General features: G+C 45.8%; 1 protein-coding gene across 1 annotated transcript; it reads left to right on the forward strand.

Moving 5' to 3' along the window:
• The first annotated feature begins 37,010 nt into the window (after positions 1-37,010).
• On the forward strand, positions 37,011-53,422 carry TEKT4 (tektin 4). The gene is made up of 6 exons (XM_090023746.1): positions 37,011-37,581; positions 46,654-46,724; positions 48,330-48,473; positions 49,783-50,005; positions 50,713-50,867; positions 52,686-53,422. Exons 1-6 carry the CDS (start codon positions 37,048-37,050, stop codon positions 52,900-52,902), a joined length of 1,344 nt encoding a protein of 447 aa, XP_089879872.1. The 5' UTR covers positions 37,011-37,047; the 3' UTR covers positions 52,903-53,422.
• The last annotated feature ends 18,667 nt before the right edge of the window (positions 53,423-72,089 follow it).

A 72,089-nucleotide genomic window follows, 5' to 3' on the forward strand; every position in this document is an offset into this window, starting at 1 on the left:
GCTTCAGCTTATGCTTTGTTATCCAGCCCTGGTCCAGCTGCCTACCTCTGTGAATTTAGGGCCCAAGTTTCAGAAGTGCTTGCAATATGCATCTCCATTTGTTTTAACTGCAGTTGCAGCTGCTCCGTCTCTGAAAAAGCAGCTGTCTGGGTGAAAGCAAGGGAGGGATACAGCAGAGGTCCTTATATGCATGGAACTGGGACCCGGTGATCCCGTGAGGTCCCTTCCAGACCTAATGTCTATGAAACCTATGAATTCAGTGGCTGTTCCCAGTTAATGGCCAGGGCAATACTATTTACCTGTCTACCAGTTGGTCTTTCCATGGCCCTCCAATCCAGCAGTACCGGGATATCCCCAAAGCTTTGGTTAAGCGCTCCTCATATCACATCTCTGAGGTAGGGGAAGTTATCAGACACAATTTGCAGAAAGGGAACTGAGGCACCAAGAAATGAAGGGCCCAAATTTGTGCAGAGCCCAGCACCCAGCCTCTCCCACTGAAAATAATGGGAGTAATTAAAAGAGTAAAGACTCTGACCATATACAGTCTATTCACAGGAAATCCCCTGAGCCCCGTCCTGTGCCTTCACCTGGAGAACATTATTCCCACTAGACAAATGGAAAAGGGAATGGCAGGCAGGGGCCAGCTCCTCTGAAGGGGTCTGCAGGATATATCCCTGGTAGGAGTTATTTATTATGAAAGCAAAGGGGTCCTGGAGCTTCTAGGGCTGTGATGCCTGATTCTCACTCACACAACTTGGGAGTCAGTTGACACAAATGGGTGTCCCATTATGTCTGCTTGAATCTGCTTCGTGGAGCCCCAAGAGTAGAAGGCACAGTGCAGTTTGAACTGGTTGGGAGAATGAAGAGTGCCACCAACGTCATTAGGAGTAGGGCTACGGGACTGAGCTGTAAAGCCACTGAGATTTAGGTTGTCCAGCCCGTCTGAGTGGGGAAAAGGTGTTGAAGCCTTGCAGGCTACTTCCCTCTGCAAAGGAGCAAAAAGTCAGCAACACCAAATCTGCTTATTTTCCTAGTCTTGTCTTGTTGCATTGCACACACCACCAAAACACCCACAAGTCCTGGAACAGAGGTGGTCTCAAGTGGTGCGCAAGGAAAAAACCCAGTACTCTTTCAGAAGATGCAGACCAAATATCAGTGCCCGTTTCCTAGGAAGGCGAGGTTTTTTGGGTAAATCCGATATCTTTTATTAGATCAGCTAAAATAGCTGGAAAAATTCTTCATTTTCTGGGAAGAAATGCAGCCACAAGAATTGATTCTCAATAGAGAGATTCACGCAAAACACAAGCTCTTGTCCTGTGTGCAGCAACGCTGACATCTGATACTTTCTCTGAGTCTCTGAACTTCCCAGAAAGAAAGGCTGGCAGTGATCCGGACAAGATGCCATCAGAGTTGCCATTCCCACGTCTTCTGGAAGGGGCTTCCTGAATGAATGGCGGTATCAAACAAAAGGCTAGTTTTGGGCTCCAGCAAATTGTGTTTTTCTTTTCCGTTGAAACTCTGCTTTGCAACAGGAACTGCCAGATCACATCGATGCAGATCAGGAGACTGTGCAACAAATAAAGCTAAAGGGCTGTGCTTGGATGAATGGGACTTATAGTAAGAAGCTATTCACTAACAGCTATTCAGGAATGGTACTTGCAAGGTCATACATAACAATGTCACCTGTAGATCCTTGGATTTTCAGAAGGAACTTATAATCATTGAAAATGAGGGGTGGAAGGGAGCTTAGGAGGTCACATCTGGTCCAACCCCCTGCTCCAAGCAGGACCAGCCCCAACTACATCATTCCAGCCAAGGCTTTGTCTACCTGGTCTTAAAAACCTCCAAGGATGGTGATGCTACGATCTCTTTGGGTCGCCCGTTGCAGAAACTTGCTGGAGTCCACGTTGGAAGATAACCACGTCCCATTGGATGGAGCATTGCCTGAAAGCTGTCAATATTGAAAAGTTTATTAATAGAGCAACATAGCCAGGTGACCTAGCACGGGAGGTCAGCGTTGGACTTCACGCAGCATAGACAGCCAACAAGATGCTGCCGGTTTGCTTAGAGCTCATTTCTCAGAGCAAGTCGGACCGCCGTGGAGGATCCCGCAGACTGGAACAGCACAGAGAGAGGAGACAAAGCCTTGTCCCCCCCCCCCCCCCCAAACTATCTTTGCAGGTAAAATCATCATGTGCCAGAGCAATAGAAGTGCAAACCCTCCTCTGGGGAACTTCTAATGAAAACCGGCTTCCAGTCGTCCACATGACAACAGCTTCAGTACAATGAGAAATCATTAGTGGCAGCAAAGCTGCAGGGCTGTGAAATCTCATAACGCAACTGGAGAAGAGCTCTGGTGGAGGGGCGGGAAAGCAGATCCCCCCTCTGCTTTTTGGAGATAAGTCCTTACCACTTCTAATGGGCACTAATTACACTGTGACGGCCACGCGCCAGCAAATAAGACAGCACCCTGGAAGCCAGGCCTGCCTAAGAAGCAGCAGCCTTGCATGTATTTCCTTGGCTTAATCAGATGGTGATGGGATTGCTGCTGGCTATTGTAGAACTGCAGCCAGAACTGCTGTGCAGCTGGGATTTAGGCTTTAGACAGGCTTTCATTTGTAAGGAAGATGGATTTCATTGCACCAGGGTCCAGAGTGATGTAAGCCTACACTGAACACCTTCAAGAGTAAATTGGATGCTTATCTTGCTGGGATCCTATGACCCCAGCTGACTTCCTGCCCTTTGGGCGGGGGGCTGGACTCGATGATCTCCCGAGGTCCCTTCCAGCCCTAATGTCTATGAAATCTATGAAAGCTCATACATGCAACGTAGGAGCCTGTATAAGGAAGTCGGGTAACATCTGACATCCCCAAGGTGAGTCCCGGAGTGCAAAGGTCGGGAAAGCTTTCGTATGCACATCACACAGCTGCGGCATCGTGATGCATGAGCAAGTGAACCCCGAGGGAAGTTTGAAACACGGCGAGTTTTTAGAGTTTCTTGTATGTGAACGTATTTCTTCCCAGAATACATATTCAGAAATAATAAATCTGGGAACCCCAAACGAAGTTTTACAAACCTCAGAAAATACTGTAATGAAGCTTTGAACTCTCTTTAATCATCTCTATTGACCACCTCTGTTTGAATGAACTGCAGAAGGTGTCATTTTGCAATAGCTGCAGATAGTCCTGAATCAACACTGGAACTAAAGCTTCCTTGGAAAAAAAACAACCCTTAGCTGTAGATCTGAGCTTGGAAAAAAAAGTCCCTTTTTCCTGAGCTTGGAAAAAAACCGTTTTTCCTGAGCTTGGAAAAAAAAAAACCCCTTAGCTTTAGATCTGACCCCATCCTCCAGCCATGACGTGGGATGACTTGGCTTGGAGTACAGTCGTGCAGTAAAATGATGGTCAAGGAATATAGGCAAAACAGAGACATTTCATGGGGATATTTGCCCCCCTTCTGTTGTCAGCTGGAAGTGGACATGAACAGTCCTGTCTGAAAACCAAGATACATCAGAAGCTTTCAGATGTGGTTGAGTTTTAAACAGAGAGGGGAATTTCAGGCAATGGGGAGGCCCTTTAGAAATGCGCCCATCAGAAATCCTTAAGCAAAAACCACTTGCCAAGAAGTTGATCTTTAATGGTGAAGTTAGGATGCTAAGTGAGTTGCCACGTGTTGTTGAATGATGAAGTATATCCAATGCTAGTATTTTTCTATTATCAAATCGAGTGGACCAGCAGTCTTTGGGGTTAGGCTTTGCTCAAGCACAGGATGCCACCAACAAAAAAAAGACTTCACAGCCTGCATTATTTTAAGGGTTAAAAAAGCCCTTTCTTGCCTGCACCAGATAAATAAATGAAAATTCAGCAAAGATGATCTAAGTCCATTTTCCAATAAGAAATAAAACCAGGGCTTAGAAAATGCACACACAAAAGCAGGTGAAACTTAAAAGCATTTTCCCAGCACTGTAGTAAAAAAAAAAAGACCTTTAAAGAAAATCATTGAGAGTTCATTTGCAGGTTCAGGGGGAAAAATCAGCAGGTTAAAATGAAATTACTTTCCAGTCATTCTTCTGGCATATTTCGCTCTCTGTTTTAATGGCCATTTTAGCATGAAGCAGGGTTTTTTTAAAAAGTATTTTGTCTTAGTGTTGCAATAAATGGTAAGCTAAGGCTAAAATATACTCCCCCTTCCCAAATCCACCAATTCCCCTTATTTCTTAGCAGAACTTCGGTTCAAGCATTAGTTTGCTTCCAGTTGGTAAAGGGAATGAGATGGGTCTCCAGATGAGGCCCCGTTCCCAACTCTCTCCTGTTTCCGTAGGCCAGCTAGGGGGAAAAAGAACTGTTTGTACAACTTTTACAAGCTGCACTGTGATATACATTTACAAATATATTGCAGTGAACCTCTGTTTTTATTCCCCTTGCCTGGAAATCATTGCTATGCATTACCCGTAGCACAATCCAAGACTACAAAGTGCAATCTAGCAGTAATAATGTAGACCAGTGGTGCTCAACCTCAAGGCGTCCCGTGTTAGACTTGTGGCACCCCTCAGAAAATGCCAGGTCTTAGCATCTGCTTGTTTTTTGCAGGCAGAAAAATAATACAAAGCTTTGGAGTCCTATTGCAAAGGACTCGGAAGGACCGCAACAGGTTGGCATGTTTTGGACGCTATGAATTGCTATTTGAAATCTCTGGGTCTGTCTTGTGAATTGTGTGAAGGTGTTTGGCATGCCTAGCAGTGGTAATATTGTACGGCACCCTGTGGCACCCTTTAAAGGGGTCCTAAAGCACCCCAGGGTGTCCCAGCACCCTGGTTGAGCATCACTGATGTAGACTGACAATCAATTATTTGAATGCCCTGAGTTTCTTACTCACTCAAGACTCTTATTGTGGTTGTGCAAACATACTGGCTCTGCGTAATTAAGTCTTCTGAATACCCCAGAACAGAAAAACATGCATATCAAAATAGAAATGTTTGGTGCAGGGATTAGCAATACCTGTCACTGTTTGCACATCTCTGTTGCTGGGATGGAGCATTTTCTCTCCAAGAGGATGCCATTTTAATAAGGCAGCAATATACCACCGTCAGGCATCCTGGAGCAATGCAGCTCTCAGCTGAAAATATTAGCAGAGTGACTGGGGAGAGGGTTTGTGTAGCTGCCGGTTTGGCTACTATAAAACTGATTTATTTTTCCCCGAACGCCAACTTAATTAAAGATCGCACTCTGGTCTGGATTAGGAACTTGCTCTTTCTCTATAAGCAATATTTAAGATTGACTGAAAGCAGCTGAGAAGGAAAGTTGGCTCTGGATGCTTTTTCCGGGGTTGGTAGCTTGCACAGCTTTATTTCAAGTCTCATGACACGCGATGCTCTCCTTCAGTCCCCGGCTTCTGCAGGCAAGCGAGTAGCTGAAGGAGGGTTGAAATCAGAGGCAGGAAAAGCCTCTGAAAATACTCTGAATGAACCTGGAGGAGCTGTGAACTGGAGGGGGCTGTTTAAGAAGGGGTGCTGCCAAGAAAGAGGCTGAAAAGGAAGCCTTAGTTGACCAACCACTAAAGCCTGGGTGAGTGACAGAGCTGGGAGCAGGGTCTCCAAATTACTGCGTGCTGGCCAAAAGCAGCTTCTCTCTCTAAAGCCTGCTTCTGATGGCCAGTGTACTTGCAAAGCAAAGCTGGTCCAGCCAGTGGAGATCCAGCAGCGGGAGGCTGGTGCGAGACTCGACACAGGAACTAGACTATAGCGGGTGGGTCCAAGCTCCCGATGCCTGTGTTTTATCTTTATCAGGGGGCCAGTCTCACTTAGAGAGCTGATGTGCACCACTGATGAATTTCACAGCCCGGCTCTTCTATTTCGGATGCCAGCTGCCATTTTTATGCATTGCAAAAAAGTTTTCTGATCTCATCCAGTTAGACTTTAATTACATGGCTTCATTTCCAGCCCACTGAAAGATCAAACACAGTTTCGAGGAAAATGCCTTTTATTCCTACTCAGCTCCACCCCCTATCTTCACTGGGGATTATATTCCCTCGCTTTCCACATGCACCAGATCATTAAGTATAAAGGAACGATCAGCTTGCAACATCTATAAAACCCGGGCTCCAAATGCGCAGGGCAGGATGCCAAGAACAGTAAATAGGACTTCAGGGTTGTGCAAGTTGTTCCTTTTATCTTTTTAAATTTCTGACCGGCAGGAGGGCATGGGCTGATGCAATTACTCTCCCTTTTAATTATTGATTATGCAGTGGGTTGGGTAGATGGATTCAACTCACACCCCCTCCCAGCTGAACCTGGCCATATAGCAGATGAGACTGTGGGAACAGTAGAAAGCAATCATAGGACCTCAGAGAGATGGGGGGCACATCCACTATTGCCCCCCGCCCCATGCTCTCATCTGAGAATCCCCAGGTACTTTTTAGATGATCAGATTTGAGCGGTGGTGGTCTCTGATTTTGCCTGGTCGGGAACCTTTTCCATTTTACTTTGGATATGGACCATGCTGCTGCCACCCATGCCTTTCAGGTCCCCGTGGTGCAGCTTTTGTCACGTGTTCTGCCATATGTGAATATAAAGGTGTCAGCTGCCCATCTATCCATGTGCACAAGACTTGCTGTTATGCTACAAGAAACTGCAGGTCCCATCTGCAACCTGAGCTGAAGTTAAGCCCCTGTAAAGTGTAGCAGGTTTTGTCCCGCAGAGTTGTGAAGCTTGAATCCGAATCTCAAACTTTCACAACTGTCTGGTTTCCTGAGCAGAAGTAATGTCACCTGAGCAGCTTGGAGAACTGGGATTTTATTATTCGTGCATTTTGAACAGTACAGCACCTGTTGACCTTGGAGGTCCTGGGAGATTCATTGGTGCTAGACAGTTACTTGGATACTATTGCTGCCCATGGATATGCATAACCCGCATCTAACAATTCCTGCTAATGGCACACACGTGAATTCAAGGCCATGCTTGGTAGCTGTGCATGAGGGCTGTTTCTTGAGTTTTTAAGAATAGGTTAGATAAATACTGGTTCAGAGGGCTTGATCTTACCTTGAGCAGGAAGATGGATTGGATGACCCCCTGATTTCCCCTTCTGCCCTGGTCCTCAATGATTCTTTGAGCAGATTTACAAAGCCATTGACATGTTGCACTTGTGCCAACTTCCATGGAAAATAGGGAAGATACATTGGCTTTGACCTCAGAACTGACCTTTAAGAATCTGGCCCTGACTGCCCATTTTTGGGAATAAGTTGGGATTGTCTACCAGGAGTTAACAGCAGGAACTCGAGGGATCTTTGTTAGCATGCTCGAAACCCTAAGGATTCATGCATTTCTCATCAACCGCTGCCTCCTACTGCATGAGCAAGTAGGCCATAATCTTTCTCGGCTTTGATTTTAATTCGTGCAACCCCTCCTTGGATTTAGAAGTCTTTGGGCTCTGCTCTCTGCGCTGCCAACAAACTCCTGATAACACATTGCAAGCCTCTTCCCTGGGTTTCATCTCAATCCAATAACGATTGCAATAAAAGAAAAACAAACAAATAAATAAAATAAAAAGTGCCCTGAGCAGCCAATGAACAAATGTAGTGAAAATGTTTTTACAGCAAATCTAAGCAGTTTTACCGGGCGCCATTCAAACACATTTACTGAAATTTCCCCAGAGACTCCATAATATAACTACTGCCGCGAAGACCCCAACTAAGAGGAACGCAGCCTTTGTTCCATGCTGGCCCATGGTTTTATTGCCATAGATCAAGGGGAGAAGAAAAATCACTGGTTGTTTTCAAGGAGCTACATTTTGCAGGGGTAGCACTGGAGCCAGGGATGATGAAAAATGGGTGTCTGTACGCTCCAGTTTTGCCTAGGTGATGGCTTCTTTAATGGTAGAAAAAGACAACTCTCCATCCTGAAGACCTCTGGCCATCAGGTACTTTCTGCTGGTTTAAACTAGTTGTAACTCTACTGACTTCCAAGAAATAACTTCAGATTTACCTCATTGGACCTGAGAGCAGAGATTGACCTCTTGATGGCTATGTGATTATTGGGGCCTGAAGGAAAAGCTCTCTCTGACGGGGGATGCAGTCTGTGCAATGGGAATGCTTTAAAAGTGATGGGTGGGGTAGCTTTCAGGATCTGCTAAGGACCTACAGAGAAGCCTCCAGTTGTGACTCTGGATCTGACCGTCTGGGGTTACATGTGATGTGACAGAAGTGAGCCAGGTACCCATCCTGCACTCAGCCCTGTGCAGTGTGCTGGTATTCCCAGTGGGCAGCTGTTGTTAACACTAGCACTGACACTAGCACTAGCACTAGCACTAACACTAACACTAAGCAGTCCCCATTTTGGTCATCTCAGCCGAAGGTGCCATTAACCCAACCTACCTTGTGGACTTTGAGTCAGCATCCAGCTCTAGTCCAATCTCTTAAGCTTGTCCACACAAGGACTGATCAGAATAATGACATGCATTAAGAGTCAAAACAACCATATTAGACAATCGGGTGGATGCTCTTATTCCGAACTCAAGTAGCCTTAACTCCACATATCCCGATTCACTTTGGAGGTGAACGAATCCAAGCCGAATGAAGACCACGCTCTTTCTGAATACGCGCTTGTCCACGCAGAGTTTTGCATGAGGTTTACGTGCTCCAAATGAAAATGTGCACTTTTAGTTTATTCGGGTGACTTGTTCTGAGAGCTCCCTTCCAGACGAGACCTGCACACCAGCAAGAACCAGGTCAGTGGTGCCAGTTGGGCTCCCAGCTTCAGAAATCAGGAGGGCATGTTAGAGGCTTTGGAAAGCTGGCATCTGGGCCGATTCAGGAGAGACTCGTGTGCCTTTTATGATGGATTTTGTATGCACAGAGAAGAGGGGGGAGTCATTTAAATAAATGCATAAGCTGCTGTCACTTGGTGGCAGAGATAAAAATCTCCCTGCTCTTGCTCCCACCTCAGAGCAGTTCATATGCATGGGTTTCACAAGAGCAGCGAAGGGGTTGGCAGGTTCACCATATGGAAATGTGCCATAGATTTCAGATGCTGGAAGACTTGAAATGTGTTCGAGAGAGAGGAAAAGACAGCCCAGCCTGGAGAGACAGAGGAGATCATAAATAACTCAACTGGATTCAAAGGAGAGACTTTTCATAACTCTCCCCTACGGTCCGCACAAGGAAACCCTGTTTCATATGAAACAGGGGTTCCCTCACCCTAGTGGAGTAATTCCTCAACTCCAACTTGCCCGGCTAGGAAACAAAAGGATTTTGCAAATGCCTGATGCTTCCTTAAGACAGACGGGGCTCTCATGTTTAGAAATCAGAGGAGCAAAGCTATTGCCCTACTTTCCGCCCAGGAGAAACAAGCCTTTCCAAACCCGGCGGGCACACATGCACGCATAAATAATGATCAGATGATTGCTTCCTTGAGGGTGCAGTTTTCAATTTAGTTCAGTATGGCTATAAGGACAAAAACAGGGATAAAGATAAGGGAAATCTGACCAGCACGGCAACAGCAAACTAACTATGGAAGTTTTCAGGGGGGAAAATGACGTTTTATAAGAGCTTAGGTTGCAAAAGGTTGTTATGAAAGACCATATCCACGGGGAAAAGTTGCAGTCGGCACAAGTCTGCTCACGTGGAGAAATGTCCGTAACGCATTACTGGCTATCAGCCTACCCATCACTTACGAAGGGTCATCGCTTGCAGAAAAAGGAATAAGTCCAGACAGCTGCCACAAGCCAGAAAGATTGAGAAGAAGGAGCTGTATCATTTAGCCAAGGCAAGGCAGAGGAGTTGTTACCTAACTGTACAATACAAGGAGGTTCTGGAGAAACTGAACAGAGATCTGGAAAGTCAGAGCTTTCTGGGCCTGGATCGCAAATCTGGAATCTCAGAAAAACTTTACCACCGATGTTTGCTTACTGCAGTCCTACCCCGCTCTGCATTGCAAAGGACTGAGGGGTACTGTCTCCTCTCTCGGTCTACTATCTGGTACCATGCAAACCAGGACAGCCTCTTCCACAGCTGGGTTGTTGGTGACTAAACCAGCGTGCCCACATGGGCTAGCCTGGGTGAGAAGGGTGTGTGGACACCCAGGAGGACCAAAAACAAGACCTGTCAAAGGGCAGATGAGCTCCCTGTGAGCTCAAAGCCATCCATACCTGGAGAGGAGATGGGTGCCAGCAGGTCACTTTCCCCGAAGAATCACCAGTGATCCTAGCATCTAAGAGGCCCCAGTGGTCTTGGGACTTGACTTGACTTGATGGGTACTGTTATAAATGATGACGAGCCAAATGCACATTATGAGAACTGTTCTGGTAAAAGCAATCTTTGCTTTGATCAAGCAAGAGTTTTTGTAAAAATTGTTAGTTTCTCTCAGATGTTGTTTATTCACTGGAAAATGAAAAAAGAAAAAGCCAATTTCTGTTGTCTTTTAGCCAATATTTGTAGGAGTTTGTCAGTTAAGGGAAACCAAAAAATATCTTATGTAAGGATTATGACTTCTTCGGGGAAACATTTTTATTAAAATGGAGTTTATTCCAAGTTTGATTAGTGCTTCAATTAATCTCTTTTAAAAATTGCAATTAGAGTAATTGTTTGTGTTATATTTTTTGCGGGAACAGAAATGATATCTTGCTCTGCCCTAGTTAGGATACTCGTTGCAAAGCTGAGTGAACTGAATAGTAGACATTGAAGGTCATGCCGAAGGACATGCTGAGAAAGGGGTATGTCCTTGAGGGCTGGGAATCCCAGTTTGGGGCCAATTCCCAGCTGTGCTACTGACTTACAAAGACCATCATGGCAAGAGGCAACATGAACATGATTACAAGCCATCCTCCAGGGCACCATCAACGATTACACAGGATCCTGTTTATGTTGAGGGATTTCTAAAAACCAAACCATTGATAATGGGGGGATTTTAATGCTGTGTTACTGAGTGGGGTAACTACAGGAGAATCACTGGAGACTGCTCTTGGAAGGAGTACAGCACTCTGTATTTCCACTGATACTTGAGTCGTTAGGATCAGAAGCATTTTTGGACTCGGTCCTAGGAAAGGAGCCAGGTGTGATAAATAAGATACAGCCTGGGGAATATCTAATGCCAATGAATTACACACTCATGCTTGAAATGAGAGCAGCCTTGTCTCTCATCAATAATGATGAAGTTACCTCCAAGTGCCATGGTACCTATTCAGCTACCTCTAAGGTCAGAACAGGATGACATTCTCGGTTACTTGGCCCAGAAAGCAGTGCAACACACCTCAGACTGGCCCTTTCGCTCTCAGATGTGGTGTTCCTGCCAGCCCCCATTTGTTTCATGGTCTTCATAGACTGAACGCTAACCAATGGCTTTGCTTTGGGACCCTGTCAGCTGAAATTTTCAAGGTCACCTAAAAGATTTAGATTCCCCTTTCTCTTCACCATTGGTGACATGGCCTCCAAATTTCCTAGACAGCTTTGCAGGTCTCCCCCTTAATGCCAACTCTACCGCTTCCCATCACCCATTTCCACCACAAGGTACCATTCCAGGACCCTGAATGTGCTAAGATTCAAAGGGCATAGAGATGTAACCCCATCTTGACCCTCTTTATGCAAGCATTTTCACTGAGCAGTCCTCAGCCGGACAGGAAAGCTAGGCCCTGCATGTCCAAAGATGGGTGGGCAATACATTTTGTTGGTGTCAGTCCAAGGGAGAGTTTATTTAATAAACTTCTACATCTATTTTAAACGTGTACACTCTGACCCTTCAGGGTGCATCGACTTGTCGAATGGCACCAATCCACTGACTAAAATGATGCCCTTCCCAATTCTGTTCCATCTCTCAGGCCTCCATCTTAAACCAGGGCAGTAGCTTCCTCCCCTTAAATAGGGGCAGCACCTTACACCCATTAAACTCACTGACTTTGGCATGAGTCCAGGAGCGAGCCTATCACAAAAGGGAAATTTGGAGCTCCACTTCACTGCTGGATACACAGACCCAGTAACTCAGTGCTCATCACCTGCTCAGACCACAGCCCTGGGCTTGATCCCTGGGCTGCTCCATCAGGTTCAGCTCCATTTGACTTTGGCATCCACCTTTCCTCCATGCACCCCGAGTAAATAGGATCTATGGTTCAGGGTGCGGGGGGAGTGGGGGGCAGTTAAATTAGGAATGGCTTCAATATAGCAAGATCATCCATCCATTCTGTCTGAGTGGGAATCCTTGATGATAGATGCATGTAAGTGCATTTCTTCCTTGCACAATCCCTCTTCATTAGTCTCTTCAGGGCTGGTGCATGGACAGTTTCCACTTCATAATGAAATGCAGAGGCTATTCCTCCATGTCCCATATGAATGGTTAGGGAAAGTTGAGCCTGCAGGTCCTTTGGCTTTGGCTGCAGTTCCTCTACAGGTAACACTGGTTCTGAACTATTACATGGAAACAAGTTCAGACTCCAGTTAGATCTGGGCACAGGAATCAACACAGAAAAGGCAAAAAACGTGGTGTGTACAAATGCCCGTAGTTTATCTTTGCAGCAAAAGGGTGGAGGGAACCCTCAGGTGACTTGACATTTCTGCTTAGGGAAAAAGTGACAGAGAAATCCTGGATTGGAGGTGTGAGCCATTCACCCTTGGAACAGATTCTGGTGTGACAAAGACTCTCCAAATAAAAATTGGCTCCCAGAGTTTCACACACACCTAATTCATTGTGCTGAAAGCATATCAGTAAGCTATTTTTGCCACTGGAAAGAGCATAAGGCCAAGTAAATGTTTTGCAGGGAACACCTAGGCAGTTTGATCTCATGGAGCTCTTGGCTTGGACATTAGGAACGAAGGATGGCTTGTGGATAAGTCTGTGGACTGGTATTCAAGGATTGTGTCCCATTCTTGCCCCACCACAGACCTTCTGTGTGACCTTGATTCCTCTGTGCCACAGCTCCAGTGGGAAAACAGCACTTTTCTAGCTCCATCTTTTGGTGTGGGGGAGGGAAACTTCATAAATGACTGAGTTGCTCTGATCCTGCTGTAACAAGGACCACTTAGGTACCCATGTAAGGTGGATATCTGTTGCATTATCTGGGCTGGATACAGCCACCTCATCTATATCACATCTTCTGCCTTCTACAGCCCTCATTTTTTTATTAATAAGGCCATTTATATGTAAAGAGGATCTTTGTTTCCAAACAGTTCATCTGCTCCCTCCCCACCTGATGTTCTGCATGGGACATTGCCATCACTTCTCCAGCAGCAGTAACATCACAAGGCGCCAAGCCCCTGAGGCACCCAGACTGCCGGAGGAAGCCTGAGTGGGTCTCAAAAGCTGCTGTTCAGCTGCACGATGCAGAAAAGCACATGTTCCTGGATATCATGGAGGTGGGCTGTCTGCGGTGCACATTCCTACCATCCCCATTGCGGTAGGGTTATAGCTGCAGATTAGAGACAACTATTCAGTTAATCTGGAGCCTTTCAGACAACTAACTGCTGGCCCATCTCCATTATTCCTCCCTCCAGCTTGGATTGGGTGTCTCCGTTTTGTTGCCCCGAGTCAATAGCCCAGTGAATACCATGATTGCTTGAAATCTCGTTAAGCTGCATGGTCACATGGAATAACACAGAAGCAAGAAGTACACAGCCCTGCTCAAGCATTTCCACTGAAGCTTACTTTGTTTTTTTCTTGGTGGGGGGGTGTCAGAAAATGGAAAAATGGTGTTGGGGGGGGAATATTTTCAATGAATTTTTCAATGTAAAAAAATAAAATTCTAAGGAAAAAAACCCCACTTTCAGGATCATCTAAAGATTTCCCTCTTGACATTTTCCAAGGGGAACCCTTGGCTGAAGTGCCTTTTGGTTTCAAAGGATAAGCTATTGTAAACATATTTTTACATGCTCATATTTTATAGAAAATATTTGATTTGAATAAAAGCCATCCACCTCAAGATAAGCCTTTCTGAACTTTTTAAACAGAAATGTTTTGACTCAGACAAAAGGTGATGGAGACTTCCTAGCTAGCTGGCTTAAAAAAACACAACATACAAATAAACTTGTGAGATTCTGGCTTTCTGTCTCGTTTCCAGGAGAGGAAATATAATATTTCAAAATAGGCATGGATGACAGGGGAAAGAAATATTTGGTACCTGTTTTCGCTGCGGCTGCCTGAGCGAGCTACACAGCATTAATAGCAATACTTTTATCACAGCAAGAAAAAGAAGGCCTGTGCTAGCTTTGATAAGGAAACCTAGACAGACGCAATGTCGTAACAGTGGATGTCTCTAGGATGATGTGGATTTAGATGAGGCCCCGTTAGCAGACTCATCCCAGAGCCCGGTGCTCTCAGCCAAAATGGAGTCCTTCTCTGCTGCTTTTTCAAATGCAGGCATCACTTCTCATACCCGTATCATCAAATATGAAAGCCATTAAAAGCATTAGCAGGTTGTTAAACTTTCCAGAGCAATCTCCTTCAGCCGATGTCCTCTTATGCCTCACCAGCATTAGTCATTTTACTCCAGCGCACAATCTGTCTGCAATCCTCTCCAAAACAGACCCTGGAGATCTCCAGGCTGAATCCCCTACCACGGCTGATACCTGTAGGGGATGGCGCAGAAGCAAACCCTGCGGGAGAAGCTGGGATCACCTTCCGCCGGGGCTTTTCTCCAAACGTTTCAGTCTACCTGGTTAGAGGATTTCTCTGCACAGTATGTGCCCCAGCTAAAGCACCGCAGTCGACAGGAAGCTGGTCAGAAAGACTGGGGAAGACCACATAGAGGATGTCAGCCCAGGATAGGCACCATAATGTGGGCCATCGTCCATGCTGAGAGCGCTGTAATGTAGATCCAGGTTGCACTGCGATTTCAGATGACCCGGCTCTCGGTACTTTGTGGGGGTCATGGCTGGAAGTCTTGCAAAGCATTTCCACCCTACTGTCTTAAAACAGGTGCATTAGTGATAGCGACGCATGCGGTTGCCATGTTGGCCTGAGACAAAAAGCAATACAAACCACTAGAACTGGTGGTTCAGAGATGATACCTTTTGTTAGACCAACTAAGACACCACAAAAAAAAAAAAATCATTTTCTGCAAGCTTATGGGCACACAGATGCTCACCATCAGCTTCCTCTGTGCAAAAATGAAGTTTATTTTCTACCTATGGCAGGGGTGGGTAATTTTTTCGGGCGGAGGGCCACTTACTCAGTTTTGGCAAGCCATCGAGGGCCACATGACAGGCAGCCAGGGGCAGATAAGTATTACTTTTCTAAATTTCTTTAGGGGCCTCATGGGCCGGATACAATGGCTTGGCAGGCCGTATCTGGCCCGCAGGCTGCATTTTGCCCACCCCGACCTGTGGGGACTTTTTACCATCTTTTATTTTCCCTGAGCCTGAGGAAGGGTGTGTGCACCTGAAAGCTTGCAGAAAAAAGGTAATATTTTTGCGAATTTTTAGTTGGTCTAATAAAAGGTAGCATCTCTGAACCAAGAGTTTTAGAGCTTTGCATTTCTTTTAGAGATTGGTAGCTCCTCCAGAGGCTCCCAAATGTTTGGGTACGTAATCCAGACCTCTTCTAAATCGCCTGAGCCTCTTCAGTCCTCAAAAGCAGGCTGGAAATCTACAGTCTTGGCATTCCTAGAAATGCCACCTCCAAGGCAACTCTCAAACTGCAGACACAATCTCAGACAGTTAGCTGTCGTACCCATCTGTTCCAGGGGATGCTGCTTCCTGGAACAACACAAACAAAGAGCATCTATCCTGGAGGAGCCTGCACACGGAGGACTTCTGCCGCGCTGAGAGAGAGAGATCTTGAAGCGTGCTGCTGGCAGTCGACTACGCTCTGTCTTAACGAGACGTGCCAAACTCGCTCTGCAAATTTCTGAGTGGGCTGAAACAAAACGACTTTGGCAAGTAATTTAGCTCCCCTGGGACTCTATCCTAGGACTGTTTCAATTGTAAACTGATTGGCAAAAGCCCTGCTTTTTGGCTACTATGTCGCAAGGCCACGTTCATTTTTATTCACTAGCATCTGGTGGGTATTAAACATATTCATAAATCCTATAAGTTCCAGGGCCTTTCGATCCCATGTTTTGTCATCCAAAAAAACACATGCCAGTGAGTTCTCTGTTTCAAAAGTTTCAGTCATGAAATCGGTGAACAGAAACAATGCTAGACAGCTTCGCTGACCAATCCTGCAATGTGAGTAAGGAATAATAAATGTCAAGAGCCAGCAGCCATTGCAAGAAAATACAAAACACTGCAGATGATCTGATACTAGTCCAGGAAATAGGCATGAACAATAGAGTTACAGAAGACAGGGGTGTATTCATGCAAGATTTACTCACTAGACAAGAGGATGTAAGGGCTGTTACATTGAGAAAGGAATTTTTCTCAGTTCCCTTTGAAAATGCAGGTAGTTTTATTTTATTGGTTGGTAGATGATCTATCCTTCAAAAGGGTATAATAATAATATTGTCATTAAGTATAAAGAATACTTATTGTCAAGTTACTCTTCTCTGTAGAATATATAGGGTACCAATAGGGGGCACTTAATAGATTGTGGAAATATGATGGACCTCCTCAGGAAAAAGGAGTCTCCATTTAACCCCTACAAAAGAGGGGTTACACTGGAGGGTAGGGCTAGGATTCAGAGAAACCTCAACATATTGGAGGATTGGACCAAAAGAAATCTCATGACGTTCAACAAGGACAAGTGCAAAGTTGGGCTGCAATTAGGGTTGAACAATCCCGGTGCAGGCTGGGGGCCGACTGGCTGGGCAGCAGCTCTGCAGAAAAGGACCTGGGGGTGGCAGTGGACAAGAAGCTGAATATGAGCCAGCGGTGTGCCCTTGTTGCCGAGAAGACTACCGGCATCCTGGGCTGCATTGGTAGGAGCGTTGCTAGTAGATCAAGGGAAGTGATTTTCCCCTCTATTCAGCATTGGGGAGGCCACATGTGGAGCCCTGTGTCCAGCTGTGGGCTCCCCACAACAGACAGGATGTGGACACATTGGAGAGTCCAGTGGAGGGCAACAAAAATGATTCGGGGCTGGGGGATATGAATTATGAGGAGAGGCTGAGGGAACTGGGCTGATTTAGTCTAGAGAAGAGGAGACTGAGAGGGGACTTAATAGCAGCCTTCAGCTCCCTGCTGGGGGGCTGTAAAGAGGATGGAGCTGGGCTGGTCTCCGTGGGGGCAGATGACAGGACAAGGAGCAATGGGCTCAAGCTGCAGCAAAGTTGGATATTAGGAAAAACTTTTTCACTAGGAGAGTGGTGAAGCACTGGAAGAGGGTAGCCAGAGAGGTGGTGAAGTCTCCATCCTTGGAGGTGTTTAAGGCCTGGCTCAACAAAGCCTTGGCTGGGATGATGTAGCTGGGGCTGTTCCTGCTTGGAGCAGGGGGTTGGACAGGATGTGACCTCCCGAGCTCCCTTCAACCTGAATTTTCTATGATTCTATGAAATGCCTACACAAACCCTAGCAGGCATCCTCAGAAATGTGGAGATGGAAAAACATTATATTCTGTTGGGCACTTGAGACCATTATTTGAATACGCAAGTGCTAGCACCGCAATAGGATGTTTGAATGCATACATTTCCATAGGCATGGATGAAGAACTGATGGGGTGACTATATAAAGCGTCATCTCGATATTGCAACACCAATTTAAAAGGCCAAAACTTCTGACTGATAAGGAAATTACAAGCATGGTTGTAACCAATCAGCCACACAGTACATTAATATTTAGGTCAGGATTTTGACTGACAAGTACAAAACTTGTTATTCCTTCCACTGTTCTTTTACTTTGTTGGTCTGAAAGGGAAAAATTGCCACCATTTCCCCTGGAAATTTGACGCCGAGCACGGTCTGGGAAGTGATATTCCCATTGAGATAATAAAGGGCAAAGGCCTTCACCTTTTCAGAAGGAAGACCTGGCTCATGGATTTCCATTTTTTTCAGAAATTCTCTTTTTTCTCATGCCTGCTCCTCTGGATCTTAATTATTCCATCCCCATCACTCATCTCTCTGCATGTTATCTGTTTCTCCCGCCAAGGTACCACGGTTTCATTCTCCGTGCCTAGGCTCTTTGGGGGCTCTGGCCCTGTCTCTGAAAGGTAGGATAAAAGTTAACTGCTAGTGACGGGTAGACTTCAAAAGGCTCAGTGGTTTAGTTCAGAAAGACAGCATGTATTTGAGAAGCAGCGCTGATTATAGTCATGCATCGCTGCAAAACTGGGTTGGGGGGTTTTGTAAGAAGAGGGAATCCCCTATGCTGCTTCTTTTACTGACACCCATGTCCCAAAAGAGCAAAAGTTGTCCAGGGCCTTGCTTTTCAACTACACAATCAGTGAAATGCAAGCTGGATGCAGGGAAGTGTTACTCGGTGTATTTGCACACATCTCTACCTGTGCTGGAACAGAGAGAGTCACACCCAGGATGCAAGCAATTCTTTTATTCAGGAAACTCAGCCCAGGAAGTGCTGTACCAAGACTTGTCTCGAAGTCGAGGGAATAAGGAAGAAATCAAACTAAGAGTTTTATAAAGGCTACAGCATCTCTCCAAAGACTGAAAACCTGCTCACACTGTAAAGGGGGAAAAAAATAAAACCCCAACTTGCAAATTGATGCCCAACAGTGCCAACCGGAGGTGTCCGTCACCTGCTTGCAGCCTGGTCCTGCTTCCAATCAGATCACCAAGACTGGACAGCTTCTCTTTTAATTAGCGTTCAGTGTAATCCATATTACATAAAACACTATAGGTACAGGGCTTTGGAAATGTAAACTTAATTTCACTTATGAGAAGCGCTGATTATTAATTAAAGTGGACTGTGCCTTCAGAGTCCATTATCCCTCCATCTAATAAAGGTCGTGGGCATGCATTATTACAAATGGGATCAAATTGAAGAGCTCTGCATCCAAACTTCAAGCGCCCTACGCTGTTTGCCTGTCCAGTTCTGGTTCAACCCATGGGGACAACTCCTCAACGAGTTCTTCGCCTCAGTGCTCCTAAGCGAGAGGCACGACAAGTCTCTCCCTGGGAGTGTAGGGAGGCAGCAGCAAGGCACCAGACTGCCATGCGTGGACCCTGAGGTGGGGCAGGGTCACTTGGAAGAACTGGATGCCTTTAAGTCGGCAGGCCCGGATGAGCTCCATCCGAGGGTACTGAAGGCACTGGCCGACATCATTGCAGAGCCACTGGCGGGAATATTTGAACGCTTGTGGCGCATGGGTCAAGTCCCGGAGGACTGGAAAAGGGCCAATGTGGTTCCCATTTTCAAGAAGGGGAGGAAGGAGGACCCGGGCAACTATAGGCCAGTCAGTCTCACCTCCATCCTTGGCAAAATCTTTGAAAAAATCATCAAGGCTCACATTTGTGAGAGCCCGGCAGGACAAATTATGCTGAGGGGAAACCAGCACGGGTTCGTGGCAGGTAGATCGTGCCTGACCAATCTAGTCTCTTTTTATGACCAGGTCACAAAACGCCTCGACGCAGGAGGAGGGGTGGATGTCGTATACTTGGACTTCAGGAAGGCCTTTGATACGGTATCCCACCCCATACTGGTGAACAAGTTAAGGGGCTGTGACTTGGATGACTGCACAGTCCGGTGGGTGGAGAATTGGCTGGAGGGCCGCACCCAGAGAGTCGTGGTGGAGGGGTCGGTTTCGACCTGGAGGGGTGTGGGCAGTGGGGTCCCGCAGGGCTCGGTGCTTGGACCGATACTCTTTAATGTCTTCATCAGCGACTTGGACGAGGGGGTGAAATGTACTCTGTCCAAGTTTGCAGATGACACTAAGCTATGGGGCGAAGTGGACACGCCGGAGGGCAGGGAGCAGCTGCAAGCAGACCTGGACAGGTTAGACAAGTGGGCAGAAAACAACAGAATGCAGTTCAACAAGGAGAAATGCAAAGTGCTGCATCTAGGGAGGAAAAATGTCCAGCACCCCTACAGCCTAGGAAATGACCTGCTGGGTGGCACGGAAGTGGAAAGGGATCTTGGAGTCCTAGTGGACTCCAAGATGAACATGAGTCGGCAGTGTGACGAAACCATCAGAAAAGCCAATGGCACTTTATCGTGCATCAGCAGATGCATGACAAATAGGTCCAAGGAGGTGATACTTCCCCTCTATCGGGCGCTGGTCAGACCGCAGCTGGAGTACTGCGTGCAATTCTGGGCGCCGCACTTCACGAAGGATGCGGATAATCTGGAGAGGGTCCAGAGAAGGGCCACTCGTATGGTTAAGGGCCTGCAGGCCAAGCCCTACGAGGAGAGACTAGAGAAACTGGACCTTTTCAGCCTCCGCAAGAGAAGGTTGAGAGGCGACCTGGTGGCTGCCTATAAGTTCGTCAGGGGGGCACAGAAGGGAATTGGTGAGTATTTATTCACCAAGGCGCCCCCGGGGGTTACAAGAAATAATGGCCACAAGCTGGAGGAGAGCAGATTTAGATTAGATATTAGGAGGAACTTCTTCACAGTTCGAGTGGCCAAGCTCTGGAACGGGCTCCCAAGGGAGGTGGTGCTCTCCCCTACCCTGGGGGTCTTCAAGCGAAGGCTAGATGTGTATCTAGCTGGGGTAATGTAGGCCCAGCACTCTTTCCTGCTTATGCAGGGGGTCGGACTCGATGATCTATTGAGGTCCCTTCCGACCCTAGTATCTATGAATCTATGAATCTATGAATGACAACACGTGGCAATGGTTTCATGGCGTTTTGCAAAAACCACGTGTCCCCATCTTTGGAGATGAGGCCTGCCTACTTTTAATACCTGCTTCTACGTGACAGATGATGGAACGGAAAACCTGGGCTCCTTGCCTACCATGCGAGGAAGCAGGAAGGCCACCTTGCCTGCTACTTCCTAGCAGCTTATTGTCATCCGTCATGCTGCCAAAACAGCTGCATGTGTCATCCCAGCACATGGCCTAAATGCTATACACCCAAATCCTCCCACCCTACCCACCACCTATGTGTGTGTGTTGCCAGTTCACCCCAGGCTTGTGCTCTGTGCATTTCCAATAGTAATAACACCTCTGCAAAGTGCGGCAGCTGAGCCGAAGGCATTTCCAAGTGACTCATTGCCTGATGCTTGAGCAGGTGAAAGCTGGCGTGATTTGGATGATCAGCTTTCTCCCATCCTGGCATGAAGCTGAATTTGTCAGCCCATCATTGTGCTGTTGATTAGTGCTGCCTGAGTTACCTGCAGCTGATTTTCGTCTGAACCCTGACCCGCAATGGGAAAGACCTGTTGAGTCACCTGCAATGCAATCCTGGTTAGATGTGCCCCACTCAGCCACTCTCCGTGGCATTCATACAAGGCAAACGAGGTATGCTTTACAGACCTCAGTGAGAAAGCAGCATTGATTTTCATCAGGACTCTCTCCCAGACTCCAGTTTTAAATGACTCAATTAATGGGGATTCCTTAATTTTGCTTGGGACATCCATCTAATAGATTTTAGAAGATCATTTTCCCTTCTTTTCCACATGAAAATAGTGCATGTTACCACCTCCCTAGTCCTAATGAGAGCCCTTTAGATCACACTAAGTAATTCCTCCATTGTGTTGGGGTCTACACTTTTTGGATACTTGTAATTTATAAACTTTTTTTGTCATGGAATTAAGATGTGGGTCGTGGACAATTCAGGGATTTGCAAATGATGTTAATCCACAATAAACCAGAACTCTTACTCCAAGTTTAAGTGCATGATATGAGGAACTGCCTCTTTCTATCACATAACTCTACTAGAGTTACTGTCGGAAATAGATCTTGAGTGGAGACCCCTATAATTGATTATAGGCCAGGGGTCAATCCTGAAGAGTATTCTCCAGGCATGCCTCTTGGCTCTAGAACGGATGCAGTTTTTAGGAGTACAGAGCCTCTTTCCACTGAAGTCCGTGGTAAAATTCCCTTCTGCTTCAAGAAGTGCAGGATTAGTTCAATGCCGAGTGCTTTCAAACACCACACCCGTAGGTGTTTCTTGACAGTCTCCATTTATTTTGAGCCCACGGTGCCCAGGAGTTTGACAGCTGTGTCAAGGTAGCCCGCAGGTGTGAGTTGTTCAAAGTGCAAACTCAGCTCCGTGTTTTCATGCGCTCTCTCAGATCATTTGTCTTTCACAGTTGTGACTATCCCAGGGCTTGGGCTTCTTATGAGCTGGCGATATTTTAGTCATTTGAAGGACTTTGCTTTCTGAAATAGGTATAGAGCAGGGTGCAATTCATAGCACGGTTGATGGGGGGAGTTCAACAAAGGGTGCAGCAGAGAAGCCGAATGCACTCGGTTATGGGCAGTTCTCAGTATCGTAGACAATGAGGGTTGGAAGGGACCTCAGGGGGTCACATCTGGTCCACCCCCTGCTCCAAGCAGGACCAAACTCATCTACATCCTCCCAGCCAAGGCTTTGTCTATCCAGGTCTTTAAAACCGCCAAGGATGGAGACTCCACCACCTCTCTGGGTAACCTCTTCCAGTGCGTCACCACCCTCCTAGTGAGAAAGTTTTTCCTAATATCCAACCTCAACTTCCCTTGCTGCAACTTGAGCCCATTGCTCCTCATCCTGGCATCTGCCCCCCACTGAGACCAGCCCAGCTCCATCCTCTTTGCAGCCCCCCTACGGGAGTTGAAGGCTGCTATTAAGTCCCTGCTCAGTCTCCTCTTCTCTAGACTAAATCAGCGCAGTTCCCTCAGCCTCTCCTCACAGTTCATATCCCCCAGCCCCGAACCATTTTTGTTGCCCTCCACTGGACTCTCTCCAATTTGCCCCCATCCTTTCTGCAGTGGGGGCCCACAGCTGGACACAGGACTCCAGATGTGGCCTCCCCAGTGCTGAATAGAGGGGAAGAAGCACTGCCCTCCATCTGCCGGTGATGCTCCTACCAATGCAGCCCAGGATGCCATTAGCCTTCTTTGCAACAAGAGCACACTGCTGGCTCCTGTTCAGCTTATTGTCTATTGTAATCCCCAAATCCTTTTCTGAAGAGCTGCTGCTTAGGCAGTTGGTCCCCAGGCTGTACCAGCACGTGGGATTGTTCGATCCTAAGTGCAGGACTTTGCACTTGTCCTTATTGAACCCCATGCAATTTCTTTTGGCCCAATCCTCCAATTTGGGGAGTTTCTCTGAACCCTAGCTCTACCCTCCAGCATATCTACAACTTCCCCCATGGTGTCCCTGCAGACTTGATGAGGGTGCATACATCCCGTCTTCCAGTTCATTTATGAAGATATTGAACAAAACTGGCTCCAGACCTACGCCTGGGGCACTGCACTTGATACCGACTTCTTATTCACTGACAAATGATTAAAATTGGGTGAAAGATAAAACATGGGAAGCTCTGGAGATTAGTTCGGTTGGTGGTTTACCTGCCCTGGCTTGACTGTTAGGAAGCCTGCTACCATTCAGCTCCCTGAGCGATCAGCGAGGTTGTGTGTTTCTAACCAACTGCACTGATACCCCGGAGATCTTACGTGGCTACGAAGGAAAAGGAAGACATAAAAATGGATTAAAGGTGAATCTTTTTCTTTTTTTAAAAAAGTCCACAATCCCAAACGATGTGATACGTGCAGCTGCTGAAACCATGGACTCTGGGTGTAGAAGTGAACAGGGCACAGTTGTTCATTAAATGTCCAAATTTTAGAGATTTAGGCAATGATTCAGTTTTCATGACATTTCTACACAACTCCATGGACTTCAGTGAGACTCAGTGTCTGTGCGGATGCCTTTCCAGGATGTTTAAATGTCTGCTTGTAATGCAAAAATCCTAAACCAGGTTTCAGGCTTAACTCCACACCTTGCCTGTCCCCTGCCGACGGAAGCCTGGCTTCTGCAAGAGGTTTTATTCTCAGCGATAAGATTGGGAAAGGCTAGTAAAGTAACACTGACAAAAATGGATGTCTATAGTTCCAGCTCCTAGGAAGCCTCTCAGTTCCCTGCAAGGAAAGCAGCTGACCTGGGGGCTAAACTGATTGCTTTCCAGTTAGCCTTGGAATTTGTCAACTTGTAAACAGCTCACCTTGCTGAAGGCCCCGGTCCAGAGGAGGAGCAGGGAGAATAAGAAAAAGGCAGGATGGAGGATTCAAATTGCTCCTCCATTTTAAGGAGTTAGTTGCTAAACTCCATCAGGTCGGCAGCAAATTGTCTGATTACGTGGCAAAGGCAGCAAAAATGAAAAAAAAGAAAAGAAAAAGACTACCCTGGGACTGCTTTGTACACTAAAACTTGATACAACTGCAGATAGATCTCAGGTATAAAACCAAATGCCAGGATTTGCAAACATCACAGGACATATTCCCTTCTTCCCTGATGGATGGCAGTTGCTGGAAAGCAAAAATAATTCTCTGTGACTCATCCTTCCCTTTAGGTCGAGGTGACAGATCACCATCTCCTTAGTGTCGGAAGACGATTCATTCAGGGAGACTCAGCATAAATTCAAAGCCTTCATAATGAATCCGTTCTGTCCCTCACACCCACACACTTTCCAATGGGATCTACTCTCAGGTGTGAGCTGTTTGACTTGGAAGGAAGGCAGCGATTAAAAATAAACCACAGGCTAATTCATGGAGATGATGATAAAGCAACCCAAAAAGACGTCAAAAGGAAAATAACCAAATGGAATTTGAAAGCTGGAAGCTGAGGGATCTTGCAAGAGGCGATGTCTGCTCATGCAGGATCTTGCTGTAAAGATAGGGCCAAATCACCAGGGGGAGATAGGCAACATGTGGGGTTAACCTTGAAACCTGGCTTAGGATTTTTGCAGTTACAAAACAGAGCTCCCAGCCAACATTGGGACATCCTGGAAAGGCGCCTGTGCTGACACCAAGTCTCACTGAAGTCCATGGAGTTGTGTAGAGATGTAATGAAAACCAAATCATTGCCTACATCTCTACAATGATAGCCAGTTCCACACCCACTGTCCATGGTTTCAGCAGGTGCAGGAATTTCATCACCTGGGACTGTGGACTTTTATTTTTTCAGGTATAAAACCAAATGCCAGGATTTGCAAACCTGAATACATCATTTCACTTTAATGAAGTGACACCAGGTTACTCTGCTCAAAGATTTGGCCTTTCCTCACTAGCCTGCCTGTCTTTCCATTTTAATTAGAACCAGTGAACCTGCGCTTCTCTGAAGAAGATCAGTTGGATTTTTTTTTTATAACCTTTTGTCATAATCATCATCATCTTCACCTTACAGTTATGCATCATTGCAACGTTGAATCTTGGGCAAAGCATTTACCGAACAGCCCTTCATCATTATATCACTATGAATTGCACGTAGGCTGACAGACCTGGCCTCTGGAATAAGAAATGTAATTTATATAGATTATACCCATCCTGGTGTGTTGCTTTAGCCCAGCAGATGCCAAACGGCACAAAAATGGCATCATAATATGCTTGTTCCTTGATGGAGCGTATTGATTAAGGTTCAGTAGCCCTTCACCAAGTTTACCATGCTGGAATACCAAAGGAGTAGTCGCCAGCTATATATTTAAAATTATTCTGCATGGTGTGAATTTGGCATCTCCTGTCTTGGCCAAGAAAAGCACCCAAAGTGAAGGCTTTGGCCGGCAGTTGCCATTCAGTTGCCTGAGGGATCTCAATTACTGCAGATCTGCTGCCTTGGGAGGGAAATACAGTGATTTTTGCTAATTATCATCAACCTCTAAGCCTCCCTACCACATGCATTGTCAGTTTGACATTCCTGGCATTCTGTCAGCAGAGATGTCCTTGCTTATCATTGTCACATGGTCTGGACTCTTGGCTCACTGCTTTAGGGGAAACGACGACTCCAGTGCATCACATAGGTAAGGCAATCTTCACTTTCTCTTCCTCTCTTCTCTTTTTCCGACCATTTTTGCACGTGTTGCATCTAACCTGACAGGTTCCGCATCTGGTTTCCATCGAACCTGTCGAAACAGAGACCCTGAACTTCTTCCAAGCCACCAATCCAAACCCTGCCATTAAAACGATGGGTCTAATGCATTCCCCATCACAATGCGATTCAAAAAAGAGAAAGGGAGAATTCCCAGAGCCGATGGCAGATGCAAGCAAACCCCGTGTCATTCTGGCATAGATGGCTGTCACTCCAGCAGATATCACCCCCTGAATGAGCTAATCAAAGGCATTCTCTCTCAGAGATACGGGTCTGAAACGAAGCTTTGAATGGTGCTTTCATCCATTTCAGAACTGGTTTACAGAGTAATTGCGCTATCACAATAATGCCAGGGACAAAACCAGTAATTAATGTTATTTAAGTGAAATCTAAACTGTAATGTCAGTGAGGGGCTATTTGATGCAAAACAGTAGGATCTTTTAGTGTTTTTTATGGTTTGAAATAATATACAAAATAAAGGCTATGTTCTTGTAAAACTTCTGGTGTCAGTTTTTTTCTGAAAAGCAATGCTCCTGCGGCTGGTGAATGCTTGGATTTTTTTTTTTCAAGCTGAAATGCAACATTTTGCCAACATGTTGATATTGAAACTGCTTGAATACAAAGATTGAAGATTTCAGAAGAGAAATTTCCTTCTGCTGCTCTCAGGCAGGGGCTGCATGTGCTCCGCGCTGCCGTATGTGAAACAATTGACTGCATTTTCTCTCTTTCTAAACCAATTCCCTGCATTCTCCCTTTATCTATCATCTAAATGAATAGCTTCAGCTATCACATTTCTAAGGCACTCATCATCATTGTATGCAGGAGGTAGGTAAAAAACATTGCAATGAAAGGAGATTAAATAAATAAAGAAGTCAATGCTCCCCACACAGGAAAAGTGGGCCAAATTGTATCACAAGGGTTGGCAAAAGCAGCATTTGGCTTTTCATGTTTTAGGCTCAGGATATTTGACCGCCTTTTTTTCCAGTGGCACCACTGATCACCTTTCAAGATCCAAACAGCTTCGATGGCTGTAAAATGGCAATATCGCTGACCCCGAAGACGCACAAAAATTCAAGAGATGGGCTTAAAACTCCTGACATCTGAAATAACATTTGTGACCTTCCTTTTTCTTCTGCAAGCTTTTGAGCTTTTGCCAGTCTGCTTGCCAAGCATTTCTTCTCTGTTGTGACATGATCTAGAACTTTATTTTTCCAGAAAAAGGAAAAACGGAACAGTAGAAAAGAAGGTGAGATTCTTGTTCCATAACATAACTCCAGGACGTGGAACATTAATAAAAGCAGAAAATACAGTAACACATGCAATGAAATCAGGGTGGCCAACCTGTGACATGTCTCTGGCAGACTGGGAAAGGGGCAGCCTGCATCGTGGCAAACAGGACAAGGAGCAGAAAGCAGAGCAACAGCAGAAGCAGGGAGCACAAGGCAGGAAGCAGAAAGCAGAGCAGAAGATCAGGCAGAGGAAGGGGATCAGAGTGGGAACCAAGGAGAGTTTGGGCTAATTTGTGACACATCTACTCAAAAAGTTGGTCTCCACTGGACTAAATCATGGGGACTGGCACCTGGAAAGTGCGTTCCCTATTGTTGTGGATGGACCTTATTGTAACTCGTTGTTGGTTTGCCACTGGTTATACTGGTAAGAAAAGACAATCATTTTCCTTTTCCTGGGATCCCACCTATCTAGCGTACTTGGCTAAGGGGGATTGATGGCACGTCATACCGGCTGAACACCCAGCCCTTCATGTGTATTGCCATACAAGGTCCCTATGCAGGAAAGCATTGTAGGCACATGTATCACTCCCAGTGTCTTGAATGGGAATTACGCATGTGCTTAAAATGAAGGACATGCTTAAATATTTTATCCAACAGGGTTGCTTTCCTAAACTGGCCCAAAGGGCAGAAGTGCTGGTTGACTTGTTGTCCATCCAAATGATCAGGTATGTGGCATTATATTATTCCGGTGGTTCTGCCTTTTGGAGGCTTGGTGGTGTTTTGAGTAGGGCGGGAGTACGGAGAAATGGCTTCAGCTCTTTCCAGGGTGATCTCACACTTAGGGTTGTATAGGCCAAAGGCTACTGAGATCAACAGGAGCTTTCTCTGGGCTGAGAGTCAGGGCCACACTGAGCATAAGACATTTTGGAGGGGGAGACTAAGGAGAGCGCCGAAGTTGGAGAAAGCAATCAGGATGTGAGGTAGAGGTAATATCATTTATTAGACCAATTTGATATTTTGCAAACAAAAAGTCTTTAATTACAATTTCGAGAGACTGCTGTGTGACTTCTGCCATTGCCTAGGCCTCTTCACCAGGGTGGTTGCTGTCTCCCAGCTGGGGAATCACTGCTCCTCCGTCAGTGTTTATCTCCCTTGAGTTATTTCATTTGGACAGGCAACACACACGCCAACACAGCTTCGCTGCTCCATTGCTGAGTGATGGCTCGCCATCCCCTAGCAGACTCTATTTATGTCAGGTAATCAATCTGCAGCATTGTTTGAAGATGATCTGTTCAAGTTGGCCCAGCCAAAGATACGTTATGACATGCGATCCATTCCTAGTAAGGCTTCCCTACTTTACATGTGAGACTAAGGCTCGTTCTTCTGAGAGAAGGCCTGGCTGGAAATTATCATCTCTTCCTTGCTCAAGCTACTGCTCCGCTTGTGCATGGCAAGTCCGATGCATCTCAGCACCAGGACCGTGTTTGGTTGAAGCATTTCTTTAAAGGCAAAAGAAACGGAAAATAATGCTAAGGCAAAAGGGAGGAGGAGAACACCAAATAGCCCATTCTGCCTCCAAAAAATAAAAATAAATAAAATCACTCAATGCAACACAGAGAAGAAAAAAGGGGAGAAAAGCTGCAAATGCAATAAGAAAATTCTCTCCCCAAAAGGCCCGGTGCCTCTCACTTCCAGTTCCTGTTTCATCCCATCGCACGAGCCGACGGATGTTTAACACACTGTAATAGCCTTTCCTAGACCTTGACAAAAAGACGTAACCCCCCCATGAAAGTTATTAACGTTCGGAGAGACTGAGCTATTTGCCTATCTGTGCAGCAGCAGATTGGAGGATGAAACTGCAACTTATAAAGCCATTTAGCATCTTGGCTGGGTTCATTATAAAACAGTTTAGCTTGGCACTGATTTATCCCCCTCTTTAAGAGTATTATCCTTTACATTTACATTCTATTCATCCCCATAAGAGATGGTCTTAAAGATGCAGAAATAAAATGGCTGTGTGTGGACCTCATCATACCTCCCCCCTACAAAAACATCTGAAACTGAGAACAGCTCTAATAAAGCAGACTTCCTTTCAGTCAACAGGATGGAGGAGGATGGGTTGACACTGGGAGGGTAGAAGACACTGTAGGCAGGGGGAAGAGCAATGCACCCCAGTGGAAGGAAGGGATGAATAAATGGGCGCCTTTCCATACCAATGCTTGTGCTCTAAAATTCATAGGGATGTTTCTGATCTCCAGTGCAACCCTTTCACCTGAACAGGCTGGACTCTTTCAGGCCTTATTGCAAGAACTAGGATTCAGAATTGCACCTGTTATGACAACCCTTTGGATAAAGTCCTGACCCTCTTGTGCAAGCTCATGGGGAAGGTCTCCCAGCAATTAGCAATGCTCACATCCTAGCCTGCGGCTGAACAGTTCAGCTTCCAGCCCACACAGTGCAATGGCAACCATCCATGCTACACACTTCATTGCTCACACCCTTAATTAGACAAAGCTCTTCCTCTTCCAGCGCCACTTCCATGAGGATACAACCTGCACCTTCCATCTCACAAAAAACACAGGTCCCTAATGCAAGAGCAACCCGTTGGCTTGCAGTTGCAGTGGGGTCACGCAAACACATGGGAGTCTCTGCCCTAAAGGCTTCAAGTATTTATGTGCAATATGGAAAGCAGAGCTCAGACAACCCTTAGACAATGGTATTCCCCACTCAACTAATCTCTCATTAGTTGCACAGTCACCTTCACACTCAGCTTAAAACACCCCCAAATAAGACATCGCAAAGAAACTGTAGCACGGTGCGTGCAGAGGAAAGAGTTTTCTGGTAACGAAGGATTCCAGCCAAGGGAAAAGCCAATCGATGACATGTCAAACCTTGGGCCGGAAAACCTTTCTGTTCCTTTCCTCTAGTCTGTTTTGTCCTCTTGTGCTCAGGGAACATCTCAGACAGCCATTAATAATGTATACGTTGCAGTGGCATATTAAATCACTGGAATGCAGCAGCTGGAATAACAGCCAAGCACAGTCCTTACACTGAAACATAATGACAGGGACCCCAGAAAGTGCACAGCAAAAATACAGTTGGCATTCCTCCCTTCTCCCACAAACAGTCCATCAGGACGTGACTGGAAATGACACATGGATTAGCAATGAAATGGTTGGACTCCCCCTAACTTGTCCAGCTGCTCCTAATAAAGAGCCTCCATTTGAGGTAACAACCCTAACAATGGTTTTTCAAGTAATGCTCACATTGGCATAATAAGGATTTGCAAATCACACCCCCCCCCAACGGAGTAACTTCTACTTGGTTAAAAAAAGAGAAAGAAGAATATGGTCCAGGACAGGAGGCTGTAACTCAGGACTAGCTTTATAATTGACTCTGTGATTTAGGACAGCGGATATGGCCTCACCAATGCAGAATAGAGGGGAATATTGTACATACACTGAGTCCAAAAGAAGTGAGAGAGTCCAGTGTCCAGTTTTGGGCCCCCCACTACAGAAAAGATGTGGACAAGTTGGAGAGAGTCCAGCGGAGAGCAACAAAAATGGTTCGGGGGCCGGGGGACATAACTTAGGAGGAAAGACCAAGGGAACTGGGCTTATTTAGTGTGGAGAAGGGAAGACCGAGTTGGGATTTAATAGCAGCTTTCACCTCCCTGCAGGGGGGCTGCAAAGAGGATGGAGCTGGGCTGTTCTCAGAGGGGGCAGGTGACAGGACAAGAAGCAATGGGCTCCAGTTGCAGCAAAGTTGGATATTAGGAAAAAGTCTCTCATAAGGAGGGTGGTGAAGCACTGGAACAGAGGTATTTAAGGTCCAGGTAGACAAAGCCTTGGCTGGGATGGTGCATTTGAAGCGGGTCCTGCTTTGAGCAGGGGGTTGGACTAGACGTGACCTCCTAAGGCCGAATTTTCTGTGATTATACAATTCTATGAATAGCCGTGCAACCATTTTCCTGCAACAGGGCTGCGAGGATTCACCACCACCACTGAAAGCTGTATTACTATTGTTGTGGTTATTGTTGTTATTAAGAATAATATTAAGAATAATAAAAGGAGCAAAGTGCTCCACGGGCCCTGTTCTGCAATGCAATGTGCCAGCATGCCAGAGAATTTGACTCAGAATAGCTCAGCGGGTGCTTATTCTGCCTGCTAATCTGTCCACATAATGCACATTTAAAATGCAAGAAGCGCATATACTGCCACACAGAGCGAGCAATGAGATGATGAAAGAGAAGAAAACAGGTGTGGGCAGGGAAGATGGACAGGGCATGAAGAAAAGAAAAGGGGGGAGCAGGAATAAAAATACATCAAGAATCTCAAGTGCTGCAGAAGGAAAGAAAAAGTGGATCTGAAAGGGGTGGAGGAGAGCTTTTCCAATGACTTCAATGGACATTGGATGATGGACCTGCCAACAGACATGGTTCAGTGAAAAACTGGATCATCCTTTTACAGATAAATACACACACAAGAGGAAAACTTTTATGCCCACTGGGATTTAATCTGCTTGCTAAATGCTACTGACCCATGCTGTCCAAGGCTGACTTCTTTCTGATTCATGGCACCCAGCTCCTATGGGAGAGAAGCAGGCTGATTTACCTGCACCGCCAGGCCGGGAGTGCCCTCTGTCCCCAGACGTGGGATCCTCATCTGTTTTCAGGCTGCTCTCCTCTTTCTTCTCTATGGTTGCAAATGGGATAAGTGATGTAGGGCCTCTCGTGGTCACTCCTTTGAACTCTGCGCAGCTTTTCATGCTGTTGGCTCAGTGTGGATGGTTAAAACCCCCAAATCTTTAAATTATATTTAAAAGACAAAATGCCTTATGCCTCCTGTAGTTCCCCAGGTAAAAATTAGAGAGGTGATGCAGCAGGAGACAGATTTGGCAACGGCTTGGTTCAAAAGGGTGTTTGGATCCTACTCATCATCTCTAGCCACAGCAACACTTGGAGGAAAGGACAGAAGACAATGCAAGCCAAACTGTATTTAAGTTGAATAGCTCAAAACAGTGGAGTTTCTTGGGCCTTATATGCTTCGCCTTGATTTCAGGCACTCGTGCTTAGCAGTTGCTGTAGCTGCAGCTACGTGGGCAGACAACAGTGCTACATGCATCAATGGGATGCATCCTGGAGCCATTCCTGCATCAAATGGGGCAAGTCCTTAGAGCAAATACATCCAGCATCCTAACTAACCAGGGAGGGCATGTGATCCAGGCCAGCTTAATAGCAAGCAGCCACTTGCCTTAGACCATTATGTTTCAGAAGTCTCCTTGCAAAGGCAGGGGTCAAGCTAATGGGAAGTTCAATGCAAAAATAAGGACCTCTGAAAGGACACGGTCCAAGAAACACATCACCACTACACTCTACTGAATGATGTTATGACAGCGAGTGAAACTACAGCACAACAAAAGCCCAGGGCCAGGGATAAGGAGGAAGAGCCATCTACTGGTTATTCTGTGATTTCATCCAGTTTGTACTAGAGTCAGCTCATGCTGACAGCACCTATGAGCTCTTTAATCCGGGATCAGGAATCAGGGGGTATTTCCATCCGGTCCCATTTTCAAAGGGCTGTGCGAGATCTGCAGTAGACCTGGGGAAGCATCTATTCACTCCATCGAGGAAGACCGCACGCACCGACTGCAGATGCTTCCTCAGCCTGTTTATAAACCCGAAAGCTTGCTAAGAAAAAATGTTCCCATGATTTAGTTGGTCTAATAAAAGAGATCAGATTCACCAAAGAATCTGCCTGTGTCCTTAAGCCCATATGGCTACACCTGTCAAAACTTGTGGCAGAGGTGATATCTTTTATGAGACCAACTAGATATTTGGTCTCATAAAAGATATCACCTCTGCCAAGAATTCAGATGCCTCTAGACCATCATGGCTACAACCTGGATACCTTGCTGCATGTGTATGTTAGGAAAGGCAAGGTCAAAGGAGGGCTTTTGCTAGGAGAAAGCGGAGAGCTCTGCCCTGGTCCTGAAGCCCGGCAGAAGTTCATGCCACAATTTGGGGCCAACTCCCATGGATCACAAGGCATTTGAGGATAACAAAATCTGCGTCCGTGGGGGTGGGAGAAGATAATGCCCCACTACCAAGCAGCAAACACGCAGGATATATTTCAGGACAGCTTGAAGCCACAACGCTCGCAGGCGGCATTAAAATGAATCGTACAAATCCAATCCCCCGAAACTTGGCTCCGCTCACAGGCTTCCCAGGCAACATGATCAAGGGTGAAATCCTGGCCCAGCTGAGGTCAATGGCGATGCTTGCCTCTTGCTGACCTCAGCAGGGCCGGGCTTTCTTTGTAGGGAGACAGCTAGAAAGGTGAGGGCTCGTTAAAAAAAGCAGAACTTCAAGGGAAATTGCCAAGGCGGTTATTCCTGGAGACATCCGATTGTTATAAAGCAGCCCGAGACGTCACTAGAGCACTCAGGAAATCCTTTCTGATCCCATATCCCCTCTGACCCAAAGCCAGAGCACACACAGGGCATGTTGTACATGGCTTCGTCTTTTCTCTGACAACAACAGAATTGAGTTGAGAGCTTAATACACTTTCTACTAATTTTTTATGGCTCAAAATAAGATTACTGTTGTTGTGTAATGTTCACTGCAAACCCCTCCCTCCTGGAGGAGGATGCTCTAGTTTGTTTTCTGAAGAGCATGTCACTGTGAAAGCAAACCTTGGGCTTTGTTATAGGCTGTGCAACATTACAGTGTGGCTGAGTGAGGATATATGTGAGAGCAGCGATTACCTAGTTTGGATGCTGCTCTGTTCTGGCAAAATTACTTGAATGTGCCTTGTAGGTTTGGGGCTGGTAAGAGGTCATGGCAGTGCTCAATGGTTTTGGAAAGGAAGAAACACGAGTTTTCTCTCTACTTTCACTATTTTGAGTGTGAAGGACTCTGACCGCCAAGAAATTCAACAACAGTAAAAGGCTTTTTGGTGGGTTTCTAACCATGCTATACAACATATTTACTCCAGAATGCAGGAGATCCACTTGATCCCAGCAAGAAAGGGGTATGCTCCATGTCAAGTGATCTGACAGCCTCGGGTCGGGAAGGGGGACAGGCATCACAGTGGCAGATCGGGCAGGGAGCAGAAAGCAAAGGGATTGGAGTGGCACTCAGGAAAGGTTTGGGGCTAATTTGTGGCATGCCTGTGAAGAGCATTGGCCCTCATTACACCGTTATTAAGGGGAAAAAAGTATAAACACCGAGCTGGTGCAGGAATCGAACTACCCAGGGAGGAACGGGGATGGATTATTAGGGTTTGCAAACTCGCAGCCCAGAAGGTTTGTCATCTTTGCAGGTGTTCTTGTTGCACACGTATGCATGTGTATATTCCTGTTGGAAACGTTGTCCAAAAAGCTTCAAATCCTGACTCCGAAGCAATAAACTCAAACTCAGATGGGAAGTAGTAACACATTTCATAAACCAACATCCCTACGAGAGCTGAGGAGTTGGATGTAATTGCTTCAGCTAGGCAGATAAGTGCCCAGATAAATAAGAACTGGCACCTAACAAGGTCAATGCCCATCTTTCCTAATCTTGTTGCATAGATGAGAGGCTTTGATCTGCAATGTCTTTCAAAGGCTGAGCCTTCTATTTCAGCAATTATGCTTCCCCGTTGAATGCCTGTTTAAGAATTAATCTGTCTGGGTTCTTGAGAAAAATCAAGTGATAATGTCACTGATGCAGAACAGTGGTGATAGGATGAGACGAGCCTCCTACTGATAAATAGCAAAAAAACAAACAAACCCCAAAACAAATCCCAAATCATTTCTTTCAAACATCCTGTGACATTCTGCCCCACCAGCTTTATATACAGTATTTCGTGTCAAACGCAGGGTTAAAACCTACATTGTGATCTCACCTGCCAATTAGCCATACACTTATTTTGGCAACCTCAAGGAAAAAGCTATATTCTGATTGGTTAAGGGAACAGACTTTAAGGCTGCTTGAAACGATTTTTATTTTGAATGAAAAAAAAATGTATTGAAATGCAGGAAGGAGGAGACGTACATGAGAAGGATAAAGCTGTATGCCAAGAAAGCATATTTTTGCTTTTCTACACACACACACGCAGAAAGTACATACCGCTGTAATCTTTCACCACAAAATCCCAATGTACAAGTCTGAGGTTTTATTTATTACTTAAAGTGAGTAAAGAACATGAAGTTTCTTGGGAAGGTTGAAGATCAAAGTCTTTGCACTAAGCTACCTTGGAACAACTAACTTTCCTCTCTATTGTGTTATGACTCAGAGGACTAAAAAGCCCCCAAAGAGGATAAATGAGAAGTACCGCTACATCACTGTTCTTTACTATTTGTATAATAGTAGCACCTAGTGGCCCTAGCTGAGACTGGAGTCCTTTTTGTACTTGGAAGATGTAAATCACATAATGAAAGTATTGCTGGGAGAAATACTGCACACAAATCACCCAAACGGCAGACTTGGTATCAGCAAATTAGAAATTCCTGTTCATTTTACTTAAGTGACCACTTGGGAGTAAAAGCCCTTATATTAAATTTCTGGGGATGGGGGAGGGGAGGGAAGACATTTTCAACATAAAGCCTTTGGATATTTTTGGTGGTGATTTTCCCCCCCAGACCTTGCTCTGAAAATCTCCTTGATTATGTTATAAAAGCATTCCAAAAAATGTAAAGATGGGCCTGATCAGACACAAAAACCTCCGCTTTACTCACCAATTTGCCAAAAGTCAAACAATCATTTTTAGACAGCCATGAAATAATATTTTCCCCACGCTTTCAAAGCTGCCAACAAAATGAAAAAGCCCATTATTTGTGCAGCTCTGATGGCGAGCAGCATTAAAGACTTTGCAGCCTGAACATGAAAGAAAAAAGCTGGGAGACAGGAAGCATCATCGTTTGCAGTGTTGCATATGCAGAGGTGAAGACAAGAGGGGAGATAAATTGCCCGTGCTCACATAAGAATTATAACGTAACAGAAATTGGAGCAAGGCAAACCGTGAGTAGACGCTGCTCTTAGATAACCTTGCTGGCCTCCATTCAGTGCAAAATTCAAGTGGGCTGCAACTTTTTAATCAAACCCATGACACATGCAAGTGCTTCTCTGTTTAAAAAAAAGAAAATTCTCATCCAAGGTGCTGCTTGTAAACCAACAGCCCTTCCCTTGCCACACAGTGCGGCAGGAAAAACCTGAAGGTGAAAGTGGGCACGTCTACACGAGCTGCTTAATGCGCAGTAGATTAATTCTAGTGCCTCGTGTGCAGTAACCTAATGAAAGCCCTGCACAAGGGGGCGGGGCGGGGGGGGGGAAAGAGAGAGAGTGAGTGAGTGTGTGTGTGTGTGTGTGTGTGTGTGTGTGTGTGTGTGTGTGTGTGTGTGTTGGGGGGGCCGGTAAGGGGGGAGGGAGACCTTGCCCTGAGTAAAGGCTTTTTTTTTTTTTTTTTCCTGTTTTTTTGCACCGGTCCTGGAAGCACTGCAATACCAGGTCAATGCATGGAGTGGATGGAGCACGCTCCGGTAAAGGCGTGGCATGGTGACGTCTTGTTGCACGGGATGATGCTGAATGACGTCACACGATAGGGTGGCTGCAGAAATCCCTGCACAAGGGGGCGGGGGAGGTCGGTAAGGGAGAGGGGAGACCCCTGCAGGGCGAAGCTTGAGGCACGGGATGACGTCACGTGAGGCCCATACAGCACCACGCCCATCCCCCCCCCCGCCCAGCCGGGGTCAAACAAGCGGGGAGCGCGGAGTCCAGCCCCAGCACCCCTCCAAGTGCTGCCTATTTTAAAATAAAAAATAAAAATAATTTTTATGATTCTTTTTTTTTTTTTAAGCCGCTCTGGCCCTTTAAGAGCACCCGCCTCCGGGTTGCCGGGCAACGGGAGGCAAACAGAGCGCGGCCGACGTCAGGCCAGGGTTCCCCGAGCGGCGCGGCGCGCGGCGCGCCCATTGGCTGCCGCCGTCGCGCGGGGCAACGGGAGGACGCTGCCGGCGCGCGGGCCCGGCCGGCCGCCATGGCGCAGGGCGCGGTGCTGCTGACGCGGGAGCCGGCGCCGCAGGCCGTGCCCGTGCGGGGCCTGCCCGCGAAGCTGCACGAGGTGGCTCTGAACACGGGCCCGGACTCGTCCTGCGGGCTGGCCACGGCCGGCTTCCGCACGGCCAAGTACCTGCCCGAGGAGTGGCACCAGCGCCACTATGCGCAGTACCACGACGCCTTCGCCGACCGCGACGGCTCGGAGCGCTGCCGCCGCCAGGCCCGGAGCCTGGCCGCCGCCACGGCCGCGCTGGCCCAGCGCACGCAGGAGGAGGCCACCGCCCTGGTGGGCCAGCGCCTGCAGGACCTGCACTTCTGGAAGTCGGAGCTGCAGAAGGAGATCCAGGACCTGGCGGCCGAGACCGAGCTGCTGGCCGCGCAGCAGGTGCGGCTGGAGAGGGCGCTCGACGCCACCGAGGTGCCCTACTCCATCGCCACCGACAACCTGCAGTGTCGGGAGAGGAGGCAGCCCCCGGATCTGGTGCGGGACCAGGTGGAGGTGGAGCTGCTCAAGGTGAGTGGAGAAGGGGGCAGGCGGGCGCCGTTGCCTGGCTCTTCCCCAGTCGGCCTCTCACCTGAGAAGATCCTCTCCCGCTTGGGCGCAGGCCTCTGCTTCTCAACCGGGGGCCCGCCGGAGAAACCATCCTGCGCGGTCTCTTCTATGCCAGACACATGAACACAGAGCGTATAGACCAGTGGTCCTCAGCCGGGGGTCACTGATTAAACCATTAAACCATCCTGTGTGGTCTCCTCTGGACCAGACACGTGAACACAGAGCGTATAGATCAGTGGTCCTCAACTGGGGACACTCGCGGATTAAATCATCTTGTGTGGTCTCCTCTGTGCCAGACACATGAACACAGAGCACATAAGTCAGTGATCCTCGACCAGAGGGTCACTGATTAAACCATTAAACCACCCAGTGTGGTCTCCTCTGGACCAGACACGTGAACACAGAGCGTATAGACCAGTGGTCCTCAACTGGGGGTTGTCACGGATTAAACCATCTTGTGTGGTCTCCTCTGTGCCAGACACATGAACACAGACCACGGATCAGTGAGTCTCAACCGGGGTGCCTCTGGTGAAACCATTAAGCCATCTTGTGTGGTCTCCTCTGGACCAGACACATGAACACAGAGCATATAAGTCAGTGATCCTCAACCAGGGAATCGCTGATGAAACCATCCTGTGTGGTCTCCTATATGCCAGACACGTGAACACAGACCACGGACCAGTGAGTCTCAACCGGGGTGCCTCTGGTGAAACCATCCCAGCTGGTCTCCTCTGTACCAGAGACATAAGCACAGATCAGCTCGGCTGCCGCAACCTCCCGGGGGTGCCTTGAAATCCTTTCAAGGGGTCTGCGCAATGTTAGCACAGCGAGGTATGCAAACCTGATTTTACGAGATAAACCCAGAGGTTTAAAATAGGATGCCAGGCCGTTAAAAACAGTCTGCCCTGCCGAGGTCCTGAGCTCTGTGCGCCAGAAGAATTGCTCTTGTATTTTTCTGTAGTCAAAAAACAAGTGACAGGTACGAGCTGGCATTTTCCAAGAACTCCCGCGCTCTTCCCTGCCCAGGGCAGGGGGTCGGACTCGATGGTCTACTGAGGTCCCTTCCGACCCTAAAAATCTGTGTAACCTAAGAGGTGCCTCAAGTCTAATGAGAGGTGCCTTGAGTCTAAAAAAGATAATTTGTTAGATTAATTATCTAACAAATAAAAAAAGAAATTTTATTTTTTGCAGTTTCTCAGTTGGTCTAATAAAAGGTATCATCTCTGAACCAAGAGTTCTAGATTTTTGCATTTTTTTTGGGGGGGGGAGGGGGTCTAGCACTGCCTTTGAGACAGTGTGCAGACCGCAGCCCAAAAGACGCTTCCCTGCAGAGCACAAGGACCCAGCTCCACTTGCTCCGGTGCTGGACTCTGCCTTGCTCAAGCTGGCCTGTAGGTACTTGGATGCAAGTGAAGGAGACTACCAGCTCCACGGCATTCCTGTTCCCATCTTTGTCCAAGGATGATCAGCATGGGGGCCTTCCAGAGCATCCTATGCTGGCATTAGACATCTGTGGCCTCTACTCGCATGCAAACACTAGGACCTGCGCTCTTCTCCGGTGGAAGAGGAGGTGGAAGTGGAACCGATTATGCCAGCTCAGTACAATTTAGGTCTCAGGCTAAGAGCCAGTTGCAGCTGTCCTGTAGGCAATGGCTGGCCATCCCTCTCCTCCCCTTATTACAAGGGGGAGGAGTGGTTAGATCTCACCAGGAAAGAAAGAGGTGGTAGGCTGTGCTGTTGCACGATAAAAACCAGAATCTACGGTATACCAAGAGACTGCGGGGGAGACAGGGCACCATTGCACCAGATGACAGCTCTTAGCAGGCACTGAGCATATAGAGATGCTTTCCTGACAGCCTTATATTAACCTGATGCTGTTCTGAAATGCACCAGCTCCGACCCTTTTTCTCCTACAGGAAGCTACCTTCCTCCAGCAAAAACGTTGCTAGCTGCTTCTCAGAAGCTATTTTCAGGGCAATAGTGCGTGCAAAATATACCGGGCCGGCAAGAGCCCTTGGAACGGTGTCATCCCATGGGTGTCACGGTATTTGCACATATGTAATTAGGATAATAGATAATTAGGATAATAGAATGGGCTCCAATGGTGCTCTCCCCTACCTTGGGGGGCTTTAAGAGGAGACCGGACGAGCACCTGGCTGGGGGTGTCTGACCCCAGCGCTCTTTCCTGCCCAGGGCAGGGGGTCAGACTCGAAGACCTATTGAGGTCCCTTCTGACCCTAAAAATCTATGAAATCTATGTATCTATGAAACCTATGGGCCCAGGCTGTAATTGCAAATGATCCTCCTCCTTGTGTCTGAAGAATAAACTCATAGCTACTTATTTGCAATCACCAATGTTTTCTGAAAGGTGCCTAAATTGATTCAGGATCAAATTAGATCCCGTTACCGATCAAATGAGACGCCACTATTACCACTTAGAGAAGCATAGGGCAAGACTTCATTGAGGGGAAGTTTATTGAGCCTGGGATCATGCTGAAGGGGTCACTGGTATTTTAGAGAGCATCCCAGTTGATAATATAGCAAGACGAGCTAGCATTAGATGGCTTCAGAGGTACCGTGATGGCCTTTCTGCCCCGTGAACATAAGCAGCATTATATACAGATCTAGCCGAAATTCTCTGAAGCTTCTGATGCTTTGTAAAGAACTTGGTGAAATATCTCTTTGCAACAAAAAATATTGCTCTAGTGCAGCTTCTCTCTTGCATTTTCTTGTCTCTTGTCCTCTGGTATGAAGAACTGTTGGCTCGCTGCTAAGTCCTTCCGCTCCCGCTGCTAATTCTTTAACTGAAATTACAGTTCTCTGTTTATGATGACAAAGCACGGACAGCCACCTAGGTGCCTTCAAGAATGAGTGATGTGATCCCAGGCAAGGCATACTATTAGACACAGATGCACTCCGGAGAAACAAAGATTTTGTTACCATGCCAATGACCTTTTCAACAAGGAATGAGGGACAAGGAATACACAATAACAGAGGAAATCCTCCACATTTTTAACAGAACGGGTTTTTACAGCAGAGATTTTTGAAAGTAGCAGGTTTTCAGATATACTCGGGCATGACTTTGCTAGCTCTTTCAAGATCTGGCTAGGGCTATATGCCTTTTTCTCGCTGCAGGAGATCAATCCCTACCTTGAATGTCCTGCTCTTCAAATGCTTAATAGCCATACTTGACACTTACAGCTGTTCTTCCCCAAAATCTAGCTGCCCATTCAAAGTTAATGAGCCAATTTACCAGGGAGTTTATTTTCATTTGCTTGTTTATTTGACAGCTTTAAGCAGGTTTTATAGCAAAACTCCTATCTTTTTCCCCTGCTCACATGTCTATTCTTCTGCTTTTAACCCTTCTCAGAAGCAATGGGGCGGTAGAAATATTCACTCAAACGTGTGGCCTCCTTTGGAAGTCCAGTGTGGACTGCATGAGCCACGTGCCCCAGCAAAACCCCCCCAGAAGGGGAGACGTGTTCCTAAAATCAGCTGTGGAGACAATTTGACAGCACTGGTTTGGGCAAGTTTTGACTGCCCGATGCGGTCAAAACTTGCCCCAACACGTCGCGGACTGGAAGTTCCCCTTTTTTTTACTAACAGGCTGCAGTGTTGCCCCCAGAGGCACTCCAGCATGTGGTCTTGGAGAGGAGCATCATTCATTAAATCTCCCTTGGGAGATCTGCTGGGAGGACCGGATGGAGGAAGCCTGGGGGCTGCTGCTCCGCTCTGAAATTCTGGGCGGGGGGTTCACCAGTCCGTGGTTTCTTTGTGCTCCTTTGTGCAGAATTGAGGACCCGTTCACACTTCTCATCCGCTCAGAGGCAGAACTAACGTGAGCCAAAGCTACAACCAGCATCTTCTCAGCGGTGCATGGTATATCACACCAGATGTAGGGCTGTGCAGAAGTTCGAGGGGCGTTTCGTTTTGAGGCTGTTTTGATGCATTTCGAGCTCAAAACAGCGAAATCAAAACGAAACAGACGACTTTGAAACAGGTTCGAAACGAGGGCACTCAAAACGTTTCGAGTTTTGCAGCCAGGCTTGCTGCAGTGCGGGAGGAGAACATGCTGCCAGCAGTGGCAGGACCAGGCTTCCCGGCAGCCTGCCGTCATCCCGCGGGCAGCCCCAGCGGCAGCAAGCCCGGCTTTGAAACTCGAATTGTATCGAAACTTTCGAGGAGGGAGGAGTCTGTCACAGCTCCGCAGCCCTCCCGGGGGGTGCAGACCCCCGGATTTGCATGAGGGATGACAGCACGCTGCTGCTGCTGGCAAGTGATATGAGTTTGGCTTGTCAGCAACCCTGCACCTAACTCCTTGAAACTTGGCAGGTTTCATGCCCTCAGAAGGGGCTACCATCCCTGTTCTTTTTATATGAATCAGGCAAGAAGTGATCAAGTTATAGGCTAGAATGGGGAATCATGAAAAACGTCGAAACGTGTCAAAACAGCAACGAAACAAAACGAAAAACTCAAAACAAAGCAAATGGTGAAGCAAAAGTCGAAATGCAACAGTGCTGTTTTGCACGGCCCTGCCAGACTGGCACACGAAGAGAGAAAGCATGACGTGGAAATGTGGTTTCCTTTCCTTTGTGGCAGAAGCCATTACAGATGACCCCTCAAGAAGACCAGGAGCAGTTGTGAAGATGCCCTGAAATCCTTGAATTTTGGTTTCAGCTCCTCTCTCTGTGCTTTTGGAGAAAGGAGTCCTATTTAGGACATGTAATGCCATTTAGCTATTGCTGTCATGCGGGATGCATTTATTTAACCAAAAGCTTCTCAGGTACATAGTAGAAATCAGCTTTGGAGTACTTAGAAGAGATTACTTTACAATACATCATTTAAATCAATTCTTCCCTATTTGGCATAGAAAGCACCTCATTGTTGTTCTGCTTAGGAAGAGAAGGGTGGAGGAAGAAAGCATTTTTTTCTTTCCTAAAAAGAAAAAAAAAAAGATCATTCATGAATAAAAGGGATGAACCCATATAAGCTGTGCCGTTTTCTTACTGTATTGAGCTCCTGAACTGCAAATACATGAACTCAGGGAAAAAGCCAAACATGCACCTAGCTTGAATGATGCATTTGAGCAGCCTGGCACATGCCGACATGTCCTCTGAATCCCCTCCACCTCAGTATAAATACGTGTGTGTAAGCATCTAATATTTATAATAGAGGCACTAGCAGAGGGCTTGTCACAGGAGAGTATATCATCAATAAATCACTTGTCGGCTGTGTATATTCTGCATGTCAAGTCTATTTCTCCATATGCAGTGTCCAGATATTGTAGCTGGGTGCCAAATACCACCCCTGGGCAAGCAGATGTAATTATTTTTAAGTCATTGGTGTTACCCTGGAAAGGCATTTGGCCCTCCTCCTTGATTCGTTGCACCTTTGATTCTGCACCAGGGAATGGTGACACTCACTTAGCTGTCAAAGCAAAGGCATTCACTGTTGCCACTATAAAAATGCAAGGGTCCTTTTTTTGTTTTTCTTTTTTACATATTGAAAGAAAAAAAAATAGAATTGCACATGTTTCTGCCAGAGATGAGACTGGGACAAGGGGATGGACAGAAATGCTTTCCAGCCTCCATGATCTGTCTCTTTGCCAGGTGAGCTCATGTTCAAGGGAAACATCCCCAGCAAACAAGCTGCTTCTCAGTAAGGCAGCCCTGTGCAGAGGTAACTGGATTAAACACACCGAGCTACGTGTAATTATGGCTCCAGACCAGTTCAACTGGCAAACAGCATAGCGGTGGAGGAACCCCTCTACTCCAGCCTCCACTTCCCTGAAAATATGTGCTGTCCTCCGTTTTGTCTCAGGCCTGCAGATCCTCATCCTGGCTTCACTCTGCCCATCACAGTTATGCCCAGGTATGCTTGATGTCACTGAATTTCTAAGTGCCATCCCTTCCCTTTGCAGTCCCTCGCGCCTGCAGTTTGCAGATGCAGAAATGGAGCACGGATCCTGCTGCTAGATCGCTACCGTTTGGGACATTCATAAACCTTTGCTCTTAAATATTCCCATGGCTTCTTCCACGTGTCAGGAGGCAGAAAATCATGCATTGTGATGGATGTATCATTTCAAGACTGTTACAAAGAAAGATACTAGCACCATCACTACAAAGTGCAGCGACATTTATTAGGCACTAAACTGCAAACTGCTCATTGCGCTTTCATTGGCAAACATTTATGACAACAAATGGGGTCTATTAAATATGGAGAGGAAACCTGAAAGCACGGCAGGGTTACTTTAGCTTTCATAGTGGCTCATTTTAACAGACAAGCTGAGAGGACAACACGAGATCATTAAGGGTGGGAATAAGAGGATATGGCCCATCACATCTTATACGCCTCTGAAACCTGGTAGTTTGTAACACCCTTGTATCCCCTTCTTGTGGCATGGGCTGGACCTTCTAGGCAATTACTATTACAGGTCTGTGCTCAGGTTAAATTTGGGTCGTATATTGGGTTACCTCTTTCTTAAAACACCTCTTTGAATGGGGAATTGCACTGAGATTGATGGCGGGCGGGGGGGAGATAAAACAGCTGCATTTCTAGGTGGTATTTGCCCCTCTGAGGGGCAGTTCTGCAACACGAGAAGGCAGCGGTGAAGTTTGGTATCACTCCTGGTCATATTTCCCAACAGGGTCAGGGAGCAGCTTTCTCAAATCACTTCCTTTCAGCCTAGGGGCACCTATACACATGAAACCAGAGGGCCTGGGGAGGAACCAGTGGAGCTTTTTGTGTGGAAAGAGGGGCAAATGACTAGCATGGAGGCAAAAGGTCCCTTCGTTTCCCATCATGCACATGTAGGAAGGACCATAGGTTATGGTGAGCATGGGTCACAGCTCACATGTCCTTTCTTCTCCCTTTCCTGTGGCTAAGATGTCTTTAGCCTTGGATCAGCACCAATTTGCCAGGTACATCATATTAAGCAGTGAGAATTTATTGGGGACCACTTCACTTCTAGCACATAATGAATTTGTCCATAGCTGGAAGTACTGGAAGTCCTGTCCCACAGCCCTTAGTCAGCATTGAATTTTGTCTGGGGCAAAAAATGGAGAATTTGGGGGTGGAGGTGAGCAGGGCACTTTGCATGTCTTTTACTAGATTGGACATAGCCAGAGAAACACGGCTGTAAGGCAAGAGGGAAGTTGTAAAGCAAGAGGGAAATTTAACTAAGTTCAGATTGAACTAAGCTGGAGTTTGATCAGAAGTGCTCCGTCTTCCCAGTTTCTGGCTGTAAGATTAATAAGGAGGTCCCATTGGTTTCTGTAGCTTAGATGTTAGCACGGTGCTGAGTTTAAGTCAGGAGAAATCACATGGTGGATCAATATCTAGACGTAATTGCTGGAACACATTAGGTTTCTCCATGTTCTACTAGGTTTATGGTCCCCATTGACTATGACAATTGCTACCGCAGCCTTGCTATGCTCTATTTAAGTGCGCACCTCCCCAGCAGAGATGCAGTTAATTTTAGTTTGGGTCATTCACCAAGTGTCTCATTTATTTCAGCACGGAATCACTTTTTCCACGTAAGAAACCCGCACTGGCCTCGTTTAAAAACTAAATTGCATGTTAATCATAGAGGGAAATGGTCTCTTTATTTACACGGAGGTTACACAGCACAGAATAAGATTAGTGTTCTTTAATGCAGTTTCAAATGCTGTGCTTTGCTAAACCTTTCAAAATCCATGTGGCAAAGTGACGGTCTTCTGAGAAATCAGCCCACAAAATATTTCCTATCATGCAGAATATAAAAGCCTCGTTTCTCTCAATTGCAAGCAAATGTTATTAAAGGGATACCATAGGGGTGGTTTGAATGGGCTTCTTTTTAAAAAACTAACTTTTCTTTTCTATCAAAGCTGTTATTATCCATAAAAAACCCAGTTTGTTCGGTATCATTTTCCCCCTCTGTTTCTTACGATGAATGTCGATGGTTTGTATATCTCCTTATTTGTCGAGACCATTGTTATAATGTGGTCATTTAGTGCCAGCAGGGTTTTGAGGGAACAGTTGTTCAGGAATTTGGGCTTCCTGTGTTGGTTCTTGGACTGTATTTGCAGTAAAATAGCAAAACGAATAAGGAGTTTTTTCGCGTATATTAGCTCATTTTCTTGTCTGAACCACAAACACTGGGCTTTGGAAGTAAGAGTACAGTGGAGGAAATGGAGCGTGTTCACTGGACCAGCTACCGCGTAACAATGCATAAGCTTTCCAGGTCGGAAGTCAACTCACTGAGCACAAATAGTTCATACCCAAAGCAAACACCTTACAGTCCAAGACGAAGAATAGATGCTTTCCTGTCCAAATCAATTTAATGCCAACATTCCTTTAAGATTTTACATTCTTCCATCCGTTGGACATAAAACAGTTCAAATTGGGACCTCAAGCATCCAGGCCATCTCAAAGTAGGCCACATCTTCATGGCTTCAACCATGTTAGGAGGAAGATGCTCCTTCATGTACAACATCACATCAGTGACTAGATGCGGATGTTATTTTTCCCATGCACCTTAGAGTTGGCCGTTATCAGATGCAGGATTCATTTGAGACAGCTGTGGTCTGGCCCTATAGAGCCAAAATGCAAAGTCCATTGGATTATTTCAGTCTGGGCATCTTCAGCCTGTTTAAATATACAGTAATGCTGTAGGTGATCTTGCAACACTACCTGTAACCTACGTATTACACATGTTGTATTAAATATGACAAAATATCTCTCATACTCATGTATTATACGCACTCTATTAAAACAATGAAGTTTCAAGAATGGGTATATTTTGAAGTCTTTGTGTCTTTTTTATAGATGTACCAGACTTACAGTTTATCAGTGAATTCACGCAGCGTTGATTGACCATCTTTATATTTTAATTATAGCCGACTCCTCAAAAGATCTCCGCTTACAGTAATGACAACCACTGCCAAAGATAATGGGTAACAAGAGGAAGTTTCAGCAATGTCCCAACAGGTGATGAGAGCAAAGACCTCTGCAAACGGGATGCATTATTCATATAATCTTTATATTTTTATCTAGGAAGCAGAGCTTATCAGAAATATTCAGGAGCTTTTGAAAAGAACGTTGATGCAAGCTGTTAACCAGATGCAGTAAGATGCTTTTTCACTGTTTCCACTGTTCTTAATTTATAGGATCAGCTCATAGGGATAGACATCTTAGTGGGTGAAATTCGTCCCACCACAGGATCTCTACACGTCTTACTTTCTATTTAAATTCTCTAGAAAGAGGTGGTTAGATATGCAAATTTAGCATTAGCAAGCGAGCTGATAGAAGTGTCATGTCATTTTGTAGCAGTGTTTTCCATTATGCTATATTCAAATTTTTAGTCTTGCTTGCAAATATGCCTACGTAGTTCTGTGACAACTCACAATTGCATTTCAATAGAACTATACTACAAGCCTTTTATTCTGATGAAGCTAGTGGTCTAATCTCATTTCATTGTGCCTAGCACAGTTATATTAAAATGCCCTTTAAAGAAATTTGACTGAAAAAGGAGCTTTATCAGAGTTTTTGCTGCCATATGTCAATATAAACTTAAGACCTCTGTAAAAAAAAGGAAACCCCAGCATTCAGGCTTATATGCAAGTCTTTTGCCCTTCAAAAGTAACACATACTTTTATTTATAATATGCCTCTTTAGGATTTCATAAATATTTTTTCTCCAAGGTATTTCAAGATACTATATATATACTGTTAAGCACATATAACATACACAATGTCTTTATTCTTAAGTGTAGCTATTCACGATGCTCTGCTAGATGTAAAAGCAGAATGCTATTTTAATTAAGAAAGCATGTAAAAAATGGAAGCACTCAATTGTTTTTAAGTTGTTTAATTACCTCAGTTCAAGCTCAGTAGAGCATCTATTGAGCATGGACTCCACTTCAGATCAGTAATTGTTTTAAACTGGTCTTGGTGTTACCTAGGTTAGCCTAAATATTCTTTAATTTGTTGGTTTATACTGACATCTGGTGGTAACAAACAAGAGAAGAACGATACTTTTTGTAAACCTACCCTCTTTAAGGATATTTTACAATTACTCGCACTCAGCACGAACAATTTAATTTAGAAAAGAAAGCAAAACCACCAAGTTTAGTAATGGCAAGTCATTTTTGTGTTTTCTAGAGGACCAAATCATTGAGTGTCCAAGGTTTAACGTAGATGGGAGTGGAAAAGAGAACCCAGTAAATGATATGGCTCAATTCTCAATTGAGTTTCCTTTCCACCACGATTAGCCCCAGGCCCAAGTACTAGGGCTGCCAGCCCGCCTGGATTGGCCAAGGGTCTACCAAAATCGGTATTGACCTCCTGGTGATTTTTTCAAGCAATCCAGGAGAGTATTAATAGGATTAATATTCCAACATGTTGACAAAAAAAATCTGGAATAGCTTCAGTCCCAGTTGGCAACCCTACCAAGAAATCCCCTCTATACCACAGAGACCCGACTGTGCAATGACCACAGAGAAGAGTTGAGTCCAACAGAGAATGGGTAAAGCGAGGTATTTAGTCTCCATAGTCTTCTCTGCAAAACGTTCTGGGATTAAGTGTTGCCTGGGCCCTTCCAAGAAGTAAGCTAGCTACCCAGCTTCCATTGAAAGTCCCAGGCTATGACCTTGGTCCCAGAACATTTGTGATGACTTTGCAAAGTTGTGTGATTTTCCCAGCAGTGATTTGTGATACTCTTGACCTTTTAAGATTGAATCGAGACCACAAGCAGATCTGTGAAATGGACTGGTCCGATAAGGTTGAAACCTACAACATTGATGAAAAGTGTGGAAGATACAATAATGAGAGCACCAACATCCAGTTCCATCCTGGCTCAGCAAAGTTTGAGGAGAGGTGAGGAGGACTTGTTAGTGACCTCTATGGAGAAGGCCACAGATGCTCAGTGAGGGTATGGAGAAGGTGTCTCCATGCAACGACCTGTATGGAGAAGGTGTCATGTATGCTCAGTGAAAGTGGAGTAAGCTACCTGGCATTGACTGTGGGATAAGACTGTCTGCATGGATAGTGGTATCTGATGGGCTAGAAGATCACACCTACTGCAGTCGAAGTTGGGAGGGCACCTCCTGGGGACACACAGCAGCTAGCTTTGAACTACCCTGCTCAGGTCTTGGCAACAGCGCAACGTCCAACATTTCTGGTGTGTATTTATGCCATGCTTGGTATCTGAGCTAGCTCTGAGACAGCTGCAATCAGACCTTGGACTGTGGTGTAATTTTAAAACAGATTGCATACATTGCACAAATCCATATTAAGTGTTGCAGAAGTATTTTGCAGTAACTTCTCTCACACTTTTGGGGGCTGCTCCAAACCCCACTGACGGTCTCTCATTGATGCCAAGCAGTAGATTACGCCTTCAGTTAGTGACTGAAAGGAAAAGTTCCACTTCTCTTACCTAGAGCAAAAGTGTATTGCTTAGCTATAGGAAATCTGGTTGCTTTTTCCCTTCTCCAGTCAGGATCTTCACTATGTGATACACAGAAAATCATGTAGTTTCTTCTGCTGCTCAACAGATGGCAAAGTGTTGCCACAGAATCCTGTTTCTCTGTTTGCCAGATTTAACTAACATGGATTATAAAGCTTAAATTGGCCAGAAATTCTAGAGTTTATGTCCTGCTGTCTTCATAGCGCTTGCCCTCTTGGACTATCTAAGACAGGGGTGGGCAAAATGCGGCTCAGGGGCCAGATGTGGCCTGCCAGGCCATTCTGTCTGGCCCACAGGGTCCTTAAAACATTTAGAAGATTAATATTTATCCACCCTGGGCTGCCTGTCATGCAGCCCTTGATGGCTTGCCAAAACTCAGTAAGTGGCCCTCTGCTGAAAATAATTGCCCACCCCGACCTAAGATATAGGAATCCTTTTTATTCCTGTTTGGGAAAGGTGATGAAACTCCGCATGGTTCCAGATAATTTTTACTTCCTTCAGAAGCAAGAAGATAGGTAGGCGGTCACTGCGTGATAGATGCACACGTATTACTTCTTCGTGTCTTACATGCGTTAGTACTAGAGGGTTGATGCCAGCTCAGAGATGTTGCTGGCCTGGCAGAAGTTACCAAAATGGGATAATTCTCCTTAGCGCAACTTGGAAAAAATCCAGTCTGAAAACAGGAGCCTCTGACTTTTGCCTGGTCACCTCTTCTTGCAGTGCCTCAACACCAGAAACCTGGGCAAAATTCAGTCACGACAACATCTACCGGGCCGAGCGAGAGAGACTTGCGTCCGTCAACCTCCGTTCGCTGATTGACAACATCCTGCACGACGTTGCTGAGGACTTGCGCGTGCAGTGTGCTCTGGTGGACGAGGCTTTTGCCAAACGCTGCGAGGAGATGGAAGACGCCAAGCACAAACTGGAGCATCACTTGAAAAAAGTAAGGGCTCCCTCCCACATGTTGGCTGCAAGGTTTCTATTACCCTTTGCTTCTGCTGAGACAATTGGGATAGGATGATCCCCTAAGAAAAGTTTCTGAGCCTATGAGGGGTGCATCAGGTTAGTATCCAGCAATGGATTCTGGTCCCAGTTATGCACATGCTGAAATCATATGGTCTTTTCTGTTGGCCTAAAGAGAGATGGACTTTCCCACGTGCTTCAAGTGAAATCAGTCTGTAGTATTTTGCTAAATCAGATTCTAAAGAAATGGGTATTTCCCTTCTTTTTATAGCAGCTCAAAGTTGGCTAACGCCAGAACCTTAAAAGCAGAGAGTCTCTTATCTAATTCAAAACAGCCTAACATTTTTTGGGTTAAACAATGTGCCAGAAATGATTTGCTGAGGTCAATTCAACCATGAATAGGGAATACTAAGAAACTGGACATCTGTAGCCAGGCACAAGGTATTCTTCAGCTCTTCAGAGCAGAGATCGCCATTTCCATTTAGCTCAGAGCAAGAAGAGAGCTTGCTGTTGCCATTGTGCATTGTGGCCACAAATGAGCCAGCAAAGTTATCATCAATTCACAGGGCGTGTGAACGGGCCTTGTTAGAATATGCCTACAAAGCACCGTGCTCTTGTATCGCGCTGCCTAAGCAATTTTCATTTGATGAAGCCTGTCTTCTTCATGGTTATTCTCTTTCCTAACAGACCCTGACGGAGATTGGAGATCAAGAAAGCAATATTGCTTCTCTCAAGCAAGCTATCAAAGACAAAGAGGCACCAATGAAAGTCGCTCAAACACGGCTGTATGACCGGTCTTTTCGGCCCAATGTTGATCTCTGCAGAGATGCAGCGCAGTTCAGGTAAAGAGCTTGAAGTCCTAAAAGACCCCAACTACATCCAAAGACCTGTATAGGCATTAGCATCAGCAGCCTAGAAGAGCCATGTATTTTTGTAGCCAGGGGCCTTCAGTGCTTAATCATGAGGACCAACTCTGATATTTTTCACTGACATAACCCAGGTGCATATCTTATTGGGGGGGCATATGGTATGCAAAAACATATGGTAGTCACTCACAGGTTTTGAGAGGCAGAATGTAGAAAAAAAAGATATTTTACAGAGTCACGGCATAGAGCTGGCTTTTTCATGGATGGAGTCCAGTGTTAAACCTATACACCTTAATTTTGGAGGGTTGGTTTTTGAGGAAAAAGGTGCGAGACATGTGAGTAAAGTCATTTTAAGGAAGATCTTAGCCAGGGCTACTGTAGTCATAAATAGGACCTCCGTAGACATGGTTGTATCAACTTGCTTCTTGGAGCAATGTAGTTTCTTTGCTTTTTCCGCTGATCCAAAATAACTTGGCAGGTCACGGATAATTGGCAGCCCCTACACTTGTTGGCTGAGGTTCACTAGGAGGTGGGTTATGTGGCGAATGAGTTACCCTCCCAGCCCTGAGGAGGTAAATGGGCTGTTCATTCCTGTAAGTGGGGAAAACTCCTTCAAAGGACCGGACTGATGGAATGCGATTGTCAGTAATAATCCATTTTAGAACTGGAGATGAATATATCCTTTTCAGATAAAGGATCAAATTGTGCCACTCTTGATCCCCGTTAGGGTTCTTTTAATCACTTTTCAGTTTTTCCGCCCCAAAGAATCAGGGGTGAGCTTTTCCAGCTATACAGTGTATGGGTAGGAAAAATGCAGCAGTTGAATCCAGTATGCTGTTTCGCTCTTCGGTGCAGTGTGCAGTACTTAGATTTAATCCCAGTGCTTCGTGCCTTCTCAGATGCACTCATTTTGGGCCGCAGTTCATCAAGCTATGCCTACACAAAGCTTTTAAGCATGAGCATTGCCTTCAATGTGGTTTAAGAACATGCTTAAGGGCTGTGTCTCATTGCTTTGTTGACCTGGGGGCTTATATTGTTTCAAATCACTCTCCACCCTCCAAAGATACCCGCACACGGGGTTCTCTCGCCTTGTGAAATAGAAGTTTGGAGAGAGATGCGATACAACATTCAAAGTCCTCCCAGAAACTCAGTAGAGTGCTGGGTCTCACTTGGAAGGTCTTCTCTCAGATGGACAGATTGCAGTTCAATCTGAAAACAGATGGGAGACTGCAACCTGATTTTAGTTACATCAGCAGAAATCTGGAGTTACTCTGTTGGCTTCATCAGTTCCTCCAGCCTTACACCAACAGAAATAAAAAAAAAATGAGTTGAAATAAATATGCAGTCAATGAAAAATCAGTGCATCATGGAACAGTTCTTATGCCACCCTTTCTTGACAAGGGGGCTTGCACAATGCAACAGTTCTTACGTCAAAGGATAGGTTGATTACAACTAATGGCAAAAAGCTGTCTAAATGCACCTTAGACATATTTTTTACCATCCGATTTTTGGGAGACCTTTATAATTGCAGTCATTTGAATGCACTCTTAGCTTTAGGCTTCCTGGAAGAGATCTCACTCACCGCTCTGAGAGCAGCTTCATTTTATAACCCAATTGCTCAACGTCTCCATTACCCACCAGGCCCTGGTAATTGCAGGTCTAACAACTAATTACTGGGCTGTTGAGCGTCATGAGAATAAAGACTACAAACTGTAGAGTCATAACAGTTCACATGCCTTTGAGAGTCACATACTGCCGGCTTCTAATTTTTATTACTTATCTAATTCAATTCAGGCTGATCAGTGAAGTTGAAGAACTAACAGAGTCCATTGAATCTCTGAAGAAGAAACTACAGGAGTCTGAGCAGTCCCTGAGAAACCTGGAAGACACACGGATGAACTTAGAAAAGGAGATAGCGGTGAAGGCAAACAGCATTTTTATCGACAGGCAGAAATGCATGGCCCACCGCACACGGTACCCTGGTGTTCTTAAATTAGCAGGTTACCAGTAGCAATAATATGGAAGGCTGGAAGAAAATCCTAACCAAAAATTTGTGATTTTTGTAATAATATGCTAAAGACATTGACTTCATTGTTTACTTCTTTTATCTGAATCAAAAGGCATCAAAATATAACCCTATTTGCCTGGTTTGTGCGCTTGGAAATTCATTTTGTCTAGACGTAGTTTTCTAGACAAAAACTTTAGATTGCCTTGAGTTTGAAAAGGCGAGTGCAAAGGCGGATTTTGTGCCACTTTGAATCTAGTCTGTGCATTTCTTATGTTTGGATAGATTTTACACGGTGTGGTGCTTTCATGCTTTGTTGCCACAAGACGAATGAGGCAAAGAAAGCGTTATTTCTAGCTTTCTCTCCTTTTCAGACTGCCTTGCTGTGAATGCGTTTGGGTATTTTTACAAGAGATGAGTATGCTTGTGGTAGGAATAGATTCAACAGATTTGAGTTTCAAGCTGCTTGAGTGGAGAGAAAAAATGTCTAGTCTGCACAGGGCAGGTTTTTTGCTGCATGCTGGCAAGGGAGTAAACCCAAGACATCTGCCTGTATCATCTGGTATAGAATTAAATGAGTTTAAACTCTCCAAACCCAACTTAGTTTATTATTCAAGAGAGGCTAAACATCTTATGGATAACTGAATGCCCCTTTTAACATGAACTTAGCTATTTGGTTGTCAAAGTTTATCTTTTCAGAAGCTTCCCACTGCTTTCAGAGGAGTAGTTCATGAACAAAGGACACATTAATACCATCTACCTTAGTGAAACCATGTAGCACGTATAATTCACCCACGAGTCTACAGGCAGCACCTCATTTCATTGGCGATTTGCATCAAAACACAGAAAAGAAGAGGTTAAGTGAAACAGGCTTGTTTGAAGGTGAATTCACATACTTTTATTTTTAAAAGACAGTTTAAAAACATCCTCCCTCCACATGGTCACTAAATTGTTCTGCTTATTATGTTGAGCATGAGAATTAATGAGCATAACAGTTGAACTCTGATGGCTATTTGCTCAAGCACATATTATCTTAACACAGGACATGCATATTGGTTTGGGACCAAATTAAAGCTTACTACAAGTTCTCTGAAAAACTTGCATCAGTAAGGCACATTCTGACTTGATATCTATTTCCAGAGTTGTTTTGCATCCATGGGATTTCATATATCTCCTATCTGTACTTGCTGATCCCATTTTCATCATCCGGAGCCTGAATCATGCTCATTAGGAGCAGAGTTGTTGTACAAGGAAAAGAGTCTATAGTGCCTTGTATAGTTTCACAAATAATCCTGAGACACTACTAAGCAGAAATGTATCCACTGAGATTTCCAAAGCATCTAGCTATGTAACACCCATGCTACTTGGCTTTTGAAATGCCTTTAAAAAAATGTAGCCCTGTATAACCAGCGATCCCAGACCCTGTCTGCACCATGAATTTCCCAGGAGTGCACAGCCTGCAGTTCACACTCCGTCTTAAATGAAAGAGTTCAAATGAGAACCAAAGTCTGGAAGTTATTGCAGTTAATCTTTGAGGCTCCACTCCAGGTGATTTGCAGCATCATTACCAAGTAACCTGCAGGGAGATGGAAATGTATTTCTGTGATGCTTTCCTGGGTAACTGCTGGGCCGTTTCGCCATGCTGCAGGCCCTTTGAAAAGTAAAACAGCAACAGCATTTTTATCTCAAGAGCAATAAGAGCCATGGTGACAATTTCCACCGCCTCGTACAACGCTTAGGAATTGCACATTTCTCTTCTGAGAAGGCAAATGTGACTAATTCACGAGACGTATCAGCAAATTACCGGAGCACACTCTGGGCTAACTGCACAAGCGTTCACTGCCGGCAGCTTGTATGCTGCTGTCAACCGCTCCGCTGTTGGTGATATGGCAGACGGGATCAATTAGACAGTGGGACTTGGTGCTTGGTGTACAAGTGAAGGGAATGATTCTCAGGGTTAAGTTACGCAGGACATTTAGGCCATATTATGGGCATTTAAAATGCGAGCATCCCCATGTTAAAGCTCGTTGACTCATGCTAAATGGCCTCGGAGCATCTTTAAGTTGTACCACTGTAGGCGAGGGTTAACTCTGGGCCGTGCTACCTACCTTGTGTTAGGGCAGCTTCGCTGCTTCTGTGAAATATAACTGGCAATTTGCAGTCCTCCAGCGTCCCGGGATGCACCACTCCTAGCATTCCCCACCCAGAGCAGGGATAGAGCCCAGGTATCCCAGCTCCTAGCCACACCCCTGCTCGTCAGCCCTTCAGTGGCAAATCAGAGCGATGCAGGCAAGAAACAATATTAACTCTTCAAGTGCAATCTCACAGTCCCACATTTCACAGATTTAACACGGTCTAAGTGTAACGCGTGACTTCACCATTAGTCTGCACCCAAACTGGGGACGTATTTGTCTTCCCCTTCTTTTGAAGCCCTTCAAAGTACTTGGTATAAATTAGAGCTGCCTTCCCAAGACTTGTGCATGCTGACAACACCCACAGCATGCTTCTACATTGAAGGATGAGAACAAGGCCAGTGCAAATCTCTTATACCAGCTCTGCAGCTAATGAAGCCTTTGAAGCCAGGAGCCCTTGAAGGAAACCTTTCCCCTCCAGTTCAGGGCACCTTGTCATTCCCAAAGTAACAACTGGCCTGAAGCAAACCCAAATGGCATAAAAATTCACAAGTAAAACTAGTAGGCTGCAACACATGGCAAATGTATCTGTAAAGAAATCATTTCCATTTGCCTTGTAGTTTGTGATGTCACCTTATTTCTCCTTCTGGAATAGTCACAACATTCAATGGAAGGTGAGTTAATATGGGACGTTTCATATTTTGTTCCAAAAATAGCTACCCACTCTCAGCTATTTGTCATTCATTTTTGTCCTGTGAGAAGCTTGCAATCGTGCAATCGGCAAGTCAAAAATATCTCAGAGGACTAGTTGTCTACTGCTAATAGTGACGGGTCAAAGGAAGTATTTTTAAGGAAACTCAAAAATAAATGCAAAAATCTAGAACTCTTGGTTCAGAAATGATACCTTTTATTAGACCAACTAGTAAATTGCAAAAACAATTCTCTTTTTCTGCATTTTTGCAGGGGGGGGCGTTGCATGGCTTTCTCCTTTTTTTTTTTTTGCATGTCTTTCTCCTTTCTTTTGGATGTATTTTGTCAGGGAAATTGGCCAGCTACTGCGTAGCACCCATACACCGAAGGGTGTGCTCATACACCGATGACCACTGGCCATGTCCCATCTCTGGGCCCATTCCTAGTCGCGATCAATTAGGCAGAGAACGAGGGAGTGTCCGGTATGTGAGTTTATTACTCTGCAGAGGGGTACTCAATGTCCAGAGACAAAGAGATCCCCCCAATCTGAGTTCGATAGTACTCTTTATGTTAACCGGTCATACATATGCAAATATAAGTATACATAGGCATAAGGCATATATGTGCGCGCATCTTTGGGGAATTTCCACAAGTCTGGGGTCCTTCTACATGCTGTTGCTGGGTTACAGAATGCGGAACAGAGCAAGCTCGAGCCGGCTGAAGTTGGTTTGGTGGTCTCCAAACCTACTGTCAATCAAGGGGGGGGGGGGTTTCAAGCTTATGCTTTTAAAAGGTCATCTCCTGCTTCCCTTTTTTATTTATGGTTGTTTTTCTTACCCTTTTTGTCTGTCTTTCTTTCAAGATGGCTGCAGCCAGGTGAAGCCCTTCCGCGCTCTTCCAGCTCAGGTCCTTTCTGAGGTTTCTTCCCCGCTCTCTGCCCCCCCTAAACATTGCCTTTCCCCGGCCTGTGCTTGGGTACCTCCTCTCTGCCCCTTTTCCCCGCTTTCTGAGCTTTTCCCCCGGGGCTGTGGTGTCCTCACTTGCCTGCGCTCCCACCTGTGCTCTCCCTTTGATTCCTGCTGCCTCCCTCCCCAGAGCCCCTTACCCTGGTTTCCGCCACCTCCTCCTGTCTTAGGGCTTGCCTTCAGCCCCTACAGGGCTGTTTTGTCCCCCCAGGGGCCGAGGCCTTGGGCTTTGACCTTATGGGCCGGCCCCTGATGTCCTGAGGCCCCCCGAGCATCCTCCTGTAGAACTGTATGTATGTATATGTATGTATGTATATGTTTCTTTGTCGTTTTTTGTCTGGAGTGCGAGGGCAGGCCCTGTGGGCTGTAGGCCCAAGTCTCATTGCTCATGCCTGGCCTCATGGCCCTGCCCCCTTGTTTATTTACTTTGCTGCAACGTCTACTCGTTAAAAAGACAAGACAAGACCATGGGCAGGCCTTGCAGGCCATGAGCCACAGCTTTGTCCTTCCCAGACCTTCGGGCCAAACTGTAGTGTCTTTGCTGCCCCCGATTTGTCACCCTCCCTGGAATAAACGTTTCTAAAAGTCAAAAGTCTGTCTGTCTGTCTGTCTTCTGGATTTCTCTCTCTCTCTGTTTTTTTTTTGCATTTCTTTTGGTCTCGGACCAACAAGGCTACCAAATACATCCCTGAGAAAACTCAAAGCATTCAAAAATATTGAAGATATGTTATGTTAATTGGAGTAGTTTGCAAAGGATTTGCAAACCAAAGCTGCCTTAAAGTTCCCTGGGATTTGACCAGCCCTGATCACTAGTTCTCTGCTATGAAAAGCTTTTCCTTCTTTCTGCTTCCCTTTTCTTCAGTACGGGGATTCTACCAAACCAAATTAAAATCCTGGTCCATCTACTTCAGTATCCTAGGCACCAGATGGTTCTTTATCCAATTAATTCATTGGATGCTTGTCTAAGGACAGCAGCGGGTCCTTTGAGTTTGACTGATGTCGAAGGATAGCATCTTACGTCTTCAGAAAGCATGATTTTAACATTCAGGACGTGATGGAGCAAAAGCCTGTTCCTGCTCATTTTTGAGTGCTTTTGAAGCCTGGACACTTGCAAGCAGCTGACAGGCTCCTCTGCAGTCAGGGTGGGAACCTGAGAGGGGCTATTTCCATTTCACCCAGGGAAATGATCTGTTTTTATCATTCCGTGGGTGAGGTATGCAGGTGTTCCTATAGCAACCCACTATGGCATCCTTATTTCAAGAAGTCGTGTACAGTGGGCTATTTTCCCTCCTGGCACATCTAAGCACATACAAGTTTTACCCTGTAAGTCTAACTCGCACCTTCTTTACTAGAAGTGGGGTTGGGGAGATAGTGATACAAGCAAGGTGTTGGTTTAGGACTTAGGATACATAAGCTGACTTCCCGTGTGGTTGGACAAGCACCTATGTGTAAAACAGAGGATAATACTAGACCTCAGAAGGGTGTCTGAGATCAATATCTGTTGATCACCATATTCTGTTCCTATGGAAATGCCCTCCATAAGGGATGAATTTCATCCACCAGGCGTACGACAACTGTTTGGTGCAAATTGGTGCTATGGTAGCGTGCTTTGTTCTGCCCAAGCTCATAGACTATAACTTTGGAAGCCACGATGATAGTGAGTATGACATGGGTGTTACAACATTAGCTTGATTACCAGCACGGACTAAACAGCAGCTGAGAACCGCATCACCGTAGACTGTCTCCCTGCACCCAACAGCTCTCCTTTATTCCTGGTTTAGGCTGGCTCTTCTCGAAAACTGGGCAAATTAACCAGATGCTGCAGCTGTGAGTCTCTGATAAGCCTCCTAGGTTATAAGTCATTTGTTTTCTTCCTCCTGTAGCACAAGGTTTTGCATCAGGACGTGTGCTGGAACGTGATTCCTATGAGTCTACCTGCCCTCTCAATTACTACCACCCCCACCCTCCTACAGGAACCTGAACGAAGGCAGTTTGCAATAGGAAATCGGTTTCCTTTCTCTTCCGAGTTCTGCAAAAACCAATAAAATCTATAGTCCATGTTTATAAGATGCCTCCAGACATAAAGAGCAGCTGTGGCTTTTCACTGTAAATGCCTTTTCTTGTACCTTTAGGCAACCAGTGAGGGAAATAAAGAGGCTGTAAGTAGAGTCTCCCTGGAGGAATGCAGACTTTGCGCTGCTCTTCTATCACATCGTGTCGAACGTGGCCATCGGTAGACACGGCACCTAAGGATCCAAAGAAACAAGGCCCCGTTGTGCATTTATACCAGGGTGCAAACGTACCTGGCAATAAATGGGCATTTTTGGAATCTTTGTTTTACTGAGGGCTCTTAAAAAGGGAACCTGTAAATATACTAGCAATGAAACAAAACTGGAAATGTCTTTTCACATTGTCACCCGCAGTCGGGTACAGAAAGATTCCCAGCACAAATCCGTCCTGGGGTTATTTTTAACCATCCAGTAGCGTGTATTAAAAGAAACATGCTGGGAACTTGCGAGTGTAGTTTCTATGGAATCCTATTAGTTTCATCCTTTTTATTTTTATTTTTAAATTCAACGGGGCTCTTCCCTTAATGCCAGCTCCAGAACAACAGCTGCTAACTTCTTCATTTAGAATAATAGGCCTATTTTCTGGAACTTTGCAGCACTGAGCAGCCACAACTCTCTTTGGGTATTGTTGGCAATAAGCACCTTGCTTGGTTAAATGTGTAATTATCAAACAATACCCTTCAGCACAGCAGGATGATCATTTCAATGGAGCACATTGCAGAAGGATAATATCGGGGGGCTGCACAGGCCATTCCAAAATAAATGCAAGTGCCCCACTGGTCCAAGCGCCCATTGGTACTATTACACATCCTTTCCTGGCAGTAAATCACTCCGTTGCTGTCAGCATGTCAATGGAAAACAGAAAAGCACCAGGATATAGACTTTAAAAGAAAAATCAAACAAGAAAGAAAACGAGACATTTGGCTATCATTTTCCCCACTGTCTCTTCCTCCTTAGCTGGTAATTGTAAAAGTATAATGTCCATGAAATCGGGGCAGATTTTACCAGGACAGCTTCACTGTATGATCCATCCCATCAGCTCTGCTTTGGAAATTTTATCAGGCTCAAACATCATGAATTGCTTTCAGCTGCAAGGGCCAAGAACATTAGCTTCCCAATAATGGTGGGAAGAGAAGGGATGCAACAAGGACTCTCCCTCATGGTCAAAATTCAATGACTTTATGACTCTGAAAGACTAATTTCCAGGCAAGGATAAATTAACTTTGTAAAATGAAGAGAAGTGATATCTCTAACTAGCCATCAATATGAATAATCTGCAGATTAGTCTGCCAACTATGTTCCAAAACCTAGGTCAAGCACCTTGAATTAAGAGAGCAGCAGGCCACTTTGCGTCATTAATAATAACCTTTTCTGGCCTTCATTTTCATGGGGTTGCATAGCTCAGGGGACTTGCAAAGGGCATGCTTTTTAACCCTTAATTTTCTAGCTCAAAGACAGTCCCAGGCAGTAGTGACAAGTCATCAACACCTTTTTATGGCTCCTCATGAGCCTATGTATTTGGGAGGCTGCTCCAGTCCCTTAGATCTATGAACTCACGCTCTGATGGTCACCCTGGCCCCCCAACTCCATGCGTCTCCTCGGATGACAGACTTTCAAAAGAAGCCAAGAGCTCAGACGATATGCGCTGTACGCTGCCACAAAGACAGTCATCTCTGGAAGAGGACTGGGCTGCATAACCAGAACACATCCGCACTGGCCCTGTTATGCCTGTCGCATTCATAATTAGGGCAAGATCGTCTCATACCTGTTAGGTACCTAAGTAGACATAAGCATCTAAGTGTGATCCTATCCTACCCTGTGCAAGCACCTGCAAAAATATTCGTACAAACGGTGGGTGGGTTCTCCTCCTCCCTATGTTTTGTAGTTTGACGTTCAGGGTATAAAGATGCTGTGTTACAGACCTGACTCGCTAATCCGATACTTCTGGGATTTCTGTTTCCCCAGTGGATAAAACTTGTGTGCGACTTGTAAAACTTGGTAAAGGACTGTCTCTCAGAATGAAGAGCTACCAAGACTCAATTTACCGCCTCCTCGCAGAGACTGAACCTCAGGAAACAGTGCAAGCAGCCGGGAAGGGGAGACCGCCGACAGCAAGAAAAAGAAATGGTATCTACTGTGAAAGCAGAGACAAAAAATACCTGTTTAATTAGAGGATTGGAGGTCTGATTAAAATCTTACTAGCTGCCGAGACGTCGACTCAGGTGGGTTTAATGACCTTCACATTTTCTCTCTGTACCTCAGGAAAATAAAAAAAAATAAATAAAAAAAAAAAGACATTTCCTCAGAGCTTCTATCCAGAAAATTATCTGAAAAAAAAAATCACTAACATGCAAAAATGAGTCATGCATGGATTCTTTACCATAATCCCACATTCTGGACTGTGTTACTGCTGGGTGGGTCCGACAAGTCCAATTGCAATGGTCGCTTGGGGTCAGCTACACTATATTAAGCAGCCAGTAAGATTACTTAGACCAGCCACGGGCTGAACGAATTGTGCCATCAAGGACAAAGATAAACTCTTTGGATTTGCAATCTGGCCACTTGCTTGGATCCCACAAAGACAAAACCTCCTTGAGAAGAACGGGGAGAAACCTATAAATAGATGCTGGTTATTAATAATGCTGTTCCAGCAGCATTCCCGGTGCTCCAGGCATGGTCATTGCACACCGGAAGACACAGCTTCTATCCTAAGAACTGGCCATCGGAAGCTGTAGGTCCCGTATCCCTCCCATTGAGGAAGATGCTTCAAAGTCTCTGTTAAACGTCATGCGAACAGTTAAACCCTGTGCTTTAACAATCAGATTTGACTGGTCCCTAATGAATCCTTTGCCTGTCGTATGTTTTCAAGGTGTACTTGGACTCCAGGACTGCAGCAGCTTTTGAGGCAGTTGTGATCAAGGGTAAAGTGGCAAGACCTTATTCTCTTCCTCTTTCCTTTGTTTGCAAAGTGTTTGTCTTCCTTAAGAGAGCTGCTTATGAAAGCCTATTAACAATTTGAATAATGACAGAAAAGGATTCAAAGCAGTCGTTCCCCTTTATTATTAGTTTTCCACTTGAAGGCAGAACGGCTCTGCCAACTTGCAAAGTTGTTGTTCAGCACCTGCTATTGTATGTAAGCTTTTAATAATCTCACTGCAAACTCTTTTTCCTGCAGCCCTTGGCAAACAAGAAACCGTCTTCTCCTTTGTGTTGCTGTGCTTCAAGGTTTAGAAGAAATCTCTCATTTTTAACATGAAGTTGCCTGTCACACCTAGATTGTATTAAATCTCTGGAATGTTAAATGGTATTAAATGAGAACGTGCTGGGAACAAGTGCACATTAAGAGTTAATACGGTTTGATGCCTGCACAGCTCTGACTTGTCGCTCCCTGGCAAGCAGGTGTGTGGGTAGGAGCCGGGACACCTGCGCTCTATCCCTGCTCTAGGTGGGAACACTGCATCCTGGGATGCTGGAGGACTGCAAATGGTTTTATCTCTGTGGTGCAGACTGAAGTTATCTGAACATGAGCTAAGTAGCAGAGCCCAAAGCCAACAATTACCTTCAGTGGTGGAACTTTGAGACACTCAGAGGACATTAAGCCCGAGTTAAAATGCAAGGTTTTTGCATGTTAAAGCTTGTTAAGTGGCCATAGCATGGTCTAAATGTAATGTATAATTTCACCCCTAGACCTTGGGAGGAGACTTTGCCTGGGAGCAGATTATCCCCACTCAGCCTGCTGTTTTGTTGCACCAAGACAATTGCAGTCAGTCCATTTCTCAATGCTGCGCTTCCTGCCCTGTAAGCTAGAGCCTCTTTGGATTTTTATGACTCTGGAGAACAAGTGTGACAGGGAATTCAAGGGTGCTGGTTGGAATTCAATGCATGGTTGGGCAGGACCTGCACAGAGAGCATGGTTGTGGATCCCCAATTAACACTGAGCTGGGGGCAGAATTCCTTGCTTTTTCCACAATGGAACCAGACCAAAGAAACGTAGCGCTATCATTTACTGTCAACCAAGTGGTCTTGCACTCAAATGCCTTTACTCTAAGCCAATACCCAAGACATCTCTTCTACAGGGTTAAGCTGATCTCGTACAATCATAGACAATGAGGACTGGACGCATGGGCAACTGGTGCCACCTTAGTCAGGGGGTTGGAGTAGACGTGACCAAGGCTGCTTCTATTTCTATGCAGTATCACAAAGGTTTAATGGATTTCCCAATTAAGGGCTGCGGCTGCTTTCGGAAGTGGCTTGGGTTTTCCCACTCCCCGGTCGGCGCTTGCAGGGGAGGCACCAGCACTCTCAGGGTGTGCGTGTGCACCCCCGTGCACCCTTACACGTTGCCACTGGTTGGAAGGGTCCTCAGGAGGTCACATGTACTCCAACCGCCTGCTCAAAGCCACAACTAGATCATCGTAGCCAAGGCTTTGTCTGAGTGGTTCAGATGTAGCCCTAACAAACATTCCTGATTACAAGCTGCTCATTAGCAAATATTACCTGGATGTATGATTATAACTGCTCTTCAGACAACAGTACACTAACTTTCACAGTCTGATTATGTTAAGTGGCCGGTTTCAGTCTTTTGCCTCTGAATACCAGAAGACATTTCCTGTCCCATGAACAGAACATTGAATGAATTGCAAATTACAGAAGTCCTTGGATGTTTCCATTTCACACATGCATCCCGTAATGACAAAGTGCCTTGCTAGGTTACAGGCCTGTGATTAAGTATCGCCTTTGGGCCTTGTAAATGGAAGATGACTTTGGAGTAGTGTATGAGCTCTCCCTGTGCAAGGCTTTTAAAATATGAATGGGCTCAAGAGAGTGATGGATTAGCATTATGTCTGCATGCATTTATTTCAGTCTACAAACCCCAGTTACTTTTGTGCGGAGCATTTTCATCGTAAAATTATTCTATGCCTATATCTGGGGCCTGTAGCCTTCACACTGAGCTAAAATGCACAGGAAGTGTCCAGGATAAATCTTCGTACCTAGCAGAGGGGTACCAATTGGGAAAGTCATTAAACCTTTGTGATACTGCATAGAAATAGAAGCACTGGTCAAAGGGCTGGATACCACCCACGGAAAGCCACTCTCTCAAGCAAGCTGGGAATTAAGCAGCAGATTGTCTGATGGGAAATCAATCAACAGAGCCTGGTTTGAAGTTGAGTAGGAGGGAGGAAAAAAAACAAGGAGCTTTCTTTCCTTCCTAGACACTGACTAGATCCCATAGGCATAGGTGGATTAATGAACGGGCCAGACACACCTGGGCCCAGGGACCCCTGCCAGTCAGGGGCCCCCAGATGCCTGGGACCCCTCAGGAAATGGTGGGTTTCTTCTTCCAGGCAGGCAGTATTCCTGCTTGGGGCTGCTGGGAGATGCAGGGATGGTGCCAGCCTCTTCCTGGTGGTGGGGCCGAGCCAGGCTGGGCAGGAGCAGGGTGGGTGGGCAGGTGGTGGCAGTGCTGCTGGGAGGGGCGGATATAGGGGGCTTAGGTGAATTTTGGGGTGGCTATAGCTCCCCCAAGCCACCCCTGTACATGTGTGCAGCTGCCTATGGCCAGGAACACAGCTGGGCAGCCAGCTCCCTGCAGGTAAGTCTAATGGGGGGAAAGGGTGTGGGGGAGGGAAGGGGCATGGGGATGCAAATTGAGGTTGGGAGTGGGGCCGGGGCTGGGGCTCATCCAGAGGGTTTGGAAAGCCCCAAGTGGGAGGGAGGGGGCCTCCAATGTTGTGTTTGCCCAGGGCCCCAATAAATCTTAATTCACCTCTGCCCACAGGTCCCTGGGACTGGTGGGGAAGCTGAGCGGGGGGTACACTTGCAATCTCTGTTGTTTTCTTTGCTTCAAGCACCATGTGCCCAAGAAGGGTGACACTACAGACCAAGAGTAGTCCCACGGGCAAGGTACTAGAGAGTGGCTGCTTCGGCACCTGGGGTGTCTTGGGAGACTGCACAGGTCCTAAGAGGCCAAAGGTAGCTGGAGTGGAAATGATACCAGATCCAGCCTATGCCAAAGAGAGCCAAGGAGCAGGCAGGGCCCAGCATCTGGCTGTAAGCACAACAGCCTGGGGAGTGCCCAGCAGGTATTTTGACCACTGAAAAGCACTTTCTCTAGGAGCTCCTTTTCATAGCTCATTGCTCTGACCAAGTCACCACTCTCTTTGCAGCCTCCCAAGGGCTTTCCTTTCTCCCCTGCTTCTAGCAAGGCAGTGTGACCTTCACTCTGAAAGCCCTTCACAGCCCATTTCTCCTCTGAGGCTGCCTTTATTCAGTCCACACTTCCAGTCTTCATCACCCAGCTGCTCCAAACTGCTATAGAGTTACTTCTCTCTCCTTGGGGGAATAGGGCAGGGGGGTTTATCCTGCAACTGGGATCTCTGAGGGCTGCCATGTAATGAATTGCCAAATCAATCCACATCTTTACAGATGGTCAGTAATTACAGCTGATTTAAGCCATTGGAGCTTGCGTCTACCTTCCTTCAGAGTGACAAGGCAGGAGTTTCAAATGTGCCTTCGGGAAGGTCGGATTCAGGCTCCCCAATTGCAGGATTCAGGCTCCCAAATTGCTTTGAAGCTCTTCCCCATAGACTAACCATGAATGCTGCATTGTAAGTAGCTTTAGAGGGAGGACTTGCCTCCCTCTGCTTCTTAGGTAGCTCAGAGCACACCTATAACCACGCTGCTTGGGCCCTCAGTGGGCTACCCCTTCCCCTCCAGGCCCCAGACGTCTTAGCCACCTCTTTCCCCGATCTATTTCTGAATCAGAGGCAGGAGCAGCAGCTTTGATCTCCTACCATTCACTCACATGTTCCAGCTGCTTGGGCTCTGTATTTCTAACGTATCCATCAGCAGAGCAATCCTAAGTATATCAAGGGATTTCAGCTAACACTAAAAATGTTTCCACATGGGAAACACACCCTCTGTGCTATAGCTGGATGACATTTTCCATTCCATATGGAGCCAGCTCGTGTTTTTCATGTAGCTTAGATCCTTAAGGACATCTAGAAGTGATACTGCCACTTTTTCATTTTTCTGTTTTAGGTTGAGGAAGGAAGTGTTGAAACTTCTTCCACTAAATGCTCAAGTGGCAATGTAGCAACAAACAAGATAATTCTTGAGAGCTTGGAAATGATACCTTGCAATGCACTGATTGCATTATTATGGCATAAAGGGGTCTTTCCCAGTCCAGATCCTATTAGGCCTTTTGAAACAGTGCCCCAAACCCAACATTTAGAACAGCACCAATTCCCTCTGCTTGAGCAGTAGTTTGCTGATCACGAAGGAGACTGGAGGAGTTGCATCTGTGTGCTGCATAGATTAAGCCAAATTCCTCCCTATTGGGCCTTTGCTGAAGAAAGCAAAATCATACCAGGGATTTATTGGTCCCTTGTTTTCCAGGCCTAGAATCCGCAACAGTGACCACTGTTTTCTCACATCCATTTAGAAACATTTGTTTTAGGGTTTGAGGCCAAACCGTGAGTGACTGGTGCCTCCTGAATCTGGGGGTAGGTGGGTCCTGCAGAAGCTGCTGATGGAGGCAGCCTTGTTGCAGGGGCAGCACCAGCCTTACTGACAGCATCGGTGTCAGCTTTTGGGGGGGCACCAGCCCCATCGGGAGGGGCACGTACATCCCCATACATCCCCTGCCAGTCACCTATGGGCCAAACTGTGGCTTCTCAGTCATGCTGTGTGTGAAGCGGGTGTTTTTAGTAGCCAGAATGGTTTGATTCTGTGCCCAGCTTTGCCACTGAATAAATGTCTGACCCTGGCCCACGCCTGCCAGTGGCTTTGCAGGCTGCCTGGCCTCTTAAAGTGCCCTGCCATATTGACAACCTCCTACCTGACCTTCATCCAAACAAAGCTCCTGAGCTGGGTGCAATTCAAGGTGCTATAAAGCCCTAAATGGGCCCTATATATCTCCCCTATGCTCTACTACAATGCTTGAATTCAGCTGAAAGCAATCCCCTTTAAGTACCATCTGTGCTCCAAGTCTGCTTGGCAAAAACACATGGGAGATGGTTTTTGGGTTAGCAGTTGCTCTTCAACGCTCAAACTCCCTTCCTCTTGCAGCCTGTCAGAGGCTGTCCCTGGACATCTTGTGGAAACATGGTAAAACCTTTCTCTTTGGGCGCAGAGAAGCTGTGATGTTTGGGGGGGGGGGAGTCTATTTTCTTTTATGTCACTGTGTTATTTTATTTGTTGTAGTTACCCTTTTAAATTGTTCTGTTTCTCTTGCTGTAAGCTGCCCTGAGCCTCTTTGGAGAAGGGCTTTATAGGAATAAATACATGTGCACAGTCCAGCACCCACAAAGATTTTAAGGGCCTGATGCACCTTCTGGGTGCCACCCCTCTGAGGGACATGCACTGCAGGTTCTCAGCCCCTGTAACAAATGCCATCCTTTCTTTCCAATATTAGAAACCACAAGGGCATACAGGAAGAAGGTCTAATGAGGCCAGCGCTGTGTTAATTAGTTGCATGGAGGAGGAGAAAGCTGCCACCACAACCTGCAGCCCCTTCTCTAGACATTTCTACTGAAGGGTATTTGAGCCTCCTCTTCCCTCCCGGAGGCAGCTGATTTATCCTCTTCTGCTCAGGCGGCCACTGTAGTATTTGCTCAATGTTGCTATTATACGCTGAAGTTGCTTTACAGCCAGGGTTGATTTTTTTTAAAAAGGTCTCCACATCTCTGGAGCTTAGGTTGTAAAACCATACCCAGCTATCTCCTTCCATTAAGGGGGAGAAGAAGGCATCTGGCACTTATGTGGTGAAAGGGGCACTTTAAACTACAGCCAGGGACACAGCTTTGCCTCTAGTTCTCACCAGTGCTATGTTTCAAACCAGGCCTTCAACCCACAGAGAAGACCTCACTGCTGACCTGACCATAAGTCACGTCCCGTAACCCCGTTTGGGGGTTGGGGGATATGACTTGTGAGGAGAGGCTGAGGGAACTGGGCTGATTTAGTCTGCAGGAGAGAAGACCGAGGGGGATTGAATAGCAGCCTCCAACTCCCTGCAGGGGGGCTGCAAAGAGGATGGAGCTGGGCTGCTCTCAGTGGGGGCAGATGGCAGGACAAGGAGCAATGGGCTCAAGCTGCAGCAAGGGAAGTTGAGGTTGGATATTAGGAAAAACTCTCACACTAGAAGGGTGGTGACACACTGGAGTGGGTTATCTAGAGCGGTTGTGGACTCTCCATGCTTGGAGGTTTTTAAGACCTAGCTAGACAAAGCCCTGGCTGGGATGATCTAGTTGGGGATGTTTTGAGCAGGGGGTTGGACTAGATGTGACCTCCTGAGGGCCCTTCCAACCCAAATATCCTATGATTCAAGGAAGCTGGCTGTTAAAAGAAAAAGGAAACCTTGCTGGCTTAAGGCTTTATATTTTTTCTTGGTGGATATTAAAGGGTATTTCAGTCTCCTAGATATATAGGAGACTGAAGGAAGGAGGGATATCCAATCCAGGTCTCTAGCAGAGATCATCATTAAAGATATCTGTGGAAAGTCTTGGGGGTTTTGAGATGCCTTGCCCTGACCAAGACCTGGCATAGTTTTGGACTCCCATGGTTACCCACAGAAGTTCCTTCCTAAGCCACGTCAACTAGAGGTCACTTGTAGAGGCCAATTAGAGGTCTTGACCCTTTTTATTTATGCCATCTGTGTCCTTTATAGCAGTGGGGGGTAAACCTTTTGGGCTAGCATGCCTCAAAATTAAGCCCTGTGCCCTCAGTGAGGGCCACTTCAATGCCTTTCTCCTACCCAACCTGCTGCTCTGCCTGCTGCTCTCTTCCCTGTGTCTCCTGCATGATCTGTTACAACAGGGAACAGAAAACAGAGTATCTGCCATTTTGTCCCCTACTCCTTCCTTGATCTATCACATGCCACACAGAGGCTGTGTATGCCATTTGTGGCATGCATGCCATAGGTTGGCCACTCCTACTTTAAAGGGTGGCTAGGCTGAACACACTTTTTAGGTATTCTGTCCTAGGCCACTGGACCCCAATGGGCTTCTTTGGTCTCCATATAGCTTTCTGACAGCTCTTGTCTACAACTTTCCCTCTTGTTCCAGTTCTGTGATCACCCCGTTCCTGTTTTGTTTTTTGTTTTTTTTGAGGCAAGAGAAGCAATTGGATAAATGCAAGGCAGCACTTCTATGCATGATGGAAGAGTCGAGCCTTTTTCTGAGTTGCATCCACAGGAAATTATTTCAAAGAGCTACTTCTAATGGTCTCCACTTCAGTTAAAAGCCACAGAGAAAAAAAATCTATGCGCTTGGTTTTCATGTTGTACATCTGAAGACGAGTTTAAAAGATGCTTGTTTTACAAATAACATACGTGCTTCAGAAGCAACCTTTCTTTTGCACAACTGGCTGGTTCTAATGAACACACCTATGTGGGTACTGACATATTTGTGCCAAACAAGAGAATCAGATCATGTCAAATAGAAACATGATTGTGATGGGAGCATATAAAACTTGGCACCTCCCATCCACGAGCACTTGTTAGTTCTCACTGAATTTATCCCCACAGGATCACACTCCCCATTTGTTCTGGACCTTCTGTGTTTTGCCTATCCTGGAAAACCACCACCACATTTTCCCACTTCTAAGCAGTCTCCCATCCAGACTCACCAGCCAGTTCACGCTTTTGCCAAATGTTGGCTAGAGAGAGCCAACGGCTTGCGGCGAGCCTGGCTGGCATGCGTCAAGCTTGTTGGAAATATCACCCTGTTCTTTACAAACAATCCAACTCGGCAGCAATCAGCAATGCTCCATTGCAAACACCAGGAAACTCTTTTCAACAATCCTGGGATCCATCCTTCAGAAGCGTAAGCTTTATGACTCCTGTGATTATAGACACAAAGACCCCTTAATTAACCATTTTTGTCACAGAACAAGCTGTGCGTGTGCATTGAAAAGTAAATATATTCTATAGCTTTTACCCTCAAACTGATATTTCAAGGGGCAAAAAAGCCTTCCACCTCTAAACAGCCTATATTTAAGTGGTGTGTACCTGTTCCAAAACTCCAGCTGACAGCGTAATCAAAGCCCTTGCAAATATATTTTTCACTATTTGTTGCCAACTCTGATTAGTGTTATTGCTTTCATAGCAGCTCATAGTGTACTGAGATGAACTAAAAGTTTTATGGGAAACACAATCCACTTTCACTCCTTTTTTAAGGAAAAATGCACATTAGCCTATTTTAATACGCATTAGCTAAAGAACACTTTTTGGATGTTTTAATGCACATTAAAATAGTGGGTACGTCTACACATACACTTCAATGTGCATTAGCCTAATTATCAGTATGATATTTGCTTCTGACAGTAACTAAAGGTGAAATAACATAGCCCCCCTGTGATGCACTGATGCAGAATTTTTTGACAGAGCAGAAGAACATCCCACTCATACTAGCTAGTTCATTAGCTATCCCTTTAGAATAGCATGGTGCCATACATAGTATGTGAAACATTGATAAGAAATGCCCTAGAAACCATTTCTTTGGCTTTGTCCAACTCCATACAGGATAGTAACGGTATCCTGTTCAAGTAAGATCAGAGAGAGAATCAAAACTAAGACTCCCTTGAATTGAAATTGGTAGGTAGAAGGATTGCAATTAGCAGGTAGAATTTGAATAAAGGCTGTAATTATTAAAAGTGACCATGTCTGGTGAACTGCTGTGAAAAAAGCTGATAATGTCTCCCTTGCTGATGGATGAAGGAGCTGAAACGAGGCTAGAATCCACACAAACATGCATCAGAAGCAGCAAATGTAAAAGCTTTTGGAGGTTCAAAAAAGGGTAATTAACTCATTCTTTCTTTTTTGTCTCTCTCATTTTATAAGCATCTATTTCCTGGCTTCATCCTGAAAAGAACGGACAAAAATAGCCCAAATTAAAATGGCTCTCTGTGCTGTGTCCTGGTATCTCCAAAGACAGCAAAGACGACAACGCTTTGCAAATAGCATGAATGAGATGTGATCTCCCTAGCTTCCAAGCAAAAGCTGTTCAATATCTCTAGGGCCTAGAATGAAGGAGGATCATTCTTAGCTCTTATTTATTATTTCTAAATAATGACATCACAGACTCATAGAAAATTCAGGTTGGAAGAGACCTCAGGAGGTCACATCTAGTCCAACCCCTTGCTCAAAGCAGGACCACCCCAGCTAGATCAGTCCAACCAGGGCTTTGTCAAACCAGGCCTTCAAAACCAAGGATGGAGACTCTTCCGCCTGCCTAGATAACCCGTTCCAAGGCTTCACCACCCTCCTAGCGAGAACGTTCCTCTTAATATCCAACTTAAACCTCCCTTGCTTATCCTTAGCTGCAGATCAAGGGGGAGGTCTAGGGAAGACTGGCTGCAAGAGGCCTTTGCCTTCCCCGCATCCTGGCCAGTTGTGTATAGCAGGATGGTCAAAGCCCTGCAGCACAATTTAAAGAGTGGGGAAGCTACTATATCAGAGCAAATTTCACCTGATCATCCCTATATTACAAAGGCAGAGAAGTCACGTGGGTTGCCCATATACATCGGTCCTTACCCCTAGTCCTCTTCTTGCACTTCTAGACTATATTATCCTACAAAGTGTCCAGAACCTGGCCTCTTCAGTTAGCACCAAAATATCTCATGCCATTCAGTGTGCGAGTAACTTAGCCAGGCGTTTGCATAAATAATCTCTCTCCTACAAGAACATGCAGGAATGCCATCGAAATGGCAGGGGAACTTAAAAGCTATATTTTGCTACGAGCATTTGTAACAAAGAGGAAAATTGCGACAGCATGATGCCTGTTCTCCTGAAAAGAGGCTTGAAATCAAAGATTATCATTTTATTGCCTTTTGTACCTCTTATATTGTTTTCACTTCCCATGAAGAAAACAGAAACCTCTGGCAGCTCTCATTAAATACAAAGCGTGAAAAAATTCCAGGACTTCTTGTCTGGTCTAGCAACCACACTTAGAAAGAGGCTTTTAGAAAGGGTCCTTGATAGTTTTACTGTGCAAAGGGTATTTGATGGGACTAGGTGAGTAACAGAGCAGCGGTGGGAAAGCAGCAAAGAAAAAGTTATCGGCGTGTCAGTAAACAAGGCCAAGAGCAAACGCTCACTCTAACACTGCATTAGTGCAATGGTTTTAGCACTGAGGGCCTGGCTGATACGATCGCTCATGCTGGATAGTACCTTGCTCTGTGGAAGCCAGGGAGGCTTCTTGGGGAGGATAGCACTTTTCAGGGTAGGTAAGTGTGCACTGCAGTCCCCTGGGCCACACCAAGGCTGACAGCTTCCATCTTTAACGTGCATTTTGGAAAGGTATAATTTTCACTTGAAGTCTACCAAACTGAAATGCAAA

Source organism: Crocodylus siamensis, chromosome 12 (genome assembly GCF_052110815.1).
Source record: "Crocodylus siamensis isolate JL-2025a chromosome 12, ASM5211081v1, whole genome shotgun sequence".
Taxonomy (NCBI): domain Eukaryota; kingdom Metazoa; phylum Chordata; order Crocodylia; family Crocodylidae; genus Crocodylus; species Crocodylus siamensis.

Excerpts from the sequence above, each read along its gene's own strand:
- TEKT4 (XM_090023746.1), top strand. The coding sequence starts at position 37,048 with ATGGCGCAGGGCGCGGTGCTGCTGACGCGGGAGCCGGCGCCGCAGGCC. Across the intron at positions 46,725-48,329 it reads CAAGCTGTTAACCAGATGCA|ATTGAATCGAGACCACAAGC; the intron begins GTAAGATGCTTT and ends TGACCTTTTAAG. Across the intron at positions 48,474-49,782 it reads TCAGCAAAGTTTGAGGAGAG|TGCCTCAACACCAGAAACCT; the intron begins GTGAGGAGGACT and ends CTCTTCTTGCAG.